General features: G+C 32.3%; 7 protein-coding genes, 1 non-coding gene and 2 pseudogenes across 10 annotated transcripts; 6 read left to right on the forward strand and 4 right to left on the reverse strand.

Annotated features, from left to right (window-relative positions):
• Window positions 1666–5954, forward strand: LOC109331383 (probable 1-deoxy-D-xylulose-5-phosphate synthase 2, chloroplastic). The gene is made up of 11 exons (XM_019565830.1): window positions 1666–1689; window positions 1720–1824; window positions 2090–2251; window positions 2432–2596; window positions 3481–3631; window positions 3737–4008; window positions 4092–4365; window positions 4453–4760; window positions 4869–5150; window positions 5237–5521; window positions 5638–5954. Exons 2-11 carry the CDS (start codon window positions 1732–1734, stop codon window positions 5782–5784), a joined length of 2139 nt encoding a protein of 712 aa, XP_019421375.1. The 5' UTR covers window positions 1666–1689; window positions 1720–1731; the 3' UTR covers window positions 5785–5954.
• On the reverse strand, window positions 6462–9234 carry LOC109330804 (annotated as a pseudogene).
• LOC109331384 (KH domain-containing protein HEN4-like) lies at window positions 9617–15075 on the reverse strand. The gene is made up of 7 exons (XM_019565831.1): window positions 14198–15075; window positions 12803–13240; window positions 12137–12412; window positions 11345–11536; window positions 11162–11235; window positions 10692–10803; window positions 9617–9899 (listed from the first exon to the last, which is right to left on the reverse strand). The coding sequence occupies exons 1-7, from the start codon at window positions 14789–14791 to the stop codon at window positions 9750–9752; spliced, it is 1836 nt and encodes a 611-aa protein (XP_019421376.1). The 5' UTR covers window positions 14792–15075; the 3' UTR covers window positions 9617–9749.
• On the forward strand, window positions 20486–37797 carry LOC109331490 (pentatricopeptide repeat-containing protein At5g65560-like). 2 transcript variants are annotated; one of them, XM_019566028.1, is made up of 3 exons: window positions 20486–23508; window positions 23706–23817; window positions 37787–37797. In XM_019566028.1, exon 1 carries the CDS (start codon window positions 20633–20635, stop codon window positions 23348–23350), a length of 2718 nt encoding a protein of 905 aa, XP_019421573.1. In that variant the 5' UTR covers window positions 20486–20632; the 3' UTR covers window positions 23351–23508; window positions 23706–23817; window positions 37787–37797. The 2 variants fall into 2 exon arrangements, with proteins under 2 accessions (XP_019421573.1, XP_019421572.1); XM_019566027.1 differs by lacking the exon at window positions 37787–37797 and having other exon boundaries at window positions 23706–24162.
• On the forward strand, window positions 26601–30429 carry LOC109331492 (7-deoxyloganetic acid glucosyltransferase-like). The gene is made up of 3 exons (XM_019566030.1): window positions 26601–27233; window positions 28017–28532; window positions 29815–30429. The coding sequence occupies exons 1-3, from the start codon at window positions 26717–26719 to the stop codon at window positions 30261–30263; spliced, it is 1482 nt and encodes a 493-aa protein (XP_019421575.1). The 5' UTR covers window positions 26601–26716; the 3' UTR covers window positions 30264–30429.
• On the reverse strand, window positions 30930–36141 carry LOC109331491 (AP2-like ethylene-responsive transcription factor AIL6). Its single transcript, XM_019566029.1, has 10 exons — window positions 35875–36141; window positions 35553–35760; window positions 34742–35267; window positions 34235–34317; window positions 32732–32740; window positions 32503–32591; window positions 32097–32170; window positions 31971–32021; window positions 31786–31862; window positions 30930–31579 (listed from the first exon to the last, which is right to left on the reverse strand). The coding sequence occupies exons 2-10, from the start codon at window positions 35692–35694 to the stop codon at window positions 31113–31115; spliced, it is 1518 nt and encodes a 505-aa protein (XP_019421574.1). The 5' UTR covers window positions 35695–35760; window positions 35875–36141; the 3' UTR covers window positions 30930–31112.
• On the forward strand, window positions 44027–44098 carry TRNAE-UUC. The gene has a single exon. It is a non-coding gene; the product is annotated as a tRNA-Glu (tRNA).
• LOC109331570 (protein ecdysoneless homolog) lies at window positions 49982–55198 on the forward strand. Of its 2 annotated transcripts, XR_002105812.1 has the most exons (6): window positions 49982–51182; window positions 51969–52307; window positions 52609–52733; window positions 54039–54202; window positions 54441–54694; window positions 54838–55198. XR_002105812.1 is itself a non-coding variant. In XM_019566154.1 (5 exons), the coding sequence occupies exons 1-5, from the start codon at window positions 50044–50046 to the stop codon at window positions 54621–54623; spliced, it is 1950 nt and encodes a 649-aa protein (XP_019421699.1). In that variant the 5' UTR covers window positions 49982–50043; the 3' UTR covers window positions 54624–55198. The 2 variants fall into 2 exon arrangements, 1 of the variants encoding a protein (XP_019421699.1); XM_019566154.1 differs by having other exon boundaries at window positions 54441–55198.
• LOC109331571 lies at window positions 55454–58424 on the reverse strand. The gene is made up of 2 exons (XM_019566156.1): window positions 56844–58424; window positions 55454–55870 (listed from the first exon to the last, which is right to left on the reverse strand). The coding sequence occupies exons 1-2, from the start codon at window positions 57301–57303 to the stop codon at window positions 55815–55817; spliced, it is 516 nt and encodes a 171-aa protein (XP_019421701.1). The 5' UTR covers window positions 57304–58424; the 3' UTR covers window positions 55454–55814.
• The window catches only part of LOC109330805, an 11120-nt pseudogene continuing 5108 nt past the window's right edge, over window positions 66078–72089 (forward strand).

Genomic DNA, 72089 nt, shown 5'->3' on the forward strand with positions numbered 1-72089 from the left:
AGTAACACAAATTAAATGAATAGTAAATGATATATTGATTAAATAAAATATTTACAATGAAAATATATATTATACTTATAAATTTATTGTAAATTCTAACCTTTTAAATTGTTTTTATTTTGGTAAACTAGAAAGTTATGAAGATGTCTTTAGAAAGATTATCAAGACTTCTTTGGAAAGAGGTATGAAATATAAATGATACGTTAGTCTAGTGATCTAATATCTCGCAAGATTTTTAGAATGACCCAAAATGTTTAAAGTTTTTTATTTATGTGAGTCATACTTATTGGGAGAAACAATCATCTATACTGAAAGGGATTAGCTCATTAACCATAAAGTGATGAAATACTCTTAATTATAGCTCCTTACTTAGAAGATTATAACTTTGTTTGGTAAAACAAATTTTAAAACTAACTGAATTTTGAAAAATAATTAAAATGTACATACAATATTTATTTAATTATTTATTAAATAATAATTTTCAATTAGAGTAATTAAATACAAAGATAATAACAAAAAAATCAAAATTTTCAATAATTTAATTTAGTGTTTTCCTCATTTTAATTGGACATGTAAAAATTTATTTTTTTAGTTTTTTATTTATAATTAATTTTATATTAAAATAATAAGCTGAGAAGAATATGAGAGGTAAGATGAGACAATTATAAATAAATAATATGAGTTATTAATTAGAGTAATTTATATAATTTTCTAAAATAATGAATGATAAAAATTGATAGACAAATTAATAAAAAATCTTTTTTTATTTTTATTAGCTTATTGATTGAGCCAAAAACTATAACTTAACTGAAAAGCTATAATTTTACTTGAGCAATGTTTATATAAGATTTTATTAAGAGGAAGCCATAAACAATCCTCATATCCTTACAACTAGATAAGGCAATGCAATTAGCCTGCAAATTAATTTATATTTCATATTATTATATTCTTGTCCGACTTTGACTTAAAGTGCAAATACAATGGAGGAAAATGGAAGAATATCTTTTCAGATATTATCATATGGTCTAAGGTGAATGGTTTCAATCAAAATTTCACTATTAATGGCGCATTAATAATTTAAAACAAACTTATTCTAAATCAATCATAGAAATATAATTGAGACCATTTATTTTTAACCATGTAATAGTTTCTCTCTTTAGTATAAAAGGAAAGGAGAGCTCTGATCTTTTCCACTGTTGAAATAAGAGGAAAATTTTAATTTGTATGCTAGAATCTCCATTGGACTCTCTAATATGAAAGATAATATATAAATTCAAATCTTTTATAGTCATTCTCCATTTCATTTATTTTGCCATTAATAAAACAACATTCACCCATAAAAAAATGAACATGTTTTTTAATAATGAGTCTATTTAATAAGGTGATTTGTTCATATAGGGCAGTAGAATGATGAACAACTTCTACATAGTGTTTCAAATCAATCAAAATATGTCATTTAATTGAAGAAAAAAAATTATAAAAACATAAATTAATATTTTATATTATTTAATGAAATACTATTAGATAAATGCATTGGGACAAAGTTTTTTTGGGACAGAAGATCCTGAGTAATAGATATTTCTCTTGGTATAAGAGAGATACAAACCGAGTTATGTATGCAGTCCTTCCTCGGTAGCTCTTATTCATTCTTCTCTTATATACCATCTTCTCTTCTTCCTCTAACACACATCTATCTTCTTTCTTTCTCTCTTTCTCACTCACATCACAAACATGTCTCTCTCCACCACCTTCATTAACCCAAACATGCAGTCTCTCCTTCCATACCACAAAACTATAAGTCCAAATCATGCTTACATAAAACAGGTAGATTAATCAAACCCACACTTCCTTTTCTTCTTTTTATTCAAACAAAGAGGTCTATGACTGGTGCAATGAACTATTGTCAGAACAGAAAACACCTATGTGTTACTGTTTAAATTGGCTTTTATATATAAAAGACACCATCTCTCTTTATATATATATGGTTCTCTCATTTCTATTATGTTCCTTAGCTGTTGCTTTCATAATGGATCAATATTCTTGCTTTTTTTTATCTTACAAAAGACCATATGTGATTTGCATGTGTTAGTTCTGTGTGAGAGCTTCAGCAAGTAACTCTGAAGATGGAGAAAGGACAATTATAAAGAAAGAGAAAGATGGGTGGAACATCAATTTCTCAAGCCAAAAACCAGCAACTCCATTGCTAGATACAATTAATTACCCACTTCATATGAAGAATCTATCCATACAGGTACTTAGTTGTCTTCTTTGTATATGATAAGAGCATCAATTATTTTTTATACCCTTTCATTAGGTGAGATCAGTTACATGATTCAATAATGTCTTATTGCTTTATAATAAATCATGACAAACAAAGATTCCCATTTATTTGTTTGTTTATTAAGATTGTGCATTATATTTTGTTTGTTAGGATCTGGAACAACTTGCTGCAGAGGTAAGGGCAGACATAGTACATACTGTGTCAAAAATTGGTGGGCATCTTAGCTCAAACTTGGGAGTAGTGGAATTAACTGTGGCATTGCATCATGTTTTCAACACCCCAGAAGACAAAATCATATGGGATGTTGGACATCAGGTATCTCTTTCCTTCTCTTCTCTTCTTTCTTATTTTGCATAGAAATCAAAAAACAATAACTGAACCTTCCTCTCTAGCTAGGTTGGATTGCCTAAATAAATTTATGTTGTTGTTAACAGTGTCCTAATAAAAGGAAAACTTGGATTAAAAAGTTTAGTGGATTTGTAAATTTTAAATTCACAACTTTCCAAAGCAATTATTTTTACTACATATTGATTAACCTGCCCATAAATTTAATAATACTACCTTGTTTTATTATAGTTTAAAGCCTCCGGTAAGTCGATAACTCTAAACTTTTCAAATCATTTTATGTGAGATCCAACTATATTTTCTCTAGATGCCATTCTGAAACTCTATCAGAAATCAAAAGGAGTACTTAAGAATAAATACACTAAATTCAAGGATAGAATTTCGCTCTTGTAGAGAAAATTAAGTTTTGGCATTTTTTATAGTCTTACCATAATTACTAATGTATTTATCATATTCAATCAATAGAATATGATAGAAAAATTATTCTTATTTCATTCTATTGGACTCTACCCATTTTAGTGGAATTATAATGCTAAGTTTTTCACTCCCATGTCTGATCATGTTCTATTTATTGGAGACAAGACTTAATAATTATTTATGTGCTTGTGATAATATTTTTTAATAAAAACACAACATGCAGCAATCATTACCCTAAGTTATATTTCATTTATTAGTTGGTACATGTTATGTTCAAGAACAACTGGAAAATAACATCTTAGTTTTGTCCATTAAGAAAATATATCAAATATAGAATAAATCCCATGTTTTGTTCCGCCTCATTTTCATACATCCATCAAATGTTACCCAAGTGTTGTATTTTGTGTAAGAGGGTCTAAGAAACAACTATATTGCAGGCATACCCGCACAAGATTCTCACAGGTCGAAGGTCTAGAATGCACACCATTAGAAAAACTTCAGGACTAGCTGGCTTTCCTAAAAGAGATGAGAGCGCACATGATGCTTTTGGAGCAGGGCATAGTTCTACAAGTATATCTGCTGGTCTTGGTAAGTTATCTGAAACATAAATACGTTATATGAAACAAAATGTACACATAAAAAGTGGGAAGTAACTCTCCGTGCTCTTTTGTTCTTGGCTACAAAAAATGGTAGGAATGGCAATTGCAAGGGATCTATTAGGAAAGAACAACAGCGTCATCTCGGTGATTGGAGATGGAGCAATGACTGCAGGTCAAGCTTATGAAGCTATGAACAATGCTGGATTCCTTGATGCTAACATGATAATCATACTTAATGATAACAAGCAAGTCTCCTTGCCAACTGCTACACTTGACGGCCCTGCAACTCCGGTTGGAGCCCTTAGTAGAAATTTAAGCAAAATTCAAGCAAGCACCAAATTCCGCAAACTTAGAGAAGTTGCTAAAGTAAACCTCTCAAACTTTTCTTTCAGGTCATATGTCGAATTTCCATATGATATGACACCTGACTCAAAATTTATCTGTAACAGACCATCACAAAGCAAATAGGAGGACAAACACACCAAGTTGCAGCTAAGGTAGATGAATATGCAAGAGGTATGATCAGTGGTTCTGGTTCTACATTTTTCGAGGAGCTTGGCTTATACTACATTGGACCTGTGGATGGTCACAACATTGAAGACCTGGTCCACATTTTTGAAAATGTGAAAGCAATGCCCGCCCCAGGTCCCATTTTGATTCATGTTGTGACAGAGAAAGGGAAGGGATACCCCCCAGCAGAAGCAGCTTCTGATAAAATGCATGGTTAGATCACTTTATTTGTCTTGTTCTTACAAAATTATGAGGACCAATTCTTAAGGAAGCATGTGTTTATATAAATCAAAATTTCAGGAGTTGTCAAGTTTGACCCACCATCTGGCCATCAGTTTAAGCAAAAATCTACTAGACTTACATACACCCAGTACTTTGCTGAATCTTTGATAAAAGAAGCTGAAATGGACAACAAGATAGTAGCTATACATGCAGCAATGGGTGGTGGGACAGGTCTAAATTATTTCCAAAAAAGGTTTCCAGACCGCTGCTTTGACACGGGTATAGCTGAACAACACGCTGTGACATTTGCAGCTGGTTTAGCTGCAGAAGGTCTCAAGCCATTTTGTGCAATCTATTCATCATTCCTGCAACGTGGATATGATCAGGTGAACCAACATCAATAAACAGAGAATAACATAGACTGATTTTATTATTGCATGTCAACTTAAATATCACAAAGCATCTTACATTCATGGTTTATATTGGCTATAAAGGTGGTCCATGATGTAGATCTTCAGAAACTACCAGTCCGATTTGCCATGGATAGAGCTGGTTTGGTAGGTGCAGATGGACCAACACATTGTGGAGCATTTGATATCACATACATGGCTTGCTTACCCAACATGGTGGTCATGGCTCCATCTGATGAAACTGAATTGATGCACATGGTCGCAACAGCTGCAACCATAGATGACAGACCAAGCTGCTTTAGATTTCCAAGGGGCAATGGAATTGGATCCATTTTGCCCCTCAATAACAAAGGAACCCCGCTTGAGGTTAGTATAAGTAACTAATAGGCATTTTCCATACAAGATACTTACTAGATAAATAGTCAAATGGTGAATTTTCTGGCTCTATGTAGATAGGAAAGGGCAGAATTATGATAGAAGGCAGCAGAGTTGCTATTTTGGGATATGGTTCTGTAGTTCAACAATGCCTGCAAGCTGCACAAATGCTCAATACACTAGACATTTCTGTGACAGTTGCTGATGCAAGGTTTTGCAAACCTTTGGATACTGATCTCATTAAGCTATTAGCTAAGGAGCATGAATTTCTCATCACAGTGGAAGAGGGTTCTATTGGAGGTTTTGGATCACATGTTTCCCAGTACCTAAGCATAACTGGTATATTGGATGGACCTCTGAAGGTAAACTTTCCTTTACGTAGACAGTTCACTATTTCCATGATTTCATTTTGATTAGTAGTCCTCCTAGATTGCCCCCATTTTTCTTGTACTAATTATCTTTTAATCTTTTCCTGCAGTGGAGAGCAATGATGCTTCCTGATAGATACATTGAGCATGGAGCACCACAAGATCAGGCTGAAGAAGCTGGACTTTCATCAAAACATATTGCTGCAACAATCTTGTCTCTTCTTGAAAAGCCAAAAGAAGCTCTTTTATTCAAGTAAAAGCACCAAAGGATAAGAATATTGACCATGGTCTTGTTAAAATCATGTAACAAAATAAGATACAATGATTTTAGCCAATACTTGTACTTGAACATCAAGTCGGAATTAAAGAACCACCCAATCACATAACCTGCTGTCATTGTATAGTCATGTTGTAAAGATATTAATTTCAGTTCCAGTTGGGAAGACCCATTTTATTACCAAAATCAATTAATTTCAAGCAAGATACTCATTAATGATTAACCTTGTGGGAAGACCCATTTAAGGGGAACAATATTCTCTCAATGCCCATTTTTCCATTCACAAGATTCTAACTCTAAATGGATAACCGAACTTCTTGCCTATTGAACCAACAGTAATCCAGTAACGTCGTCTTAAAATTAAGTTCCTAATTACTGGCAGAAGCACAATGGGTGCCATCTGATTTTACTGCTAACTGCACCTCTGGAATCAACTAAAGACAAATACAGGCTAATCAACTCGACTTCAAGGAGAGTCCATTCAAATCAAACCCAGCTCACTGGTAGCACAATTTAAAGTTAAGAACCTGTTACATGTTTGGAAGGTTGTCTTGTTAAACAAATACTGGTAAGTGGTAACAACTCAAAAAGTTACAATTAATGCAGTATCAAAACCTCTATTTCACAGTGTTCACATTGATAGGCATATTTCAGACACTGAGGAATGTTTATTTTAAAAATGATGTAAAAAACTATCATATACATGGCTTATACAGAGAAATTGGAGTTTGTCAATAAAATGCTAGTTTATCATAATTCATATACTAAAAGAGAAGGGAAGATGTAATCAGAAGTATTCCTTTTCTCTTTTAGTTTTGTTCGTTTCAGCTAATAAAGAGAACGAAGGAATCAGAGTCAAAGTAAGTTATGTATCACACTCTTGCATTTAACCAATGGAAATAATTGAATTAGCAAAGGTCTAGAAGCAGATGAGTGATCATGCATGTTCACTTACCTTCCCAGACTAGAGATGAGTTGTTGTAACTGGTAAGTGGGCTTCTAAAGTGGTAGCATACAACCTTTACAGTAACAATGACATCCTTTAGAATGATAGAATCTCTTCGCACCTGTGGCAATAATTTATGTCTTAGTAAGTAAAGAAACAACTTGGGCAATTCTATCAACACGCAAGATCACTGCTCATACCCAGACGGATGAAGCATCTGTCAATGTAAATAGTTATAAATAGCCAAATGGATGGTCCATCCATCTCTGTGTGAAGAGTGGTTTTGGGTGTATATAAAATTGCCCAAACCAATTTATCCAACTGGGACCGTTCCTACAAAGTCTAAAATTCTTTTAAAAAATTGATATTAGTAGACTAATAGTCAAACCACCAGTCTTCCACAAAGCAAAAGTTATGGCTAACTTTTCATGTGATGGTATAAAGAACTCACCTTCATCGCTTCATCCAAATCCTGTGACACAAATCCGATATCATGACTATAACCAAGACTGTTAACCTTCTCCATTAATTGATGCAACATTACAAAAATCGCTTGAGCTCTTGGGTAAGACAATCTCCAGCCAAAAATGTATGACTCTCTCTATCAGCATCAACCAAATACATTGCAGGATTTTTCTTCAATTTCAAATCTCTTATTGTCGTTTTCATCTCAGTCACATGCTTCTAATTTCCAGATAAAGCATAAAGATTTGTATGAGTTCCCCCATCCCCAGGAGCAAGATCATGGGCTTTTCTGATTTCTCATAATTCTCCCTGCCATCTTTGTCTCTCCATTAATCCTACATGCAATTAGCAGTGTCCTCCACAATACCATATGGATTTCTCACTTCCTCAGTTCCTCTATCGGCATTGCAGACTTTTCAAGTCTCTTAGAATGCCCAGCAAATCCATCATACAAGCAAAATGGTCTCTTGTCAACTCAGTATTGGGATTATTCCTAATGGAAGCAAATATTTGACAGCCTTCTTCAACCATCCCTGCATTGTTGCATTTCAAAATAATGCTGATAAATGTCACACCGTTTGACTTAAGACCATGAATCAAATGACCATTAACTAAATCCCCTAGATTACCACAAGCCACAACTAATCAGGATGCTGGCACAAGTATACTCATTAGTTTGATTCCCCTATAAACCATGCCCTAAAAAACCTCTAAAGCTGCCCTATGAAGACCATGTTGGGCATAACCCACAATCAGTGCAATGCACAAGACAATATCTTTATCCAAAACAGTGTTAAACACAAAACTGGCATCCCTTATTTTATCAAATTTCACATACATATCAACAATAGCAGTAGCAACAAACCAACCAAAGCCAATCCACGAGCCCTCTGGCCATGGCATAGAAAACCCAACTCAGAAAAAGATTTGAAGACAGCAGAGAAAGTATAAGCATCAGGTAAAACACCTTTCAAAACATGTCACTATAGAGCTCAATGGCTTCTTTGCTCTTTGCATGGCTGACACAAGAAGAAATCATTGAATTTCATGTAACTATGTTTCATTTGGGCAATTCGCCAAACAGCTTGTGTCCAAGAACCAGATTTGATAACGTGGTAGTCAATTGCTCCGGTATTGGTCTCAATTTGTTTAGAATTTTTTGAATAAATAGATGAAAGGTTTGGTTAACATGAAACTAAAATGTGAAATATAATATGAAATGAGTTTAAATCGGTTGAAGAACCTAGAGATGCTATCTTTTTCAGTAATGATGGTCAAGAAGGATGTTAAACTCATTAAAAAAGATAGTTCATATATTATTTTGCAATCTTTTTTATAAAGAGACAAAATGTTTGCCTTGTAAAGTGATACCACTTAATATCATGTGAAAATATGTAAATATTAATTCTGAATTTAATTTTTTAGATCATCATCAATCGGATTTTAAAATACTGAATGGAAAACCAAAGTTTATACTTGGAGCTATTTAATGACTATTGATTGAGCACCATCTCTTATCATCTCTAAATTTATGACCAACAAGAGTGAAAAGAAGAAAAAGAAAAACAGCTTTTGCTAGAATGAACATCATTAATATAGTAAATTAGCTACTAATGGTAACCGGCACTAGACGTGAAGTGTGTTCTTTTTTTATATTAATAATAGTATTCTCATCCTCTTTAGATAAAAAACTAATCTCAAATAGTATATAAATATCATTCTTAAGAATCGAATCATTAATATTTTTTTGTTATCTTATAAATCTAATAAAATCTCATATCATTTGACTAATACGTTGTTGTTGGTTGATGTGAAGTATGTTTGGAAACAAACTTTTAATAGCCACACCAGAGAACAAATCATATATTTATTACTTCATTTAATAAGAACTTTACCTAACTATCACTCACTCAATAATACAAGATTACAAGTACCTGTTCAAAGACCGTAACATACTAAATTAGATAGCAGTATAGTCTATGTGACCGTTAAAGGTAAACTAACCCCCTGAATAACCATATATTAGCATAAATTCCATTCAGTCAAGTCAGATTACGTGATGAACAGTGAGAATAAAGGATATATTTTGAAAGAAGGGTACACCTAAAAGCTCACTGTACGATGTTAGAAAGTGATAAGTCGATCTCAATCATTAAATAATCATTCATTATGTTAACTTTTATCTATACTAAAAATCAATGTTACAAGATAAATATTATATCAAACTCTAAATGTTTTTTTTTTAAATTGATAAGTAATATTTTCTAAATAACAAGATAATTAATATTTTAAATTAGCAAATGTTAAAATCAAATCTTTTTATTAAGCACAGGTCGAAAATACTAATAACTCTACGTGGAAAAAGACAAAATACAACAACATTCAAGTGTCAACAAAATAGCTATGAGAGTTACTCTTCATCTTAACATAAAAAAAGTGAGTCCAAGTCCATATTCACAAAGGTAGTCATGTGATAATGTATTTACACCACTTCAGGCACCTCCAAAAGGAAGAATAACTGATGGCTAGAAATACTAAGACTCTGGTGCTATTTGTCCAGCTTGAATGAATGCTTGAAGCAAGCTCTGAGCTGCAAAGGTCTGATCAGGTGTACCAGATATAACAACCCTCCCTCCACTTGTACCAACAGAAGGATCATAAACTGTAACACTTGCACCAGAAATCTGATCCAACAATACTACACTTTATCAATACCAATGCCATTGTTAAACCATTTCAAGGGAATATGATTGAGTAGAAAAGTGATATAGCACAAGATTCATAACAATTTTTAGTGTGCTTAAACATGAATATAATTTTGTTAATATCTTGGGGGTGAATATATTCAATGTGTGTATGAATGAGTAGCAAATACAGTACATTCACTAAGTTTTCTGCTGTTAGTAATCTTACAAGCAAGTTGATATTGATCATGAAATTCTCAACAACTGATTATTTGATGTCAAAAGCTATCAGTAGTTTCCGGAAATTATGTTAAACATTATTAAATAATAAATACTGTATATGATAATGGCCAATAAATTTACCATAGTGCAAATAAAGCAAAAATTACCTCCTAAAAATAGTTGGGGTACCTAACAAATGTAACAAAGTGGAATCTTACATAGGATTTAATATGTATACACTAACAGTATAAATGTTTTTTATATTGTCAGCAAATCATTCACCATTGATTTGTTAACAATCGTTGACTGTCAAACGAAAGTAATACAAATCAATAGTGAATGATGTGCTGACAGCATTGAAAACTTTACACTTGTCAAGATTTTAAACTTTAAATTAAAAGTATGTTTTATTTATTTTATTTGCTAGCCTTAATAAAAAATTATTAGTTCTCTAGAAACCAAATTGATCAAAACACACCAATTAATCAGAAGACATAGCATAACAACCCAGCCACAATTCACCTCAAATTATTGATCTATCTTAACTTTATAAAGGGGATAACCAAGCACCTGTTTGATTCGATCCAAATTTCCACCATCTTCACCATAAACAGAACCAAAGACATGTTCGGAAACCTTAATCTCCACAGTAGTATTTGTCACAGTAGCAAGCTTGTTTCCTCTGCCAAAATATTTTATCAAGCCCAAAGTTTGAGAGAGAGGTTAAGAAGCCAGATTCAACATCAAATAATTAAGAACCTAAGGAATCACTTGTGGAATATTTATATGATATGGTAGCCTGCTTAAATATTTTCATTAATGATATTAGTCCCCTTACTCTTTTTCTAGATATATTATCAATGTACCTTTCTGCTGCAAAATTCTGTTCACAACTTCATATAAGATTGATCTCTTAATTCTAAGAACACTATCATAGGAAACTCAACAGCCTTCTATAGCCAAATTGTAAGGCAAGAAATATACTTTTATTGTACAGAGGAGAGGACAAGAGCATATCGAATGCTCAACTTTATACTGACCTCCCATGTCCCGAATTCCCACTTAAATCAGTGTGCCCATTCTCTGAGATGGCTGCAGCATGAACCCCTGCATTCTGCAAATATACACACTCCTAAACAATTTCCTCCTCCGAGACAAGTAAGAAAAATAAAGAGTTGCAATCGAAATTATAAAAGCATAAATACAGAGGAGGTGAGGAATACCTTTGGTAGAAACCTCACAGAAGTAGAAGCAGATTTTCCATGGGCAAAATGATTACCCTTTAGAGGGTCCTTTTTCGCCTTCAATTTGGATTTCATTCTTGCTTCAGGAAGCACTTCATTAGGAATATTATCCTTGATGCTACAAGTAATTTTATATAGAGCATTGGGTACAGATCTGTACCCACCTGTGATCTGCATGAAATATCTCCAAGTACAACAAACTTGACAAGGAAATAGTAATGAAAGAATGTTGGATCAAAACAACAAAACTCGATCTATTTTGAGTGCCTGGATGCCTCTGAAGTTAACATAGTGTGACAGTATAAGATATTTGTTACTATCGATTAAGACCGAACCTATTCTACACCAATCACTAAGCAGATAGAACAAGTTGGAAAGATACTGATTAAGTTTACAGACAATAACAGCAGGGTTCCTGACAGAAACTAACACCTGAGGTCTTCACATTGTTGGACCTAATAGTATTTTCTATTTCAAGTATTTTATTGAAATAAGTTTGCATAAAGTTAAGCAAAGCTTCTAGTCAAGTGTATTTGTTAACTGTTTTACACATTAGAGAACTTTAAATTGGAAATTTTGAAACATAAATAAAAAAACTTTTTTGTTTACTGAAAAATAAAAGTTACACTTTTTTCCATAAAAGGACAGTGTATACAATGAAAACAAATATCTAAAACCTTACAAAAGCTCATTGTGTTACGAAATAAATTTGAACATTTAAGATCCTTTAAAAAACAGTTTATTTGAATCATATAAGAGATGTATTTGTACCTGTACTACAACATCACTATCTGTAGCACCACTTGGAAGTGGCTCTCCATACAATATTTGTATATCACACCCAGTAACTTCTTTCAATTCTGAAATGATCCGTCCTTCATTGCCACTCAAATAATTAATTGTGCTTGACGAAACTAAAAGCCTCGCAGTTACAGGTGATGACATATCAGACACTGTGAGAAAACCCTTTTCAAATTTTTCTTCAATGATTCTAGCAAAGACAAGAACAATAGCATCTTGTGCGGGAGAATAACTTGATTCAAGCTTCTGGATGAACAAAAAGGCAATTCCAAATCAATGACAAAAATTATGGCAAACAAAACTGTTTTCAAGCAGATCTATCAAAACACATGCTGACATGCTTATATTAATCAAAATTCAAAATGCATGCTTATATTATACAATAATGTTATCTTGACATCCAAAATATGACAGCTTTAAGTTGTCTTTTTATTTTGAAATGTGTGTAGAGATAAAAGATGAAAACTAAGGGAGAGATAGAAAGAGTTTGATTTGTTACAAGAAAAGGTGTTAAATTTGGGTTGTTTAAATGACACTATTGTATATTATATGTGAGTGCATGAACACATGTTGAGGTAAAGGCTTAGGAATAAAATACAAACAAACTGGAAATTGCAACTTCCTCACATGACTAACCTCTATAGCAGAAATGGTGATAATGCGCTCAGCAAACTCAGCTAATGGAGGTGCAAAGGTAATAGAAGCACCTGTTTTGCATTCCAGAGCTCTAACTATAGCCCCTTTTCTGCCAATCACACTCCCGGCTACATTATTAGAGCAAAGCAATCTGAACGCGACTTCGCACTCTGTCCCTTTTGAGTCATGGCCAGAAGCTCCATTAGAGTTTCTTCCTTTTGAAGCATCATTAAGAGATAAACCTTCCATGGAGTATATCCATGAACTAAGGTGAGGAAAAAGTTCAGCATCTGGATCAGAGGATGATGTTGACCTATCAGAATTGTTAATAGTTGGTGTGGTCAAAGATGCAGGGACTTTGGCTAATGGTGGACAATCTTGAAGACACTGAGACACACCAATCAGTGCTTTTTTTACAGCCAAAATTCTACCAGTTATCTGCCAACCAAACAAGTTCCCAGGTAATGAAAAAGAATATAATGTCCTTCTCCAGGTATACTCTCAACACTATAGTCATTTCAATGACAAGTGAATATGTTATTTAGAGAGTTCCTGAAAATAAATTGTAAATATGGAACTAGGATCCTTAATTTTTATATTTGGTCAACTTGATCCCCTTAAATATTACATCCTCATCTGCATACAAAACCTCCATTCCACCGCGAAATACGAGATACATCAATACACACCACAGTCACATTAATACAAGGTGTTTATTTGGGTTACCAAACCAGTTGTACCAAAAAAACATTCTCCTAAATATTATATGTATGAATCAGGGCAACTGCATGAAAAGCACACATACTCACACCATATAAGATGAAATGCAAATGGCAGAACAAAACAAAGAAACTATGCCCATATTACAAGGGAAATGAAATGACAATTTGTATTTCTAAGAAATTCAATATTCACATCTAATTTCCATTTGGCTTCAAAGTCAATTCATATATAAACCGTTAAGTTACATCTCAAAATCAATTAGCAATGAGAAAAGTAGTTCGTATTTAAACCATCCTAGGACAATGGGAACATAATCCTCTCTAGAAAGGCAATTGTCATTTTTGCAATTGTATTGAAGGGTAAAAATGTCTTCACATTTTTATTTAAAAAATAAAAGTGTCATTTGTTATTATCTAGAGAGATCCTAACCTGGTGTGACTTACTTCCCAACATAAACCGACTTACTTCCATAAGCCTACCTGTCCTACCAATCAAGCATGTAGAACAGACAAACACTCCTAATATTTTTTGTTCATTCATAAGACTTGAAAAGGACTGCGTTTTTTGGCACGAGAAGTCTAGAACCCACAGTATTGTGGGAAAACTCCTAATTTTAGAAAAGCCAAAAATAGTATCTAATCATTTTCATAATCCAAACAAAAAAAGACTTACTAAAATTAACTCCTGATCTTTAGGAGCACAATGTGGAGAGGGACAAACCCTGATTTTGGCACCACTATTGTTCCTAATAGTGTTTATACTCTTCCTTCCTTTTCCCACAACAGCACCAATCTGAGAAGTGTGTGCCAGCAACTTACACATCACCTCACGATTCAACCCTACACTGTTCCTTTTCTCTACCTCTAACTCCCAAATCCTCTCGTAAATCCTAAGCATAGCTTCTTGAGCACTCGAAACCTCGACCTCGCCACCACCACCATCACCATCAACGCCGATCAAGGTCACGCCTTTCCGGCTTAGTATCGATCCGATCACTAGGATCGTTCGTTCCTCGGTGGCAGGGACCGAGTCCTCGCAGTGGATTTTGCAACCTGTCTGTTGCCGGAGGCTGGAGACGAAGCTGCCGGAGCTTCCGATTAGGCCGCCGATGATTGAGGACTGGCACACAATCCGAAACGCGATCTGACCAGGGAGGAGGACCTTGAAAATGGGTCGCTTGAATCGGCTCTTCCGTTTTGATGCGGTGGCGTTGTTGTTGTTGTGGTGGTGGTGGTCATTTTCGGCGGCGGAATTGGGGTCTTGCATTATTGGGGAGTGTTACTGTGTTAGTATTAGAGGTTACTTGGATCTGAAGTAAAGAGGAAAGGAGAAAAGGTTGCAACTTTCATTGTGGGGAAGGGTTTGAGTGAGAATGGTGATTTTGGGTAATGCAAAGTAAAGGGAAGGTCAAAGGTTACAGGGAATAATGGTTTTTAGAGAGAGAGAGAGAGAGAGTTGATGGGATTGGAAGGACCAAAGAACGTGGTTTTTGTGGATCCTCTACATTTTAACTTTTGTGCCTTTTGTTTTGTAGTGTATTAACTGAATCAGGTTCAGGTTAAGGTTAAGGTAAATCAGTGATGTGATGGAATAGTGTTCAATACTTCAGTGTGTAATTTGGTATGACCCCTCCGTGAAACATTGTAAACTACATGGATAACCAACAAAACACATCATGAAATTATACTTTTCTTATTAGAAATATAAAAAAAAAACAAATATTTGTTTCTAGATTTATCTGAAAGAATCCTTGTTCCAAAACCAATATATGATATTTGAGTTCTTCTATTTTCACTTGAGTCTCAAGAGTTGAATTTATATTATAGAATGTTTAATGTTTTACATGCTTCTTGTTTTGAGAGAACAAGGTAATCCAGGTCTGAAGCATATGAGGATAGTCTAACTTAAAATATTAGTCTATTAGGTGAGAGAGCAGTATGACTTAATATCACATTGAGTTTTCTATTCTACTTAATGTGAGACTTCTAACATTGTCGCTCCTTTAAGGGTCGACGTTCACGGTAACTTTCACTCTATCGACATTAACCCAATGGTAGCCCTTTCTCTTTTGGCGGCTTCATTCATCTATTAGTATTCATTAATGTACCTTAATTCAGCCTATAAATAGCCTTTTTCGTGGCACAACTCTCAATAAAAGACATCAATTGTTAGGACTTAAACACATGAGGAGAACTCAATCCAAAAGACTAATCTATTAGGTGAGAGAACATCATAGCTTAAGTACCACGTTGAGTTTGCTATTGAGACTCCTAACACATTCCTAGATAATTGGCTATGGGAATCCATTAAGTTACCCTAGTACAACATATTCAAAATATGAATCATACCATGGTTTTCATTAGTTATCGACAAGAGTAAGGGTAAGTCACTTTAATACATTTCTTAATCAAATAAGTTGATACCATTATTGGGATTTATCAATTCTTAAATCTCAACCACTTGTGAAATAGGAATGGTTCAAGCTTTTGCATCATCCATTAAAAATAATAGAGTAAATTATCTATTACCTATATAACAAAAAAAACTCTCTCACATACATGTGTCATCACCTTCTTGAATTGTCACATGTCATACTCACAATAAAAGTTTTCTCTCACATACATGTGTCATTACTCTACTTTTTTCAATCATTTTTCTCTCTTCTTGGTTTATATCATTCTTCCATTTCAAAATTTCTTATTTTAAAATAATTTTATGCATGTAGATCTATTCATTGATTTTTTTCTTTGAAGATGTTGTATTAAAATCTTTTTTGTTTATTTTGTAGATATGTTATTATTGTTGGATAACTAGAGAAGTGAGATGTCTCTAATGACAAGGGCATCGATGATAGTTCTATTTGATCTGGTGTCTCTTATTGTTTGTTCACCCTCGAATCATCATTGCAGGTTAGTTTTTCTATATCTCTTTGTTGTTTCTTTATTTGTTTATAGAATTTTCCATTCAAAATAATCATTATTGTAATGTTGAAAATGACATGAACAGTGAAGAGATCGTAAAGAGGAAGAAAAAAGTAAATAATCTATAACACTTTGGTTTCATTCATTGCAATTTTGTTTTTTTGGTTTCCCACAGGTATCCTCGCACTGGAGGCAAACTTGTCCGAGCCGGGCACATCCACAGGTAAGTGGGGCTAACTCTCCCAACGGGCATTTTTCCATCCACAAGACTCGAACCCGGGTTCTTGCTTAAGGGGAATCAAGCATGTACCACTTGAACCAACGTCCGTTGGTATTCATTACAATTTAAATGTGAATAAATTGATAATAACTCAATTTGATTCTAAAATTTTTATTAGTGAGGATTAATGCATCATTTAAAATTTGTAACAAAAAAATAATAATTAGGATCATTTTGTATTGAACAATAGGAATGTGACTTTACTTTTGTTCATTCCCTTCCTTACTCATTCATTGTATTTTATCCCATAATTTAATTTTATGTTTTCCATTTGTCTTCTTATTGTAATAATAATAATAACTTGATATGATTATCTTTTAGTTAAAATTTGAAATAATTTTGTTAATAATTGTGTAATGATACATGATTATTAAGGTAATATTTATTAGCAAAACTCAATTTCATTCATTACAATTTAAATGTGAATAAATGCATAATAACTCAATTTGATTCTAAGAAAGTTGCAAGTGATGATTAATATATGAGTTAAGATTTGGAACAAAGAAAAAATAATTGAGATCGTTTTGTTTATTTTTCTCACTTAACTCTGTAAATATGTTCACCTACATTTTTAACTATGCAAATGCATCAGTAACATGTGCACTTTTTATTCTATAATTTAATATTATGTTTGTCATTTGTCATCTTATAATTGATAAAAGACTTAAATGCTATGATTATATTTCAGTTAAAACTTAAAATAATTTTGATAATAATTGTGTAAAGATAGGTCAACATTAATGTCATATTTATGAACATAATCTGATTTCATTGATTATTCTTAACTATCATGTCCTTATTCTTATCAGTTGCATCTCAAATTGTCGAAAGTCTCTCATCTCATTCATTATTCTTAAACATAAGATTTAATATATATATATATATATATATAGAGCTACGAACCATACATGATTGATTATAAGACCAAATTTACTATTCTCACAATTTTAACATGAGAATTGTTTTCATTGAGTAACTCTCTATATATAAAATCTTAAATAAAATACACATATAGGAGTTACATTTTTAAGGAACAAATATATTAAATAAAATACAAATATATTACAACTGTTTTATAACTTACAATTTATTGAGAGAGAAAATATATTTTCATAACTTATAATTGGTGGAGAGAGAAAATATATTTTCAAAATAAACGCATCAATATAAAATTAAATGACAAATAAAAATATTCTTTAAAGTGCATTTTTTATTGACGTTTTATCAAATTATTACACAATATTACTAATACACATTTAATAATATTCATACTTATGTGCTTCTAAATATTCGTCAAAATCAATGTCTCATGAGAATGCCCGAGTAATATGTGATTGTTTAACCATATGAATGCATAGGTAAGATGAACGTTCTTAACCATGTGTTTCTTAATCATTAGAATGTACATTTAACATGCATGTTCTTAATCACACTAATGCACGAGTAACTTCTTAACCATATGAATGCAGAAATAACATATTTTTTTCTTAACCATATGAATGAATGCACGAATAACATGTGTGTTCTTAATGTTCTTAACTATTAGAATGCACAGGTAAAATGTTTGTTATTAACCATTAGAATGCACGGATAATATGTGTTATTAACTAAACGAATACACGAATAATATATGTGTTATTAAACATACGAATACACGGATAACATGTTTGTTCTTAAACCTGTGCCAAAAAATTATTGTCTCGTGCAAATGCACGGGTAACTTACTAGTTTAACAAGAAAGGAAAATAATTTTGAAGTGTGATAAAATTCAACCAAAACTCAAAGAATAATTACTTTCCAAATAAATTAATGGATTAACTTGAAATTGAAAAAAATAATAACAGTTTTCCATTTTCGAGCAATTTAATTAAAAGTAATAGTATGAATTGAAATGGGAGAAATAAAAGACAAATGAAATGTAATGTTCAATCTTCACCTCCAAATCAATTTTTTACTACACAGAATCTATGGAGATTTGAGAAAGTTAAGAAAATAGAAATGATTAGAGGATTGAGGGATTGAAAGAGGCCTATGAGTGAGAGTAAAATAACACAATGATAAAATATGAGCCATTGAGATATAACGTGTAATACAAGAAAAAGTTTTAAATATATGCAATGTCAATATAAGTTTTTTATATTATCAACATATTATTTATTATTGATTTGTATTATTTTGTTGGAGAGTCCATAATAGTTAACATATGAATGATGGGTAATTTAATGACAATGTAAAAATATATACATATTAAATCATAAATTAATTCCTCGCCTAATTATGCTAACCCTCGTCAGATGTAAAAGTGGACTCGCACAATAGATATGGTGCAAGTGGACCTATTTTGGACCATTATATATTTTGTCCCACACCTATAAATACATATTCAATACATTGTCGCCTATTCACAAAATCATGTTAGCGTCCTTTGTTTCTCAAATAATTCTTTCTCTTGTTTCATTTGGCAACTGATCCTAGTCAACATGATTTACATATCATTGGATTTTTTTTTTTACAAAATTTCCCACAAAGAAACCAAAATTCTGAAACCGGAGACTCACCAACATTGAACAATATTTTAACTATATAAAAACTAGTCATGATTTAGATTTATGTATTTGATTAATGTATTTTGCCATCTACTATTTTAGATATTATGTTTTTACTGTATTCTAAATATTTACTAATCAATTTCATGTTACTTAAACACCTCTAATTAAAACGGATAAATCGGAGTTTAATCTTTAATGAAAGTAAAGTATAACTCCATAATCTACTAGACTTAGACCGAGATGTTATTCAAAAAAGGCCAAATTTGTTACCAGTTGAATTAGTAACTCACTGGCACCTTCATAATATATACGTATAAACGTGATAATGAAAGTCATACTTGGAATAAATATCCAAAGAATATATAAAGAATATTATTCAAAGATTCACAATTGTTTTGGATAGAAGTATTAAATATATGACAATAAAAAATAATCAATAAAACACTCAATAACTAGTCTTAATTACTACCACTTTGGTAAGAAAAAAAATCATAGGTTAAACTATTAATTCAGTCTTTTATCCTATTTTATGTTTCAATTTGGTCCTCTCGCAAAATAAAACTTCATTTTAGTCTTATATATTTATAATTTAACCCCTTAATCATAACAATTTTAATTAGTTTTGCGTTGAAATATGTCTATTTCGTCATATATTCATTTTACACCACCAAAACATGTACCTTTCTCTTTAAAAGAATAACCAAATGTCTTTTATATTAAATCTAATTAATATCATTACTAGAATGATGAAATTGACAAATATTATAAGAATATATTATTAAATTTAAACCTAAAATACGAACAAAACATTGATTTAGTGGTATAATATCTAACTAGATTCATAAATATCAAAGTATCAAATGTGTGATTCTTTAGTAACACTTATTAGGAAGAGTATCTACACATTCCGAAAGAATTACCTTAATAGTTAGTTTGAGAGTTGAATTTTGGAGGGGAAATAGATGACTTGGGAGCCATAAAATACACTTGTGAGATGACTCACAAACCTTTCATTTCTATTCATTCCCCTCCAAAATCCAATTATCAAACAAACACAAAATACCTTTCATTATATAAAAAATTGAAACTAGGACTAAATTAGTAAATTGACAATTTATGTGGGATGAAAATATGTTTCGGCAGAAATCATAGTTGGCTACATCAGCCTTTTCAATTGCAGCACCAAAAGCATGGCTGAGGAGGAGCCACGATATTAAAGCTAAGCCCGTATAAGTTTTGAAGCCCACTTTTGACACCAAACCCATCAAATGAATTTGATTCTCTCTTTTCACCATCGTCTTCCATGCTCTTGGAAGCCATAGCCTCATACATACTCTTGTTCATTCATGGCTTTTAGATGAGAAAATCAACACCCCTTTTCTCTCTTCTCCACCACCATCATCACTACCTTCTCATTCCAAAACCCTTCTCTTCAATCTCACAACAACCCCACAACAACAACAACGACGAAAACCTCACTTCACAACTATTCACTATCCTCTCTCGCCCCAAATGGCGAAAACACCCTTCCCTTGAATCTATTATTCCATTTTTGACCCCAGCTCATTTTTCTTCCCTATTCAGTTTCAACAACCTCGACCCATTAACCGCTTTGAACTTTTTTACATGGATCGAAAGAAAACATTTTTATATCCACACTGTAAATTCCTATCACCCTTTATTACTCATTCTTCTACGTAACGGGTTTCTCAACGCTGCTGAGAATGTTCGGAATTCCATGATCAAATCCTGCACTTCCGTCCAAGATGCAAGGTTTGTGCTCAAACTCTTGCGCCAATTGAATCAAAACCATGATGGGGGTTTAGGGTTTAAGCTTTCTCTTACTTCATATAATAGGCTTTTAATGTGTTTGTCGAATTTCGTTATGATTGATGAATTGGTGGTTTTGTATAAGGAGATGGTATTGGATGATGAGGTTTTGCCTAATTTGATTACATTCAATACAATGCTTAATGTGTATTGCAAGTTAGGGAACATGGTTGTGGCTGAAAACATTTTTGCCAAGTTATTTAAAGGTGGTTTTTGTCCTGATACATTTACATACACTTCATTGATATTGGGTTATTGTAAAAATCGTGCCTTGGAGAAAGCATATAGAGTGTTTCGGTTGATACCGGAAATGGGGTGCCAGAGGAACGTGGTTTCGTATACTAATATTATTCATGGCCTTTGTGAAAATCGACAACTTGATGAGGCTCTCAAGTTGTTTTTGCAAATGAAGGAGGATGGTTGTTTTCCCACAGTTCGTACTTATACAGTTGTCATAGACGCTTTATGTGAGTCGGGTAAGGAAACAGAAGCTCTGAAGTTTTTCGAGGAGATGGATCAAACAGGTTGTGAGCCTAATGTTTATACTTATACTGTGTTGATTGATTACTTCTGTAAGGAAGACAGGATGGATGAGGCAATGAAAATGTTGAATAGGATGCTGGAGAAAGGCATGCCTCCTAGTGTTGTTCCGTACAATGCCTTGATTGTTGGGTATTGTGAACCGGGAAAGATGGATGATGCAATGGGTATTTTGGATCTTATGAAGTCAAATAAAGTGTGTCCAAGTGCTTCTACGTATAATGAACTGATTTGTGGATTTTGTCAGAGCAAAAGCATGGACAGGGCAATGGCGATGCTTAATAAAATGCTTCAAAGTAAGCTGTCGCCTAACCGCATTACATATAACACATTAATATATGGGTTATGTAAAGCAGGTGTAGTAGATAGCGCTTCTCGGCTGTATCATTTGATGATCAAAGACGGTTTCAGTCCTGATTGTTGGACTTTTAGTTCTTTTATCGACTGCCTCTGTAGAATGGGCAGCGTTGAAAAAGCACATCAAATCTTTGAGTCCATCAAGGAAAATTACATCGAAGTAAATGAAGTTATATATACAGCCTTGATTGATGGGTACTGCAAAGCTGGGAAAACTGAAGATGCCCATTTATTATTCAAAGAGATGCTTGCTGAGAAATGTTTGCCAAACTCAATCACATTCAATGCATTGATAGATGGCTTGCGCAAAGAGGGGAAGGGGCAAGATGCAATGTCATTGGTGGAAGACATGGTAAAGTTTGATGTGAAGCCTACTGTTCACACATACACTATTCTCATTGAGGAAATGTTGAAACAAAACGACTTTGACCATGCTAATAGGATTCTCCACCAAATGATTTCTTCTGGATGTCAGCCTAATGTGGTCACATATACTGCATTTGTTAAGGCATATTGCAGACAAGGAAGATTGCAGGATGCTGAGGATATGGTGATCAAGATTAAAAATGAAGGCATATTGCTTGACTCCTTGATCTATAATCTATTAATTAATGCATATGTATGTATGGGGCTATTAGATAGTGCATTCGGTGTACTCAAACGCATGTTTGATGCTGGTTGTGAGCCTTCTCTTCAAACATATTCCATCCTAATGAAGCATCTAATAAATGAAAAACATAAGGAAGAAGGAAGCAATCTTGTGGGAGTTGATTTATGTTCAACTAATATCTCAGCTAATGATGCTGATTTATGGAAGATAGTTGACTTCGAAATCACAAATGTTCTCCTTGAGAAAATGGTAGAATATGGCTGTGTTCCTAACGTCAATACTTACAGCAAACTTATTAAAGGACTTTGCAAAGTAGAACAATTGGACGTAGCCTTCAGATTGTTACATCATATGGGAGAGAGTGGAATCTCTCCCTCCGAAAATATTCACAATTCTCTTCTTAGTGGTTGCTGTAAGCTGGGAATGTATGAGGAAGCAGTGAGATTGCTAGATTCTATGATGGAGTGTAGTCATTTAGCTCATCTAAAGTCATATAAGCTTCTCATTTGTGGGCTATTTGAAAATGGGAATAAAGAGAAGGCAGAGGCAGTGTTTCAGAAACTGCTATGCTGTGAGTATAATTATGATGAGGTAGCTTGGAAAGTTTTGATTGATGGCTTAGTTAGGAGGGGATATATTGACCAATGCTCAGAATTACTGAATCTTATGGTGAAAAGGGGTTGCTGTTTACATTCTGAGACATACTCTATGTTAATGCAGGAACTGAATGAAGTTTAATGCAATGATTGTTGACTAATCAAATTATTGCTTGCATTGCATTCCTTTGTTCGAATCACCTAAACCCTCAATAGAAGAGATATGGAATTCTACATTTTACTGAGACATGCCGGTGCATTGTTTTTGTGTCGATAATTTTGTATGTGTTATCTTTCTTGGTACGTTACTCAATTCAACTTGTGCATATCAAATTTCTATTAAATAGTATTTTTTAATTCTTTCTTTTGTTAAATAGATGTTAGTGGACCAAGGTATTGAGTCATTGATCATTATTGGATTTAAATGATAATTTTTTTGTCATTTATTTTATTCATAGGTTTTTATGTTGAATGTAACCTTTTGGTTTTTTATCCAGGTAATTTTTTTTGCCGGTGGTGTTCTGGTCGCGGCTTGTTGGTTTTGAATTAGTTACTTAATACTTAGGCGAGGAGAAATTCATATAAATACATAAATACGCGTTCAAGTTTGTAACTTTGTATCTTTAGTTAATGCAAGTAGTTATAACGAATAATAGAGAGGGAAAATCTGTTTCCAGTTTTCCGCTAATAAGTAGGCTTTTGGCACAAAGAAATTGACCCTTTTGCTTTTTCATTCTGATTCTGTGAACAGATTAACTAACATATGTTGTCTTAAGGGAGTTGTGTGGTTGACCTAAGTATGTGAGTGTCTATTTCAGTCATTTCTGTTCAACAGAAACATAGCCAAGCAATTTACTCATTGATCTGAACTATGTTGTACTCTTATGGACATATGATACTGATGAGATTAGTATGGCCACAAAAGTAACTCAATAAACTGAAACATTTTCTTAAGCAACCACAGATTATTCTCTTCATTCCTTTCATAGATTTTCTAGGGCAGAAGTATATAATTTTCTCTGCAACTCTTGTGAGCCACACTTGAAGCAGTTTGAGAATCCAGATATTTTAGTTAATAAGCTGGAATTTATATTTGTTTATCACAATGTTCTAATGCATTCTATACTTCAAATAAGTTTTTCTGCATTCCAGGCTTTGCTTCCAAATTCTCATGACTATCAGGGTTGAATCTGTTGTGTTGATGCTTGTGAATTGTGATTCAGGTTTACTATTAGTCAATATATACATGGAGCTAAGTTACTTGGATGATGTGTTATGTGTTGATGGTGGAAGCTTGATGAATTGAGCATTTGTTTGTGGTGTCCCGGGTGATGTAGGATTTTCATGTAAATGAGCATTCTTTTGTAATAATCCTTTAGTTGTGGCTAAAACCAAATTAGTGAAATCTAGATTAAATTGTCTTATTATACTGATTTTGTGTTCATGAATATAATCCATTCATGACTTCATGTCTTATTAGCTTTTGGTTTACAATACTATTTTTTCCGATTGACATACTTGAGTTGTGACTCAGTACGAGTTTCAATTTTATAGGCAGAGGCTTTATGAAAGAGGAGGAGCATGGATGGACTGTGAGTTGAAATTGAATGAGGTCTAGATATGGAAGAGTTGGGTATCGCCATATCCCAACTGATTCCAACTTCCTGACTAGCTTATAACCCATCATCCTCCCCAACAAACCCATCACCAACTTGAAGGACTACTACTCTCTTATAATTATCTCGAACCTTGCTGATGTGGCACTCAATTAGGGGTGAGTAGGACCCGGTCCTATCCGTTCATTTGACACAGTTTGATCATGATCATGCTCGAATAAGGTGAAGTCTAAGACTAGGTCCGTGTTCAAAAAATAGAACTGATCATTATTTAGAGTTGGATAGGGACCATACATGATCCAGCCCATAGTAACTCATTCATCATATTTGTATGTGTTTCTATTCAAATGTGAACAGAGTAATGATACCGTTTGGTTGAAAATATCACCGATTCTCTAATTTTTCATCATATATACATGATTAATAATATATATTCATATATCATGTCAAATTACATATTCATAATAATAAATAATATTGAAATTTTTTTATCTCAAATGAGTGTGTATTATATTTAATCGGATCTATGATTGGGTTTAAAGGTTGATTCGATCGATATTAGGGTCGAGTTAGCTTTGAATCTAGGGTCGGGTTTGAGTTCAAAACAATGACCTGACCAATATTTAGGGTCGGGTAAGGATAACCCTTAACTCGTCCAATTTGGCTCATGCTCACCCCTACTCAGGGAAAGTTAGCTGCCTTTTTTATGCTCATGGATTTTAGGTGAATTTTTTTTAAAAAAATGGTGCTATTTGAACGATTAAGGCTAGTATAACTTTTTTCTAAAATGGTTTTTGCATATTATTTACCCAACCTGAAAACATGGCTCCATATAATGACATATAGGGAATTAGGGATGTTAAATTTTCTTCCGAATTGAAGAAACTATTAAATTTGAACTCGTGATCATAAGTCGTAATTATATTATTACTTTAGACTGTCAGAGTCCAAACTCGAAATCTCTATTATAAAAATTAATTGTACAAAAAACTTCTTTATTTTTAATTTTAATTTTCAAAAATATTTTTTTATTATTCAAATCTTTCCCACCTCCATTAATCTTTGCCCCTTACTATTATTCAAATTAAAAACATAAGAAATTGAATATTTTAACACAATTTATATTTATACATGTTATGGAGATTATATATTTTTACAAGCTAATTTATTTTTTATATATTATTTTGAAAGTTGTTAATTAGAAAATATTGATTAGTCACATCAACTGGAAAAACTGTCTGTTTATAATATTCTGAATTTTTTGAATATTCTGAATTTTTTAAATATTCTGAATTTTTGTATATTCTGAATTTTTTAAAATTAGAAAACTACCAAAATTGTGTTTTTATAATATATAAAGAATAATAACATATTAATTATTGAAAGAATAAAAATAATATTAGAAATGATGCATTGTGAAAGATAAAGTTTGAGATACAGTATATATGAATATACTATTTTCTAAAATAAGATTTCTATATTATATTCCTTATTCATTGTTCTTACAACACTCCCAAACATTCTACATAAAACTTAATAGTTTGAACATGTTTTTTATTTTTCTAACCAAAAATTATTTCACCGAATAAGGAGTGATTTGTTTTAAGATGTACAACAACCCGTCTCAAACAAGTATGTTGCTTGTTTCTAGAATAGAACTTTTGTCTTTAACCTTACATCATAATGAAGCGGTGTGTTAAACCAACTTCAAATTTGGGACTTCCCAAACTCACACCTGTTCATGCATCATGATAACAGATAATGAAAGACACAGATAATGAAAGCAGAAGAAAAAAATGAGTAGCAGCCACACAAATTATTGCGTTCCAGTTGTGCTCTACTAACTACTACAAAAACAGTATGGTGTGTAATATAGCGATCCAACACAAGAAATGGCGATGAAAGAACCACAAAAATCCGTCACTTCTAGTCATACCCACGTGCTCATATTTCCATGTCCAGCACAAGGTCACGTGAACTCCATGCTCAAGCTTGCTAAGCTTCTTGCTCTTCACAATCTCCATGTAACCTTCTTGAACGTTGAGTTCATCCACCATAGCCTCCAACGTTTCGGAAACATTGAATCTTTTTCAGAAACTTACCCTACGCTTCAATTCAAGACCATCCCTGATGGGCTTCCAGAAAACCACCCTCGTTCTGGTGAGAACGTAGTGGATACTTTTACTACAGTTAATTTGAACGCTAAGCCTCTTTTGAAAGATATTTTGGTGTCACAAAACCCTAGAGTTACTTGCCTCATTGGAGATGGATTCTATGGAAGCCTTACCAATGATGTAGCACGTGAGGTTGGGATACCGGTTATTCATTTTCGTACTGTCAGTGCTTGCTGCTTTTGGTCTTATTTCTGTGTTCCTGATCTCTTCAAATCTAACCAACTTCCTATTAGAGGTATACTAATACTTTTTCAACATTTTTTTGGAATTCATAGACGGAAATTAAATGTTTCAAAGTCACGTCGCTAGTATATTTTATGCTTGTAAAAAAAAAAAATCCTTACTTTTCATCTAAATCTCTAAAATTATACAAATCTTTTTTTTGTATAATGAAAGGTATTACCTTCCACATGGGGAATGACCTAATCTTTTTTGGTGTATTTGAGGATTGTATGGGACCTCTCAAAAATCTTAGTATGAAATAACAAATGTGATTTCTTATATAACGATGTTATAGATATTTTTGTTGGGATCTAATTGACCACTGATCTATAAACTTAGGGATCTAATTGACATTTTGTAAAATGAATTAATGGAAGGATCTGACCAAACTCATAGTTATGTTGATTTATAGGTAGATATAATGAAGATAGATTTATCACTTTCTGGTACTGGTACAAGGGATTTATTTTCTTTTTCCTAAGGCTTTTCAATCAATGCTTGAACATGCTAAACCGTTTGGCAATCAAGATTATGACTGCATCATCCCTTTGTTTGCAATACATTGTGAGAATTTCAATAATGACAAAGTAACTAAAATAATGACTACAACATTATCTGTCCAAAAAATATAAAGTTAATATATGTTTAATTTATATTTTACTTTGGCTGCTATAAGTGGCACCCAACATAATATTGTATAAACTGGTTGCCAATAATAACTAAGTTGCATCATGATTAATGAATATGTAACTAGTGAGCACTAATAACTTTGGAAAATGACCTTAACTTGAATTAGGGGATGAAGATATGGATCGTATCATAACTGGGATCCCCGGCATGGAAACCTTGATCCGTTGTCGTGACCTCCCAAGTTTTTGTCGGGAAAATGATCTCTTGAAACCAACTATCCCCTTAAAATCTATTGTCTCCCAAACCCATGAATCCCTTAGAGCAAGTGCCCTTATACTTAACACCTTTGAGGATCTAGAAGGCCCTGTTCTATCCAACATAAGTCTCCAATTTCCTCAACTTTTCACCATTGGTCCTCTCCATGCACACTTGAACACTAGAATACAAGAGTCCAACAACAAAACCACAAAGTCTCAAACACTTCATTCTTCCACAAATAGCCTTTTGGAAGAGGATAGAAGCTGCATGGCATGGCTAGACTCTCAACCATTGAAATCTGTGGTTTATGTGAGCTTTGGTAGTATCACTACTATTACACGGGAGAAGCTCTTGGAGATATGGTACGGTTTGGTTAACAGCAAGAATAGGTTCCTATGGGTGATGAGAACAGACATGGTGACAGGTAAAGTTATCCATTCTAGTAACATTTCTTAAGGAGCCTTTTTTGTTAGATGATTTTATAGGAGATCTAGATTTGCATGTTTACATATTTGAATCCTTTCTACTGTATTTTTTCTATGATCAAAGGTATGTTAGAAATAAACATAAATGTTATGAACAAAGTTTCATAAATTTCAATTGGACTCACTGAAAATCCTACTTTGTCTAGTCCCTTTGTCCGTTCCACTTAAGTATTAGTCTCTATGTTATCTTTTCAGAACTTTTCTGTTCATATTTAATTTAATTGTGACTCTCAAAGTTCAATACTATATTAATTACTCATTTATCAATTACATTTTCATCATCATTGTGGAGAGAAAGAAAAATAATGGTGAAACAAAGTAGAGAATGGAAGTCTATTACCTATATAATAAAAAAAAACTCTCTAATGGCATGTGTCAATCTCTAAGTCCTCATGACATGTGTCAACCTCTCATCAAAACTAAAGGTCTCTCATAACATGTGTCAATCTCTCAATCAATCAATACTTTCCCTCCAAAATATGTCAATCTTCCATTTTTGTTCATTGTACAATTTAATTTTAATGATTAAACAAAAAAAGCTCATACATGACATGTGTCAATCTCTCAAGCCATCATGATATGTGTCAATCTCTCATCAAAACTAAAGCTCCCGCGTGACATGTGTCAATCTCTCAAGCCCTCATGACATGTGTCAACCTCTCATAAAAAATAAAGGTCCCTCATGACATGTGTTAATCTCTCAATCAAAACTTTCCCTCCAAAACATGTCAATCTTTCATTTTTGTTCATTGTACAATTTAATTCTAATAATTAATAAGCTCATTTGTTTTTTATTCTATAAAAAAATTACATATCACAATAAAGGGGATTGAATCCCTTTTCACATGTGAATTACTTCTCCATCGTTGTCAACATACATATTCTTAATCATAAATGAACATGTAATATGTGTTCTTAATCATGCGGCAAAAAAATAACATCCCGTGTAAATGCACGGATAACTTGCTAGTTAGATATGTATAATAAGAAAAACAATAATTTTGCTAAAAACACATGAGAAAATGGAAGAATAAGTATATAATTGGGAGGATTCCTCATGCCATGCCTTTCATTTAATGTGCCCAAATAAATTCTTTTCACACAATTTTTTTACTTGATAAAAATAAAATTTCAAAAATTGTAAGTATTTGAAAATCAGAACATGTTAAATAAACAGATCCTGAAATTGTAAGTATTTGCAAATATTACTTTTTTTCTCAGGAAAAGAGAGTGAAGTTCAAATACCAAAGGAGTTGGTGGAAGGGACCAAGGAGAGGGGGTTCATGGTGGGGTGGGCCCCACAAGTTGAGGTGTTGGAACACAAAGCCATTGGTGGGTTTTTGACCCACAATGGCTGGAATTCTACCCTGGAGAGTATAGTAGCTGGGGTACCCATGATATGCTGGCCTTACTTTGCAGATCAACAGATTAATAGCAGGTTTGTAAGTGAGGCTTGGAAACTTGGGCTAGACATGAAGGATATGTGTGACAGAAATATTGTGGAGAAGATGGTTAATGATGTTATGATCCATAAGAGACAGGAGTTTCAGATATCAGCTCAGAGAATGGCCATGTTGGCCCACAAGAGTGTAAGTCCAGGTGGTTCTTCTTACTCCAGTTTTGATCGTTTGATCCAATTCATAAAATCAACCACTTTGGGAAGTTGTTGATACCATAGAGTGATGCTATAAAACTTTTCAACATGTTGTATTATGTTTTATCTGTATTGTTTTTCTTTCTTCTACTCTCTTTTCAGGGAAGTTATAGGAATTAACCATCAATTATAGTTGTACAAAGGTTCCCGCTTAACCTTTCATCATATTCCAAAACATTAGTCTTTTATCAATGAAATGGAAAGTTGTTCTAACAAAACTAATATATATATATATATATATATATATATATATATATATATGTATGTATATATATATATATGTATGTATATGACAACCAACATGCTGATATCTTTTCCGTCACCCCCTTCTTATAATCATCTATTAGTACCCTTAATTTAGTAGGAAAAATGTTTATGCTTAGCACTTGATAATAAAATAAAAATTGTTAAAAAAAACTTTATATCAGGTAGATATTAATAATTCCCAGCTGTATTCCAAAGATCCAAATTATTTGTTACATGTTAACCCTATAGGACAGAATTTGGATGATGTGTGATAATGTTGTATAGTGCATGGCGTGCCACACAATAATGTTAATGCGCTAAATTAACACTAAAGCCAATTTTGTAATTGAAATAAAGATGATCACACTACTGCTACACATTATGAAGCATTAGGGAATTCTTGTAATGCAAGATTCAAAATATAACTCAATTTTTGAGAAGTTAGCTACATAATCCAGATTCCTACAGTAACTAAAACTCCTAGCCTTTGCACCAAAACTTCATTTTTGTTTCTTAGAAGCTAAAGGGTTAAATTATAGAGAAGCTGGAACTACAGCTTTTGATCCTTTGTTAGCAGAAGCAGGAAATTAGCAACAGATGACTGACTAGTTGATCAGATTCAATATGACTGATGAGTCCATGTAAAGAACTCAGGTGCCGCTGTTGCTGGCACTGTATTCAACCCAGATGTATTGATCGAAGTTACACCAGATTCGGGTGCGCCACCATTGGTAGGATGCTGATACTGGTGAAAGAGGTTGTGGTGATAATACGCTGTTGACGAATCGTACGGAATTCCACGAGGGATAGAAAGAGTTGGCTGATGAATGGCTGAGAAATTGATGCTGCTATTCATGTTTCCACACTGAGGATGTTGCTGCTGCTGTTGAGAATTGCCCAGAGATTGTTGTTTCTGCTCCGACTCTAGGGAAAGCTTCAAGCGTTTTGCTGCCCCGCCAACGGGAAGTGAACTATTCATTATAGCTTCCACATCATATCTGTTCATCTCAAAATTGGTTACAGCATTTGAACCTCTAAATTTTATAGCTGCAATATCATATGCCTCTGCTGCTTCCTCTTCAGTTGCTGTCACCATGTGAAATGATAAATTAGAGAATTATACAGAGAAGTATTGTATGTTACATATCCCCTGATGTAACATCATGCAAAAAGGACTGTCCAAAGCTAAGCCAGCAACACTTTAAAAAACTATTATGCCATAGCCATAATCTATCTAGTATTATCATCTTTATCATGTACCGTAATCGCACAATTGACGCCAAAATATATACCGAATGTTCCCAAGTATAGATCTTTGTTTCCAGCAACGCGGCCGATTCTTGCCTGCCATCGACCCTGTTGATGATGCCTGGAGGATCAAAGAAGTATAAATCACATGACCAAAGGTGACACATACAAATTACACAATAGCAACAAAATGTCAAGGCATCAAATAATGCTATGTTAGATCACAAACCTTGTAACACCCCTGTACATGGAAGCTCCCCTAGAAAAACCGCTACTTTTCCTGCAAGAATGGGAAGTCCAATTTCAGCTTGCAAAAAATACAGTGCTGAAAAGTACATAGAGCAATCAAACAAACCTTCGTAATGATGCAATAAATTCTTGCTTTGTTACATGTTTCATCTCCTCCACTTCTTTTGAATAAGTGGAAACCTGAGAAATAAGACAAAAACAAGCTAAGTGGTGCAATTCTAATCACTATGTAAACTCTTATTCTACCCCTTCAACTGACAGAAACATGCAAAACAAAATATACATAGTGCTAATTTCCCCTTCCTTTATTTTTCTTCTAGCAACATTGGTCAGAAAATCCTTAATGCAGCTTCTTGGAATCAACTTTTTATGAACCAAACAAAGCATACACTTCTTACAAGAAATATGAACTAAACATTACTCCTTGAGTAGAAATCCTCATTATTTATAGCATTTCATGCACGCAGAACAACTAACATGGATCAAAACAGACAACAAGAAGTGACAATTACCGGGAAGTTGGTGGTTGCGGCTGGACCCCAATACTTAAGAGCTGCCAAATCATAAGCTCTCGCCGCCTTCTCTTCCTTGTCATATCCACCTGATAACAATGACAATTACTTTACTACATTATACAATCATCCCTTTAGTACAATATATAATATAAGTGCACAAAAGCTTAAGATAGATTGAGAAATGAGAAGTATTCTGTAACAAGAATACTAACTGAACATTACGTACCTAAATACACTGTAGAATAAGAGTGAAAAAGTTGAATGACATCAACAAATGCACCAAGTCACGTTCCATGCAAAAGAAAAGCCAAGTGTATAAGTTTATGTATGGAATAGTCAAAATTATCTGCCAAAAATTACTTTGCTAATCTAAAAATGCAAATGAGCAAAAGAAAAGTGATTATATGCTTGCCAATTGCAAAGGTGCATGCGCAGAGGCAACTTTTTTATGTTTTTCTCTTTCACGTCCTTTTTAGTTACCAGGATATATAGAAACCAACTATACAGTGGATGAGATCCATCTACTCCACCCTCTTTTTCTTGTGGATAGTGATCTCCATTCCTCGTCTCGAACCCATTAGAATGTTAATTTTTGTTTTTATTCCACCCTCTGTTTTTATTCACGTGCAATATGTGATTGGCTAGAGAGCGAGAATGAGACACCGTTGGGTAGAGATGATCTTTGTTCCTTTTCTTTTATCCAAGAACTACTTAAATTCTAATTATACAAAAAATAAAAACTATTAATGACATTAAATTATCTACCAAACAATTGATTCCATATGTTGGAAAATTGGTTTCAAATTAATTATTCTGATGTAGACAAAAATGTTAAAAAATCCCAGTATGTACATCATATAGTCAAAGACATATCCCGGGCACCTGAAAAGACAAGTGGAAAAGAGAAATCCCGAATTGGCTGCTTCTCATTGATTAATTAAATTATGGATATAGTTTTGATTCAATAAAGTGATTCATTACAATAGTATATTTTGATGAAGTTATTTGTCTCTGGCACATAATATCTAAGAAATCCCGTGAGTTTGTTTCAGAACAAAATATGACATTATATCATGATAGGGGCCACTGTCAAAAAACTTTCATCAAACAGTAGAGTACGCTCCACCAACTTAATGTAAGTAAGTACAAACTAAAAAATACAAAATTCAATATAAGGGTGTGATGTGGTCAAAAAGCAAAAGCAAAAGTTAAAGTCCTCAACTGAGAATCTGAACAGAAACAATATACCAGATATTATGAGGAAGAATAGATAGATATTAGTCATTAGACATTGTGACAGTGTAGAAAGAGAAGATAAGTCTTCTCAAATAATACGTATAAGGAGACAAGAAAGCAAAGGGCACCCGAGTCAGTTGGTGAAAAATGGCGGCACATTGGATCAAATCAATTGAAAGCAAAACAGTGATATGATAGGTAGTAATAACAAGTACTACTAGTAGCACCAGTGTTGGTACTACTACTGCTACGTGTTATATACTATACTATACCATCAGTGTCAATCATAAAAAAGACTCTGAGAAATAGAAACCCAGGTGTCCTATACCTCACTCCAACCAACCATTAATGCTACTTCATTGCATGCAAGCCACTTTTCAGTGTCTCATTTTCACTATATTCCATTTCTTCTTTATTTTATTAATTATTCTTGTCCTTATTGATTTATTTACATCAGAAAATTTATGTAAAGAGAGAGAGAGAAATAATAAACCTTGACGCCCTTTCCTGGCTTGACCCTCTCTTCTACAGCTGTTATCCCATAGATGCGCTTCATATCTACCCGTCCATCTGTGTCTGAAAGGTACCCAAAAAATTAAGATTCAAGACATTGACAAAAAGTTCGGAAAATCAACCATCACAAACCATATTTCAAATCTAGTTCAACAAAAATCAGAAAAATAATAAAAGTTTAAATTTTCTAATTGACATAATATATTATCATTAGTAGCAGAAATGATTTCGGACAACAGATGTCCAATCAATTTTTGTACCATGGTCAATGACTAATTCATAATCTCAATATTCACAAATGACAACTGTAACAAAGGAGCTACTACTTTACAACTTCCAAAATTTACCCAAAGGATGCTTTGGTGTGAAAAAGAGAAATTAGCTTTCATTTCATTGGGAAAAAGGTTGAAAAACTTAAACATGGCAACAATTCATTCACATGAGCAAAATGGAGAAAATAAAAGATAACGGAAATTAAAGGATATACCTAGTGACTCCTCTATAGATTGAAGTTCGCTGACCAAAAGTATCAGCGATCTTCTTAGGGGTAACTGAAGTGACCACAGCTACGGCCTTTTCTGAGCTCTCCGGAATGCCAAGGGAAAAAGTATCCGTGGCATTGCCGCATCGGCCAGAAAAGGCCAAAGCACTTGCTGGGGATTCAATGGAATGAGTTCCAAACTCATTACAAGTGGGTTGAGATTTTCCGATGGAACCAGAGTCATCCACCTCGGAGCCCGAGTTGGTGGCGAAAGCTTGGAAGCCAGCAATGGCTTTCAGATCTTGGTGGTCGCCACCACTAAAGTAAGTGGAGGAGCCACCGTGCTCATAGGAGTGGGTAAGGGAGGAATCTGGAGTCTCCGTTTGGCTATCGGAGTAGCGCATCATTGAGGAAGAATCTCCGAAAAAGTCCTCTAGCTTCGGCACTGCCTGTGGCGGTGCTTGTTCCTTGTTGCTGTCGTTTTGGTCCATTTGAACACCGTATAGCATCTGAGACTTAGAGTTCCCCCACCCTGCAAAAAATAAAATAAAAAATATGAGTAGAAATATACAACAATGGAAAATTTAGTAGTGAACAGAAAAAAAATACAACAATCTATGCATGTTTAGTTTAGCTTCATTTTAAGGAAAATTAAAAATCACATTTTTATTCAAACAAATTATGTACTATATCAACCCATTTGCATTAAATGACTAGAACAATGGAATCCATCAATCCAAGAAAAAATGAAAACATTGTAAGATGATTTTTCATGTGGGTGTGTTAGTGTTATTGAAAATGAAAGTAGTGAACTCACCATTGGCATAATAGTTATCAAGAAAGTATTGAGACGGAGCTGAAGCAGCATCGTATTGAATGAACTGAGGTTCAGAGGACCTGAGCATTTCCATGGGGGATAATGAAAACGATAACCAGTTAGAGTTAGTAGCACGAGCCATTGATTTTTGATTTTGTTGCAAATGAAGTTTCACTCCCCAGAATCAATGTTTTTTTTTCCTGAACACCTAAGACAACACAACAGAGATAATATCAACGGTTTTTATATAAACAACATCTCGTTTTTTTTGTTTTTCAAATGTAAGAAAGAAACAAGAACAGCTTCAGTGTTTTTTGCTTACAATAAGGGTCCCGAAACTGAAATAACCACTCTCTTTGTCCCAGGCTAAGTGGCGTTACTCTTTGATGTTTGAAAGCTTATACTATCCTCCACCATAGGGTACAGTACTATATTTTTAAAATAACAAAATGAAAGTCAAGTGAAATAAAACGAAGTGTTTAGCTTAGAGGAAGATAAGAACGATGCATAGGGTAATTTCAGAAGCTTGATGCGTTGGAGAGACGATGTTGAAAGAGAAGTGGAGAGAGATAAGAAAAGAAGAGTGTTATATAATAGTGATAGCTATGAAGAGTTTCAGCGTAAAAGTAGTGTATGAGAGTTATAGATATAAGAAAATAAAAAAATAGAAAATAATTAATTAAATATGGATAAATAAATGGTGAGAAGTGACTTTTGGCTATGTAACGAAAGATACGGCATGGCGGAAAATTGAAGAATTTGTTTGATAGGTTTCGTTTCGGATTTCATTTAATTTACTAAAATGGCCTCAAGCTTGGTTTGTGCATTTCACACACTTGTCTTACATGCAGCACTCCCGGAAACTTGTTTGGGTCCACTTATATATTCAAAACCTTAACTATTCTTGCCTCTGTTTTATCATTGTTTAAAGCGTCTTTTGATTTTTAACAAGGACTTTTCATAAAGTTTTATGTACATTCAATTTATTAACAAGGACTTTTCAATTTATTATCAAAATACCAACAAAGTGTGGCTCAATAGTGTACGATACTATTAGTTCTCATAATGATTAAAAGGTAAAATGTTCAATTCCTGTAAATGACACTTATTGGGATAGATAACTACACACTAAAAGAAATTAGTTTCTTGCCCAAAATGCGAAAAGATATTATTGGTAGTGCCAGAAAAATTATTATCAAAGTAATTATAAATAATTAATTGAGTAAAAAGAAAAAAGAACTAGTCTCATTTATGAAAGTAATTTTAGAAAATTGCAATAATCATTGACCAATTTAATGATACGAATCAAATTAACTATTATCTTTAGTTCATGTAAAATTATTAAAAAAAAACTTCATAACTCTTTCATATTGAATAAGATGTAGTGACTAATGTGCGTTTATAACAAACGGAGAAAGCAATTTAGTAATTTGGTGAATGTGGGTCATAGCCCAAATGGTCATGTACTTGAGCATACGGCCTTATAATGGGAGCACTACTGTGGGGTCAACGGTCAAAACTAATTTATAGCTGTAACTGATTGAGGTTTAGTAGAGAGAAGTTTGTAGAGATTGTTTCTCCACTAAAATGATTTTGAGGATACGTAACTATACATGGGTTTGGGAGAGAATAGAATGAAACCTTTGTATATGGACCTTAATGGTTGATCAAATTATGCTATGTGTACTTAGTTCTTACCCTAGTTCAAAGAAGGAAATGGGTTAAATTTGACTAGTTTAAAAGAAGCTCAGACATGTAGCCAATTCTCTCTAGTCTTAGGTTATGGACGAATAACTATATACCATTAAGGAGAGAGAGAGGATGGAGATAAAGTGCGATCAGCTAAAACTTATAGCAATTCATGATTTGGACTAGTCAATGATGTCCATTAATTAAGACTCACTCCCTTAAAAATAAATTATGTAGAAATAAAATGGAAAATAGATCTTAAGTAGGAACAAAGTGAGTGGAGAATGAAGATAAGACATGATACATTAATATGTCTAGAAGAAAAATCTAGTCATTGTCTGTATTGAAGAAGAGATAAAAACCTCGTTTCTCAAGTTCAAAACGTTAGTTTCTACAATAAGACAACAGTTAATTTGAAATGCATATATTCAGAGTATATGAATTTTGCATAATGTAGCAGTTAATTTGAAATACTAATATTCAGAGTATAGGAATCTTGAAGTATAGAGAGTTTATCATAATGCCTTAATATTTGACTGGGGCAGGTATGACATTTGTGCATTATTTGATCTGTTTAAGATTCGTATTAGGTCATATCAACTGATGTTTTAGTTCAGGATTTTTCTTACTTTTCGGATTGGTATAATTCCCCATTCACTTGCATTCCAATTTATTATAGCAACTAAGAGAATGATGGTTGTTATTTGTTGAAGGGTTAGATTATATACTCAAGGAAACAATATGTTTGATTTATAAAAAGAAACGATAACAATTAATTAGACTGTGAATCAAATCATAATTGATATGTTTAATATTTTTAATTTTATTATTAAAATTACATGCATTTCAATTACTAAATTTGCTTTTTTCTATAGAGTAGAACCTAATATAATAAATTGTGATAAAGATAGTTAGTATCGACATTTTTCTATTTTAATAATATAATTCTTATAATGTACTAGTCCATTATTCAATTATTTAGATGTATTGATGAATAAGATTAAAAGTAAATATTCATTTTACTCCATCATTTTTTCGAATTAATAGTTTAGTCCCTCAAAAATATAAAAAATTTAAAACAATCTTCAAAATAGTAAGAACGAAAAACATGACAGTCTAAAATGAATATTAACTTTAAGATTAGTTAAATGGTAAAATGCAAAAAAAATTAAATTAAATACAATAATAATAATATTTTATAATTATATATTGTCTAATATTCAATAGATGTGTGTGTGCGAGTTTTTTTTATTTTATTGGATTTATATTAATTACATATGAACTTTTTGAAATACTGAGAATTAATATCTTTTTATTTTTTTAAGCTACATGTACCATTTGAAGTTGTAGGTATATATATGATTAATTTGCCCTCCAATTGAGATAGTTGTGAGAGCTTTGAGCCTTAGTATTCAATTTAGTTTTTGATCATAAAAGAAATATTGTTGCTATTAGTTAGAGTTTGTAATAAATCGAATCAATTTGGTATTTGTTCAAAATTTAATTTGTTATTTAATTGATAAATTTAGTTAATGAACTAAATGAGTTGAATTGATCTGAAAATTGAGCTTGTAAAATAAATGAGTTAAATATAATTCGACTCGTTAAATTCATAAATAATTTGATATATATATATATATATTATTGTGCAATATTTTTAAAAATGAAATAATTATTTAAGTTGTCCAAATGAACCAATTTGAGCTGAACCAAATATTTCGTAAACTTTAATCAAACCGAACTCAAATTGACAAAATAACTTATATTGAATTCTAGTCGAGTTTTGAGCTAAGCAAATTCTTATCGAACTAAACTGAATTGAGCTCTGATTAGGGATGGCAACAAGTGCAAGTAGTGTTTTCCCGTGTCCAAACTCGTAATATTTGTGTGTAGCGAGTATTTGCGGGTACCCAACCAGTTTTTAGTTTTAATTTATATTTATATAATTTTTAATAATTAATATGTAAAAAAATGTTACATCAATAATATGATATTTATAGGATAAATTTATGATCATAATCCAATATGTGTAATTTACTATGAAATAATAATAAAGTATATGATATATAATCTTAAAATAATAATAAATAATATAAAAATTTAACTAAAAATTAAATATAAAAATTTGCGGGTACTTACATAGCGGGTATCACAAAACTCACTCCCGCCCATAAACTATTATTACGGGTACCTATTACGTATATTTCTATGGGTACCTACAGATTGAGTTTTTTTGCTATCCCTAATTTTGACTTGTTTCCCGCCCGCCCTAATCTCAATTATCATCTTCAACCGTATAATAAATGTCTTTTATCCACCTCCGTGAGGGGACTTGATAGAAAATGAAGGGTAGGAAGAATATGATGATAGGATGGTGACTACCCATTTAATCAAACAAAAAGCTAAAAAGTAGTCCAAACACGAAATGCGTATCATATCATAGGATCTTAAAAACCCACTGAAACTCCTCCCTTCCTTCTTATTTACCATAATGCCACCACCAGCATAATTAATCAATTTAATAAACAATACATAAAATAGTCAAGTGGGTAATTATGTATGCATACATTAATAATATACTAACCGTTGTAGTCAAACATGAAAACTAGAAGTGGAGTAACCGATGAGATGAGAGGCCAATACATTGCTCCCTAGGCACAGCACGAAACACCCTTTTTGCCTGCTGGCTCCGAAGAAATGGCAACATCAAGTTTCTGTGCACAAATTAAAAATCAAAGTGCAATGCACACTGTGCTAGACCAGTGGCCGAAAAAACGGGGATTAGTTATTTGCTACATTCATGTTCATGACCCTCTCTAGCTATAGCATAAGACCAAGTTAATTCGATTACACTATTATTATGGATGGTGTGTGCCACTTTTAAGATAAAAATCAAATCGACCCGGGAAACATGAGTGCATTAAGCAGTGGCGACGAATACGCATCATCCTCTGTGTTTCACCACATCTATATAAGCACCTACGCATCATCTTCATTTCTTGCAAGCATCCAATGTTATTCCAAACTTAACATTCTTTAAACTTAAACTAATACAATCTATGTGCCCAAAAAAAAATACCAAAAAACTAATATAATTTAACTTCAAAATAATTGCATTGTGTATATTGTTGACACGTTATTTTATCTTTTAATAATTATGTATTATTAATGTAAATATTTATATATAGTCATATTATTCATCATTTCTTGATGAGTGATACAATAATAAAATATAATTTTTTTTTGTCTTTAATATTTACTATGGTTGATGTGATTATGAGTCAACTCAACCGTAAACCGCCCCTCTTAATTTACAACCAGATCAATGCATACAGTCAATAAATTTATGTTATCGATGGAAGTGATTTATATATAAGGCGTATGAATCGGTTCATTATATAATATCTGGTTGCACGAGCGTATGCCTGATCAGAACTTAAACAAGAATAATAATAATGGATTTATTGAGAGGTGGGATTCGTTCAAAGTTCAAACCCTGGTATTCGCTTTTTCCATTATACCAATATATCTTATCACATCAACTCTATTATTTCTGCACTTAATTGTTGAAATTGTACATATTTATGTTTGTGCTTCACATATTTTTATCCTCTCTGTATAAATGTTCTCTTCAGTTCCATGAAAAATTATTAAACACTATATTAATTAGTATTGAAATTTTGGTGTCCATAAAACATTGTTTATGGTATAAATCCAATATTTGTAAACGTATATGTTTGTTAGGGGGTAAATGGTACACTTCCAAGGATTTAAGTCTAAAAGCTCATATGTTATATCTTACAACTTTAGGAGAAACTTATATATAAGAACACATAAAATAGATTATAATTATGAGTTGTTATATTTGATTATATGTTATTGTTTGCATAAATTAATAATTTTTATTCAGTGGTTCATTTATGAAGGATAAAATGAAAATAAAATACTATAGTGAAAAAAATAAGCATATGAAAAATATATTGTTTTATAAGCTGATAAAATCTTAAATATTCTGTACAAAGACAATCCGAGAAGCAAAATGTGATTTGAAAAAAACTCAAGCAAACATACTCCTAGGCTCCTAGCCTCCTAGGTGCGAGATCAATTTTTCATCTAGGTATGTATAGTGATTAATTATAAAGTTTTACTGATTTCAAGGATGAAACATTTTTAATCATTTTTATATTATTTTCTTATATGTGGTAGGTATGATTGAAGAATGCGTAAGTAATTATTTAATTGTCAACATAAATTGCCTTACTCAAGATTCCTAAAGCACTTAATGAGATTTTAAAGATTTTATAATAAATAAACACGCACTTTGCTGTAGTTTTTAAATGGAAATTGGTTCATCTTAAAAAGCACTCAATATGTCATGTATTTTAAATTGGTTCATTTAATGAGATTTTCAAGCTTTTAATAATATAGCACGCACTTTTTATAGTTTTTAAATTGGTCCATCTAAAAACCCACTCAATATGTCATGTAAGAATGTTAGAGGAGTTAGTTTTGGGATATAATGTGTAACATTGGTCAAAAAACAATTTTTTTAATTTTCAATTAAATCTATTGTGTAAATTTTGGCTAATCACAAAGCCACTCAATATGGCACAAAACCACTCAATGTGTTTGGTTTTTTATGAGTCCCCATAATCACTTTTGAAGAGATAAGCATGATTTGGAATATATGTCAACATGATTGGTTATTTTACATAAATCATTTTGCAGCCTCTAAAATTTTAGATAATGAGAAGTATTAGATTTTGTGTTTAGTGAAATTTTTACACTAAATCTCCCTACCAAACTTGATTTTAGAATACAATATTCCAACATGATTTATTTCCACTTAAAATCAATTGTAATCAAAATCATCAGTTCAAAAGATGAAAAATTGATCTCTCAAAATACAATCAATTAAGCGTTTAAATAAGAACTTCCAATAGCAGTTTTTTTAAATAAACAAATTGAGGGATTAGATGGAATCTCATACTTTAGTGTGACTTAAACTATATACAACGTATCGTTATATTATCTGTAATTCTCTAATATACCCTTTAATTAATATTTAATAACAATTATTTTGAACTTTGTAATGTAATTCTATAATGAGAAATTTATCACAAGAACTGAAGAGGGAGAAAGCAAACAAATACAATTGAGATATAGTTTATGTGTGATCAAATATTGCAGGCTTCGACTTCGATCTTACATTGTTACTCATTCTACAAACTTTTAATCTCAAGTATCAAATATGTGCATGTTTATCACCTCCTTTGTGCACAAGATGAGCAGTGCATAGACACACCATACGCGTACATGGAGGGCCAAATGATACATATGCAAGTATTTGTGGGTGTTCAATTGTATACAAACTAATTGTACACGAACTTAGAAAAGTAATGATATTTTTTTTCCTCAAATTAGACAGACCAATCTACAATATTTATATCTATACTTTTATAATAATCTATAAAGCAAATACATACTAACATGGAATAATTTGTCATTTTTTATTATGCCTTTTTACAATTTATTATTTCTACAGGTTTAATTTGTATTTATAGGAGTCTTAAAATTACATTAATCTCATTTCTATATGGCAATGAAGAATAGAATAAGTTTATAACTTCTACCAAATTTATTCATCTCATTCGATTTTTCCTCATCCACTCTTCCAACCAAAATTTTCATATGTATAAAGAAATGTCTGTTATACACTAAATTTATTCCGTTCCAATAATGTGATTATACTTGGCTTACGTTCAGCTAAGTTTCTTTCTCTTGGCTTACATTATATTCAATGAAATGCCAAAAGTGAATTATATTGTTGTGTGCATCCGTCAATCATTTTTTTATAGTAAATTACACTGATATCCCTTGAGTTTTAGTCAATTTATACAAACTACCTATCACTTTTTTACACCTACACAAACCCTTAGTTTTTTTACTTTCATTACACTGAACACTCCTACATGTGAAATAAGTGTAATATTTTAAACAAAAAATGTGAATAAATGCAATTTAGTTAAACAAAATATGATATATTGTGGAGACACGTTCAAAGTCAATACCTCTTTATTATTTTTGGTTTGTTACGATATAGTATAAGAGCGATTTAAACAATATCTCTTTATAATTGTTGATGCATTTTGTAACTAAAAATAATAAAGATACATTGATTTGTATATTATTTGGATTTGTCTCCACAATATACCATATTTTGTTTAACTTAATTGCATTTATCATATTTTTTGTTTAAAGATTATACTTATTTCTCATACAGGGTGATCAGTGTAATGAAAGTATAAAAATTAGGGGCTTGTGTAGGTATAGAAAAATGAGGAATAATATTTCACTAAAACTCAAGAAGTGTAAATGTAATTTACTATTTATTTTTTATTTGTTTCCTATTTTTTATTTTCAGTCATTCTTATCCCAAAATAAAGTATCTTATTTATTGTCATTGTCACATTATATTGTTATGTGTATCATAAATCCTTTATTGTCATATTTATAATATTGTAACACTTAAAATTCCATAATGTTTAAAAGAATATAAAAGAATGATAAAGACAAATTGAGATGGGTGAAGCATAATTCAAATTTGTCATAAAATTAGACTAAATCCAATTTCCAACCAAGACTCAACCCAAAATATAGTATCTAATTTCCAATAACAGTGAGATAAGTCCGGACTATATACACTAATCACTTGTTGAAGCTTTGAAGCATGTGCTACTATGTTGCTCTTTGATATAATTTAAGTTTTAATAATTTAACACATCTCCATTGTCGTCCAGCGGTTAGGATATCTGGCTTTCACCCAGGAGACCCGGGTTCGATTCCCGGCAATGGAACTTTTTCTTTTTCGTTTAGAAAAGCTTAAATTATTTCTTTGAGATGCAAACATCATTAATTCAAAGAACGTTCATTTCTTACATTAATCAAGCGCTAGAAATTGAATTTTATACTAAGCAACGCTCATTTCTAAATTAAATATATAATCAAGGTTGTGATACTTACTTAATTTACGAAATTCTTTACCATATTAAATAATATTTTCTTGAGTTGTATCAATTTAAAAATGGAAACTAATTTCCAAACAAAATTTACATATGAAGACTTTCATGCAATACTATAGTACCCACCAATTATCAACCCTATGCCACCAGTCACCTAGCTCCTCCTATGAGTTAAAGCATAAAGCCTTTAGTAATTCTATTAATAAACTCTATACCTAGGCATTATACCAACCAAGATTCTCTCTAGTAGAGAAGAATGAAATGATGATATAGAAAAAACTAAAGAAAAATAAAATGTAATAATACTTTTTTATTTTCAATAAGAAGATATTTTTACCCTAACAAAAACAAAACTTCCATATCTAGTATTGGAAATGGTTTATAGTATATCATAAGCCTTACCATACATCATAATTATGCTAAAGAAAGCTATCAAATTTTCATTCGTCAATTATTTTTGATGCAGGAGTACGTTATTGAATTATACCTTCAACTTTCCAAACGTAGGCACAAATCAATAATACCACAATTTGTTGGAGAATATAAAACATGACTGGAGATACATGTGCACGCTTCACAATAGTTTTGTAAGCTTTCATAATGATCTTTATTGATTCTCTTGACATAGCAACTTGTGCAAGTTGCAAATATGGTGACTAAAAACTTTGCTTGCTCTTGTCTATCCTTTCGAAACTGCATGTGATATCACACGTGGTGCAAGCTAGACAAAAAGAATGTGCAAATTAATTATACATGCTTTACACCAATATTTAAAATAAGTTAATGTCTCTAATGCTTGGTTGACAAGAGAAAATAAGAAGAGAGAAAAGAGTAAGAAAGAAAGAGATGAGAAATAAAGTAAATTTTTGTGATGTTTGGTATAAGAGAAGAATGAGAGTGAATGAATATAAATAAATATTTTCTTCTTTTTCTCTTCTGTTTTAGTTGAGTAGAAGATGAGAATAAAGAAATAGTGTTATGGTTCAAATGACAAAAATATCCCTAAAATAAAGAAAAGAGAAAAAAATTGTTATTTTATTATTAATTAAAAATAAATGTTATAATTTTAAATTATAATATTAATTAACTTTTTTAATTGATATCTTTTATATTCAAAAGAAACTTATGTATATTAGTATTATTTAAAACTAATAAGTAGAGAAAATTAAAAAAAAAGAAGGCATTTTTGACATTTTAACCAAAAAATTGACTCTCTCTTCACTTTCTTCAAAGTATGAGAGAAAAAATGTATGGTGGGTCATACTCACTTTTCCTTCTCTTCTCTCTTTCTCTCTTCCCAATCAAAGGGGAGAAAGACTATTTTTCTCTTCATTCTGTCTCACAATTTTCTCTCTACTCTAATTTACCTCAAACAAACAAAGGCCAAATGTATCTTCAATCATGTTTTATTCAATTAGATTTTAACATCTATAAAAAAAATGAAATAGTAAAAAACAAATTTTAAATTGTATGTTATTTTTTACTATGTGTAAAAAATTGATTGAAAGAGATGATTGGGGATCATTTATCCTAAAATTAGTATGTGTAAAAATTTGATTGAAAGAGATGAATGGAGATACAATTTAAGCACAATCATTCTTATATTTAAATGTTTGTTCATGTTTGGTTGATTACTTGATTGTATTAAAATGAAAATGTGGTTCTGTGTTTTATGTCATGATATCAATTTTATTTGAAGTTTGTTTTAATTGTAGCTGTTACCTTTATTATTTAATAAAAGATAACAACATTTTAAGAATGGGATTGGAAATATTGAATTGGCAAGATTCTGACAATATGAATTCAATCACTTCGTTTTTAGTAAACAATTATCAAATCATAGATAGACTAAGAAAAAATTAAATGGAGAAATAGTTAGTTTCCAGTTTGACCCATCAAATCAATCATTAGTTTCTCCAGTTTTTAGAATATTAGAAAATATAAAAAAAGATAATGAAAACAAAACTTTGGGTTTTGTCTTAGACTATAGAAGCACGCTATAAAGTCTTACGTATACGTCTTCAAAACAATCCACAACCAAATCTAATATGCAATATTTACTTACTTGTGTAACTTGAAGCTCGATCCTTAGCTGTATTTAGATGTTAGGGAATGAAGAAAGAGAAAAAGGAAAAAGTACCAAAAGCGAAAAATTAAACCAGCAACATTTTCGTATATAATTACTTTTGTACTGCAAAGAAAAGAAAACAGAAGCGAAAAGGAAAAAAAGAATATAATGACAACCATTTTTTATCGTTTTTAATAAAATATTCCATATTAATAGTTGAATGAAATATTCAATTAAATACTAAATGAACACTATAACATTAACACTCATTATTAGCTTATTAATATCAGAGGAAATTCAATGACAGCTTTGAGATTTAATAAAACTGTACCAAGTAATTCATCTATTTTTATACATGCACAAATCACTTCAAACTAATATATATTAAACTATATACTTATCTAGTGAACTAAATACAATGGCACTTACTTATAATATATAATAAGTGTGATGTTTTAAATAAAATGAATGATGATATAATTAAATTAAAACTCATGAGTTTCAGTATAACTCTCATATTATATTTTTAGAAAATTTTATTTCAAAATTTGTGGTGTGTTATCTAACAAAGTCATGGTATTAATATTATTTTTACACATCATCTATCAATTCTTAAAATGAAATATGAAGCGTCCATAATATATTCACATTACGGTAGTATAGAACACGAACACAATCCACGGTACGAAGCTAGAAAGTACAAACAAATAAAACACAACATAATTTAGTCGATTGTTTTTGTCCAATAGTTCCCATGAAAAAGAGAAAGTTTTATGGAATAGTTATTCCAAAATCATGACTAACTTTTATGTACATTCTGTAACCAACATCTTGAATCCATTGTCAATGTGCAATCTCATCTATTCAGTCTGGCCACAAATGGATAGACATTAGTATTGCTTCTCCAATCCATCACTTTTCAACTGATATGGGCATGATGAAACATAGGAAATGTTGGAAAGTTTAGAGTGTATTTTGCTACAATTTGGACGATCTAATTATTTAGGAATGATCCGATTTTCAATTCTGTTAAGTTATCTCTTCATCAAATTTTAAAATTAATGAGAGTAAAATTTTGACTTTGAATCAACGGCTAGCTATGAATTAGCTCAATTTCCTATTCTGACTAGATAGTTGATCCCTAAAATGTCTTAAAATCGTATTATAATTGTTTTTGTTCATTTTTTTACCTTTTAACTATTACTAATTTTAATACCAATTGGATACCAATTAAAATGATCCATACATTCCAATATTGATAAATACTTTCATATTCAAAACCTTAACATTTATTTATAATTTTTTTTGGTACTATGAAAAGTATTTCTTAACTTTTAGGTAAGTAATTAATCCATTTTCTAGTGGTAGCTGCTCCCCAACAAATATTATTATCAATAATCGAATTCTTAACATTTTGATCACATATGGATCTAATAAAATTTTATATTACTACACCAATTCGTTATCATTTATTTATACGGAATTAGGCATGACAAGATCTATATTCACTGGACTTTGGATATATTTTTATGAAAACATAAAAAAAGGCTTAAAATTGACATTGCTTGTGAACATTGTTTAACCATCTATCATACCTAAATAAATTAGTATCGTGTAAAAAGATGTGAAAATCTCTAAAACAGACAAAAAAATCTGAAATAATAATATTACTTTTCGTACTACACCCAACTTTATTCTTCATATCACGTAATTATATTATTGAAGAACATGATCATGATAGGGATGTGATTAAAGTTGTTAAACGGTGTTGATGAAGGAGTACTAGCTTCTTAGATAGGAACTAGGATGAAGGATACTTGATTATCGTTCTCATTTTCTTTCTATAAAGCTTAAGCCCTGGCTTTTGACCATTGACTGGTATGCACGTGCACCGCATCCTTTCTTTTATTTAAAAAAACATGCATCAAACGTTGATTTCGGCTACGCACGTGCACTCCTTGTCCCGACATGCAGTAACATAATCATGCTTTTAATGCTCAACTATGTATTATTTAGTATTCCCTTGTTTACCTTTTTAATCAATTCTTTTTTTATATTATGAAAGATATCTTCCTATTTTTTTGATAAGAAACTAACTTATTTTATAATGTGTGTTTTTCTCTCTCAATAAATATTATTCATAAGGATTAAACTTTTAATCGTTATGGAATATAACGAGGCCTACACGACTAGATAAACGTCTTCCACTAGATAAACGCCTTGTTGATTTTAATTAACTTATTTGAACACATCCCAACCCCTCTTAAATAAGTCCCGCTATTAATTTTAGTGTGAAACATGGTTGATGAAATGATAAAAATTTAAGCGGTATCCCACCATGCACGTGACATGCCCAAATTCTAACTTGAATTCAAAGCAGAAGTTTTTTAACCTCATAGGGAGAAGCAAGTTGTACATGGTATTAGTAATTTAACTTGGCATATATTTGATAACCGAGGAGCATCACATGTTGCTTACTCAACAAGGCCATTAACATGTGGATAATAGATATGACTAAGCCGTATCATTAGTCTATAAAAGGTGAAGGGGATGAAAAATTATAAACTTTTTATATTCGTTACTAAGAACTAAGGGTGTAACGTGTGATGTGTTTACGTATTTATGTTCATTTTAATAGAAGATATCAATATCATCAGTCAAATAAAGTTTTGACATTAAATTAACGTTTGAATATTATATTAAGTAGTGGAATCTTCAAGGAGATGTAAGTCATGGCATGATGAGTAGACCTCTCTTGAAGTTTCTATTTCATTATAACAAAATGAAAAATAATTAATTCTGATTATGCTTGACTAATAATGTGTTTTTTTACACCTGAACATGGCTTAGGCATAACAGATTGGGCCTCATACAAAAAGGTTTGTTCTTGAATGATATGCCATATAGGATAATGGGACTCTTGGGCTATCAAAGTACTATTATTCAACTTGAGGCTCTTAATAAGACTCTCTCAAAGCACTATTATTCAATTCGAACTGATCATGTTCTCACCTGATACATTTATAGACCTATTGTAGATCGTTGCTGTTTCACAAGTTAAGATTTTGGGCTTGCTCTCACAGGCAATGTATTATCATTTTTACACTGAAGTTAAACTACTCACATTAGATTTTTACACTGAAGTTGAAATATTCACATTAGAGTAAAGACCTACTTTTCTCTTAATTTTTTGTATGGATCAATTTAGTTTCTGAAAATTTGGAAACTGGAGAGTGGTCCACAAAAATATCAAATATATATTAAATTTGTATTTTTTAGCACTTTTATAACCTAGTTTTAATGACAATTATTTTGAATCACCTTTACCATTTTTGAGTATTGATCTCAATTTTATTTTTCGGATATCAATTGGTACATGCAATTTTTATTTATTTAGAAGTCATTTAAAATTTTCCAATATTAAAATTTTTATATTAATTCATTCCAATATGTCACTAGCCCATATAATTATAGCTAGACAACCTATTATTTCTCATAAATGAGCAAAGAGACTTAAGAGAAAATATGTCATTTATAAATCAATCACTAATAAATAAAATATTTTATTATAATATATATCATCTTATTATAAATAAAATGATAATTAGAAAGATATACGAGGATATATTATTTTCCATCCATAAAACATGTGACTCATTGAAGAGGTTTAAGAGAGGTTCAGTTTGAAGAAACGAGCAAGACAACAACAACAATGACATCAATGGAATTCCCATTTTCTCCTCCTTCTCACAAACACTCCCGTATCCCAGACGACACCGTTTTCTACGCCTTATACACCGACTCCCTCACCGCCACAACCACCGCTGACCTCCAATCCCTCCACCTCCAAATCCTCCAAACCCTAACTCCCTTCACCGCCGACTACATCTGGCAGCACCAGCCCTTCACCCTCTCCCCTTCCGCTCCCCCCAACCCATCCTGCCCATGCTCCTCCCCCTCCCTCCCCCACCTCCACGGCCACCTCCGCTTCGGCGACAACCTCGACGATGAGTGGTTCTCCGTCTTCCTACTCTTCCACATCTCCCGCCACTTCCCTTCCCTCTCCGTTCGCCTCTGGGACAACGACGGTGAGTTCCTCCTCATCGAGGCCGCCCTTCACCTCCCTCGCTGGCTCAATCCCGACACCTCCACCCACCGTGTCTTCCTCCGCAACGGTGATCTACATATTGTCCCCAAAACTCGCCTCCCAAACCCCACCCTTCTCGATTCTCTCAAGTTTCTCATTGATTCCAGTTCTGAATCAAAGGCAAGTGAACCAGTGCAGCGTGCGGTGAAGAACCGGATCTCGGAATATCCCGAACGAGCGAGAATTAACATGCAGAGGGTTAGGGTTAGGGTTCCGGTGTCAGTGGCGATGGTTTTAAAGCACGAGCCGTGTTTAATTTCCCTCGCGGTGGAAGGGTTCTATGATAGGGACGTTGACACGATGAAATTCGCGGCGAATATGGAGAGATTTTTGAGGAAAGGGAGTGAAGGTGGTGATGAATTGGTGGTTGTTACAGTGACGATGTCGAGGGCGATGTATGCACAGTTGGTGCAGCAAGCCTTTCGGGCTCCTAAGGGGTATCCGGTGATGCCAATGAGAAGCGAGGTGGAGGCGAATAAAGAGGCCGAGTTGGGGATGAAGATAACTTGTGGGTTGGAGATGATGTATCAGCAGAGGAAAAGAGATGGGGCTGAAGGGAAAGGGAGTACTTGGGAGAAGTTTAAGCAGAGCTTGGAGGGTAGTGGGTACTTTCAGGGGCTGCTTCCTGGTTCTAATGAGTATCAGAAGTTGATACATAATGCCGAGGAGTATTATAGGAACACTTCTCTGCATTCCAGAGCCAGGTAGTGTGATCTTTGTTCACATGTATATAACATTGGTGAAACTTATGAGGGCTCATTTTGATAGATAGAACACTTGAAAGGACGCTTCTTGATTTACCATTGATTTCAGCGAGGCTGATGGGATTTCGTTTTGGAAGAACCCTGTTGTTTTTAAATAAGCGGGTTTTTAAAATTGATTAGTTTTTAGAGGAAAATGCATCTCTTAGTTTTATTTTTAGTATGTTCAATTAAAAAAGACGATTCATGTTTAAGCTGGCATGTTTGGCAATCCTGATATAGTTATGAAAATGTGGTTTATATGGAAAATAGCAATTTTTGGAGGAGCTAGATGTTTCAAGGTTATTTTGAAAAGTGAAAACTGTTAGATTGTTTGCAAGTTGCAACCAATCTTATTTTTACCACCCCCGGCCAAAGTGACTACCAAACGACTATTATTAATGTATACAAATGCGATTTTTTGTACATTACCCAAATGAAATAGATTAATGACCTTTCAGCAAAAATATCCAATCATAATGTAACATATTAACTCACTAATCAATTCTACATATTATTGATTATTGAATTAAGATTTTTCGCTTATAATGCAAACACACATAGATGAGTTTTTTTGTACACAGAATAAGTCAATCAAGGCTGGTGAAATTTTTTGTCTCAGTTGAATGAGGGCATGAGGCATTGTGGATTAACCTCCCTATGCTTTTATATGGTGTTGTTTGATTTTGGATCACAAGTTTATATTGGTTCTTATTATTCTATCATTGCTAAGGTTGAAATTTGTTGCAGTGACTTGATGAGTGCTCCTGTGAGACGCATAGATGAAATCCTTGCTTTACCTCATTCGGTGGATGATTTTAAGTGTCAGGAGTTGCCTCCATCTGATGATGATTCCTGGCTTTACAATGGAGACGAAGAGTTAAACTCTGCTCTGATGGAGAGACAAAAGGAGATGGAGCTTTATGACTTAAAACACAAAAAGAAAGGAAAAGCAAAAGAGGATCAGGATACTGGCCTATCATCTGGTTCAAATGCTGGGGAGTTTGATCCTGGGGATATAGCGAAAACTATGCAAGCATTTGTCCAAAAATTGTCAAGTTTTGAGGGTGCTGAAGCTCCTGAAGACAGGTTAGCGTAACCATACACTTGCTAATTTAAAAAAAAAATGCTTAAATAAGTACTTAGGTAAGCTATTTATTTATCCAAACAGGACTTGGCTTTTAATAAGCCTAACAAGTTATGTTTGAATAAGGTTGCTATTTTTTTTAATACAAAGTGCCATTCGCTATGTTAGTTAGTGATATTTATTCCTGATACTGTCATGGTAAATACACGTTTGGGTGAAACTCAATATAATATACCTTTGTGATTTTGATGCATGACCTGATTGTCATTATATCTCTTTATCTTGGCCACTCGTCTTGTAAAGGAATAAGGAGGTGGAACTTGATGTAGACCAATTTATTAGAGATGTGGAATCAATAATGAAGCTTCCAGGTGATTTAGTTGACAATGGTGATGTTGAAGAAGGCTCATCATCTGACCTGGACTTTGGTAAGATCTTTTAGTGTTTATGTTTACTTCGTAGATAGTGAAAAAGTGTTCCCTGTTAATTAAGAAAGTTTACTCACAAACTTAGACCCTCTACTAAATTTCTGTATGTTGAACTTGTTTTGTTTGCCTTTATTTTTTTTCTGAAGGTTTTGTCTTGAAAGGTTCATGTTACATCATTACAGTAGTACATTTCTGTTTGTCTGATATGTCATGCTTGTACACTCAATTTGGTTCACACCATTCATAATGATTGACCTCTCTTTTGGCTGTGTGCTCTTTTTGCGCAATCTCGAACATTCTTCTTCCCCTCTTTGGTTTGATGGAGGATGAGCAGCATCTGAAGTGCAATTCTTTCACTGTTGTCAAACAGTGAAAGTATTACATGCATTTGTTGTAGAACAATAGGGTGCTCTTGTCTGTCTTTTTCAACCATCTATCCAATGTTTTGGAACAAGTGCAACCCAGGCTTTGTTGTGGCTGTTCTGGCTATACATTTTTTGTCCGCTTTTGAGTAATGCTAGTAAAGCCTCCGTCTCCACTACCCTTGTGCTTGGAATAAGTGATAATCATTGGGGGCTTATAAATTGCTTTACCTCCTTCATTTATGGAATTAAATAGGGAAAAAACTGTTTAACTTAACTGTGTTTCCATTCAATATATGATTGTGGAGTTCTACTTTCCAGAGAAGTTCAAACTGCTATCTGTAGCAAAGAAATGAAATTGTCTTGTAAAATTGTTGCTTCTTCTTTGTATCTTAAGCACATCAATTGTGGCACACAATCACACTATGGTTTTAGATACACTGTTGATATTTGGTTATTGCTTTTAAATATAAATATTTATTTACAACAACAACCAAGTCCATTAGGTGAGGTTGGCTATGTACTAATATTTGTGGCATGAATATTTATTTACTTAAAAATAGTAATTCTTCAGGGATGTCCCATGCAGAGGATATGTTTTTAATATAGTTTTCACTCATAAGTGCTTAATAATTCTGGTTTACCTTATTTCGGTTAGAAAGTGCTTACTAATCCATTATCTCTTCAAGTTTGCTGTTACCCAATGTACTACTGACCTATAAATCACCTGGATTGTTAGTCATTCTATGAACTGTACAGGATAGTCCAACCATATGAAACTGATATCTAGGTTTTAGTATGCATAGAACTGAAGGAGTAATGAATTAATTCCTGGAATTCAACCAAATAGACGATCACTTGTTCAGTCTACTATTTTGTGTCTCCCCTCTTAACCTCATAGTAACTCTTTTCGATTCTTATATTTTTATTGACGATTATGTAGATAATTCTGATGAGAGTGATATGGCTGAATCTGATAAGGATAATGAGGGTGGAGAGGATACTTTCATGCAGACCTATTCCGATGCAATGAATGAAGAGCTGAAGGCATCTACTCTTGAAAAAAGTTTTGTTCGTGCTAAGGAACAGATTGCTAAGAAGGATGAGGTATTTAGTTTTTGTTTGCATGAGGAAAGCATGAAGTAATAGTTAATGATTAACGATATGGTAACCTTACTAAATAAGGGTTAAAGCCAATGGTAGTATGTGGACAGTTTGATCAGACACAAGGAATGAGACTGATGAATAATAGTTCAATTTCTATCCTTTTCAACTAACTTTCAGAAGCGCTGAAGTGCAGCTGATGATGTATTTACTTTTTTTGTGCTTCTGAATTCACTTTCAGGGAACTTCCAATGCAACAGAAGCAGATATTGATGAAGATTTTTCACCTGTAGATGTCGATGTGAATTTAGTGAAAAGCTTTCTTGATTCCTTTTCTAACCAACAAGGGCTTCCTGGTCCTGCTTCCAATTTGCTTGGACTCATGGGGGTGCAGTTCCCACAAGATGCCAGAAAAGGCAAATGAAGTTATTACAATTTTTGGAAATTATTTTTCTACATGCCAAATGACTACCTGCTTAGGACACCTTGCTCAATGTGAGTGCAACTATGTAGTGTTGTAAACTATATTGCAAAGCTGGAACGAATGTACTGTGTGTAAATATGTGTGGGTTTCTACAACAGTAATCTCTTGATGAAGTTTCATAACCTGTTTGCTGTGTTTTTTCCTCTGATAATAGGCAGCAGGCATATGGGTTGCTAGCAAGTTACTAGTTATGGTGGAATTGCACCAGGTTTTGGCACTTGATTCCGCGCGAAGCATGTTATTTGCTTGAGAGAAAAGTAAGAGAGATAAGCATGCTGCAAGTTGCTTAGCGTGTAGTACAATGTTGTGAGTGGTGGATGAAACTACCCATTATATATTTCAATGTATGAATTGAACGATCTGAACAAAGCAATAAAAAATGGCAGCAGAAATGGAGCAGTTTAATTATGACGATGATAATATCACTATTATGTCTATTTTGAACCTTAATCTTTACGAATTGGATTATGCTGATAGTAGGGCCGTTTTGTTTTTATAAGACAACTCGTTTGAACCGAAAAAAGTACATTCTTCAACACAGTTGTACATGACGGGCATTTGTAATAGTATATATAGGGAGAGCTTATTTGGGTTTATGAAAATACTCAAAATAGTTTATGAATGTCGGTTTGGCAGATTTCTGTGTCTAAAAATGAAGCAAATGCCACATTCTGGCAATGGTTTATTGATTAGGTAACCTCAAAACAAGTGAGAGTTACCTATCAAGTTTTACTTTTATGTCTTTGTAAGTAAGCAAGGCAGTGTTGAAGTGTAAATCTTACATGTCTAACTTCACAAGTTAGGATAAAAAAGTATAATTATTCTGCAAATATTAAGGGCTAGGAAACACCTGACTAGGCCCAGTACGAAATACCCCATTCAAAATATGGCTCATGCAACTTTAACTCCATATCCACGATATTTTTGTATCACAGTAGTGATTGGCCATAAAAGTATTTTTCTAGACTGAAAATTTCCATTTCAACTTAAGCTTTTATCCTAAGAGGAGAATAGGATTCTATATACAAAAAATACATTGAGTGGATAATGGACTCCTGGATTTTTTGGCCTCCTCTACATCTACAAGTTTTGTCAGAAAGGTGGGGCCACAGAAGTTGATGTTTTCCTTTCCTACGCTTCAAAATTCTGAAGAGAAGCCAGCCATTGTTCCATGTAATTCTTGCCAACTGCATATTCAACCAGTATACCAAACAATAAGTACTGATGACACATCTCTGGTCTCTTAAAATGCCATAAATATCACAGAAAATGCACAAACAAGTCATCCGAAAACTTGTGGTGTGAATAAATGCTTTTACTCCATTAATTTCTCACACAATTATAGAGCAAAAGTTGTACTATTGTTAATGAGTATGTAGAGGACAACTTTCCCAAGTTTTGATTTGTAAAAACAGCTTAATTGGAAACACAAGGTTGTTGTTACCAATAACAGTTTAGAGATAACAAAGATAAAAGGTGTTCTGCTTAACAAATCTATTAACATAACATATATATTATAATATTCTTAACTTTTCTTGCTACAGATTTGTACATAGAATTGTAGGGTCTAAGTAATGATCTGCAAATCCTGCTTAACAGGGGCAGAAGATACAAATTGATTCACTACCGAAATTATAAAATAAGAACTCATTAGACATAAAAAGAAGTGCAGGAAAGGAGGGCCAATGGATCAGGAAACCTCCTGAAACATAGAAAAATACAGCAAAAAATAACCATTCTCTTTGCTAATCGGACAAGAAAGCTATTACAAAATAAAAGAGGAGCCAAAACCCACATAGGCTATAAAATATTCCTGTAGCACACTAAACAAGAGAGATTTTGTCTGATGCATCCCTAGTCACCATTACTCTTACAACTACTAAATGGTAATAGCTAATTATCAGTAATCAAGATAAAAAAATCATAAATAAATTAGCCATGATGATAATGATAATGATAAAAGCAAGGCCAAACCAACTCATAAGTTTGCTCAACATAGTTTATAAAAATACACATAAAAATGTAATCAAACATTGTTATCCTTAAATAACCAGAATATGAAAAAGGTTAAACAGTGCCAAGGAGTTTAAAAGAGATCAACAACACACAAATAAGGGAAAACAGGTTATATACATTTCAAGAGCAGGTTCTAAATCTTACCAGGAGATAATGCATTAGGGAGGTTCTTGATGGCACTCAAAAGCTCATTATTTGAACCCTCCACCTCTTTGCAACCAGGTCTATAGCAAGGAACAAGCACAGCAAAACTATTATCTGACTCATCGTCACTCTGAAAATCAGAGCCTTGAGGCTCCAACCACCCAATAGACCAATCTGAGTCATCAGATTCAGAGCCAGACAAACAATCACCACCATCAGATGGTACCAACACAACATCCAATTCTCTATCAATTCTCCTCTCTTCCCGGCTCTGCCATTTCCTCTTAACCTTCCGGTGAGATGGAGAAGTTATCTTTGTTCCCTTCACCAAAGGGAACTTCACAGTCTCTCTTCCACGTTCAGAAGATGATGAATTCGGAGGGGAGCTATTCGAAACAATAGGCTTTTTCTCCTTGCTACCCCACAACCACCATGACAGACGTGTAAAAGAGACTGCCATAGTTCCAATTTGCTCCAGTACACTGATTCAACTTTCAAGGCTAAATGGGTTGCAATGAGTGATGAAGCACTTTCAGAAGCCAAGGATTTATGTGACAGAAATGAGAGAAAAGTCACAAGTGAAGATGCAATAGCCAGTGGTTCCTACATGTTGCAGTAACCACTATATTAGGAAATGATCCTTCATTAATAAAACAAAAATCAATTGAAAACCATTAAATTCTCAGAGCATAATTAAATTCAACCCCACAAACCCAATAATATCAATAACTGATAAAATCCAAATAAAACTTTAATAAAGCGGATGCAGTGAATTTGTCAAGGTTTCCTGAAAAATCAAACCCAATTTAGCAAAGCCGAAGAACTCAGTCTAGATTAATTGACTCGTACCCAAAATTAAATGTCAGCAAAAAAAAAAGGAAAGATATTTTCTTAACTTCATTAATCTGACTTTAATCAAAGCGCCATAACTCAGACACATAAAATACTCCCAGAAATGCGAACAAAAAAATCATTATCCAAATTCGAAAAGAATAATTTATTTCTTTTTTAATTCCTCGCCAAATATAACAATAACCCCAAATTTCAATCACAAGGAGTCAAAGACAGTCATGTTTAGTCATTGAATGCAAAATCAACAGAAGCAAGACTCGAACATAGTCTATCTCTTAGAAGATGAAAACTTTTGACTAAAGACCTTTGCTTTGTGTCAAAATTGGTAATTCCCCAAACTCAAAAGAATCAAACTTTCTTCGTATCACCGCAACATCCTAAAGTTCTCGTCTGAAAAATCGAACCTTCATAGGAAAATGGATAAAAACAAAATGAGGGGTGATCGTAGAAAGAGTTTTCTCCGGAAAATCAAATAGCAGTGGAAATGCAATGACTAAGTAAGTTCAATTCGAAACCCTAACTAGCAAACTCTCTATATGTGATCGTGTTCCTTTCTACTCCATGTTTCTGGGTACATTGAGGCAAACCCAGTAACACTGAAACTCGTCTTCTTCTGAATTTATAGATCTATTTTCATCGAACAGAAGAGTTCAGATTGGACCGGTTCTTCTGATGTACGGTGATGAGGAAGAGGGTCATACATTTACTGTGCACCTTCTACCATCTTATCATAACTCCGCATAGGTAGGAATGATAAATTACATTATTCATCTAAATCAATGATAAATTAAATCAATCTCATAAATTTAAGCGCTAATTATTTAATAATTGATAAATTTGATCTTATACTCTATAGATATAGATATGAATGAATATTAAATTTATCCAAAAGTAAAAAAAACTGTTTCCTTAAAATTATTCGAGAAATAATATTGAAGAAACCATATAAGAAAGTTGGAGAAAGTAAAATCTTTAAGATATATTAAGGTGAGATTTGCTTTTTCAAACTCGATTATAATATTATTTCCCGAAAAAATTATTTTAAAAATGTTCATTTGTTATTGTCATTTTGACTTCAATTTTTAGAGGAAAAAAAAGAAAAATCAAATTGATTAAATATTTGTTTAATTTCATTGAAATGGATAAACTAAAATTCATCTAAGTTTGAATATATATTGAATAACTTTAAGTATGGTTTAATACAACTTATAAGAATTGATGAGATCGTTATTCATTTATCCATTAAAATGTTAATCGAGATTCATGCTTAAAACACATAATCGTGTGTGAATAACATCAGCTTATGGATATAAAAAATAATCGAAACTAAAAGATATAACAAAATCACGAAATCCTATTTCTAATACAAATAACTAAATTCTAGATATAAAAAAAAATACCAGAGATAGTAGGCATAATCTCGTCAATATTAATTTTTCATTGTTCAATTTTTACTGCTTATTATTGGGTTTGTACTAAAAAATTACTAGTAGTCAAGTTTTTATTGTCGTATTTATTGCAAAATTAGCCTCGACAAATAATTGATATTGAAAAAAATCGATTAGCTGTCACATGATTATTTTTTGTTTACTATACATGTTTAACAGGTTGAGTCTTGGAGAAAAAAAATGCATTTTCACTGGAAGGTTATGTTTGGTTATATCTATATTTATTCTATACTATATATAAAGCCAAAACATCTTATAATTATCTAATATGATGTAATTTCTTATTGCCTATTTTACCCTCTAATTAACTATTATTACAATATTTTTATACATAATAAGAAATATTAATAAGAGTTAGAGAAAGTTACATACCTAAAAGTATCATATTATCAATGTAATTTTTTAAAGAATTACAATTCATTTTCATATTTCTTTTATCACAAAAAATATAATACGATTCTCTTAAATATTTAATACTAAAAAATAAGAATGCAGGTCAGCAGACATGAAGTGTCTGTCAACATGCTAGTAGAAAATAAGAGGAAATAAAACAAGTGGAAAATATCATTTACCATTATATGGTTTCAACACAAAATATGAAAGAAAGAAAAAACATGCACGAGACCCAAAAAAAACTTCTCTTCGCTAATTTGTGAAGAAAATGAAAAAAGAAAAGAAAACGATATAAAATTATAAATTTGTCCTTCCACCATAAATTAATTAAAAGAACAATATTCTATGTACAAATAGATATAATATAGTGAACTTATTACTTGTTTATATTTAATTCTATAATTTAGATTTTAAACAAAAAAAATTATATTAAGTTAATATAAAAAATTATTTATGTAATTAGAAACAACTTTCAGGTCCACGACTTTCATAAAGTCGCCACTATATTTTATGGTAAAATGTTTTAGCCCAATCACATTGAGCTTTGGATTTTTTATATCCAAGATAGGGAGTCAGTTACATAAGGAAGATATTAACATCCTATCTATCTACCTTAAGCGGTACCGTTCACTAAATTGTAAGACTTATATTACATTTTAAAATTATTCAGTTTATTTAATTTTATTATTGTGTCTGGAAATTTGACTTTGCTCCTACTTATCCCTATATAGATAGAGAATCAAAGCTACATAGTTCTTTGGTTGAAAAATAATTGTTCATTGAATATTTTAATTGAGGAAAGAAGCGGCATAGCTCGGCCGTCCAAATGATGAGTTGAGAAAAAGAAGCCATCAAATACTACATTTCCTCCCTCTTTTGTGTGGTTGAAATTTTTTATATTTTATTAAAAGTGTTTATTTGTTACATATTTATTTATGAAAAATGATTGTTTAGTCATTGATTTTATTAATTATAACTTTAATTGAAAAATGTTTTTTCGATTTTAGGATTTAATCGATTGGAGAAAAAAAAACGGCGTAACACGACTCATCGAAGAAGAATTGAAGATGAACATTATTTATGCGATCCTCCTCCATATCTGATTAACCCCCAAAATTATTTCATAACAAAACTTACCACGTGGAAATATATTTTACAAGATCAAATAATTTTATAAATAGTCATTTTAATTTTTTTGCTAAGAGATTCTGACTTACTAATAATGATTGGTAATCATTCACACAAAAATTTAGTTGCTAAAAGATCATAAAAATTAATTTTTGTTGTTGATTATTTACTAAAGGGGGTTTCTTACTACCTTATTGTTTATTATTTATTCTATCAAGTAGCATGAGTTTTTATTGCTGTGATTGGGCCATGTTTAATGTTATTAATTTTTTTTAATATAGTTGCATCTTTTATTTATTGAGTAACATTGTGGTGTTAAATTAAATTGATAAATCAAAGAGTACATTGAATAAATGAAAGTGTACCGGATGTAGTGAAATACGGATTTAGAATGCTAGACAAAAATGTTAATGTGTGGGACTGCTTGGAGTTTGTTGGACGTGTGCAGAGGATGATTGTTTTGGAGATGGAGGCTTGATGCTTGAACACGTAACACAACGTGGTTGGATGAAGGAGAGGTTTCACAGGTTCAACCGTGTTCTCTCCCGTGTTTGATCACACGCCCACACTGGTTGAATAATTCACGATGGCAGGGTGCACTATGACCAAGTCGTGTTTCGAAATCTGATTGAGTGATCCGCAGGTCAACGTACGGATGGTTGTGGTATGCAGAATCGACGGTTTTGAAGCAGCCAAAAAGTGAGTGCACGTGAATAATACACTCTCGTCTGCACTGGATCTTTTAGCTTCACGCCTTTCTCCCTCACCGTGTTTCTCCTTTCACAATTTATTTGTAGTGTATTTGCAGTCTCTCTAGTGTTTAGGGTGTAGTGTTACCATAACACACCTATATATACTAAAAAATAACCACTTAATACCTAACATTAAGTTACGTAATATCTCAATTTGATAAACTAGATTACTTTGTTTTAGGAATCCAACGAGAATAGGTTTGACCCTTCTATTTAAATATTATTTGTTTATTTATTTTTATTTCATTTAAATTTTGAAAAGGGAAGCTTCTATATGATAATGTTTTTTTTAATTTTTTTTGTTTACTTTCATATATCCGAAAATTAATATAAAACCAATAAAAATAGTTTTATTTAATTTTATATTTATTTAATATTTGAATTTCGAAAATATCAAAATATTTTTTACTATTATTTCCTTGTTTTTTATGTATGAGTTTCTAGAAACTCATCTCAATTTGATCATTTTCTCTTACTTTGATAAAAATGATGTGGGTTACTTGAAAAAATAAGAATGCAGGTCAGCAGACATGAAGTGTCTGTCAACATGCTAGTAGAAAATAAGAGGAAATAAAACAAGTGGAAAATATCATTTACCATTATATGGTTTCAACACAAAATATGAAAGAAAGAAAAAACATGCACGAGACCCAAAAAAAACTTCTCTTCGCTAATTTGTGAAGAAAATGAAAAAAGAAAAGAAAACGATATAAAATTATAAATTTGTCCTTCCACCATAAATTAATTAAAAGAACAATATTCTATGTACAAATAGATATAATATAGTGAACTTATTACTTGTTTATATTTAATTCTATAATTTAGATTTTAAACAAAAAAAATTATATTAAGTTAATATAAAAAATTATTTATGTAATTAGAAACAACTTTCAGGTCCACGACTTTCATAAAGTCGCCACTATATTTTATGGTAAAATGTTTTAGCCCAATCACATTGAGCTTTGGATTTTTTATATCCAAGATAGGGAGTCAGTTACATAAGGAAGATATTAACATCCTATCTATCTACCTTAAGCGGTACCGTTCACTAAATTGTAAGACTTATATTACATTTTAAAATTATTCAGTTTATTTAATTTTATTATTGTGTCTGGAAATTTGACTTTGCTCCTACTTATCCCTATATAGATAGAGAATCAAAGCTACATAGTTCTTTGGTTGAAAAATAATTGTTCATTGAATATTTTAATTGAGGAAAGAAGCGGCATAGCTCGGCCGTCCAAATGATGAGTTGAGAAAAAGAAGCCATCAAATACTACATTTCCTCCCTCTTTTGTGTGGTTGAAATTTTTTATATTTTATTAAAAGTGTTTATTTGTTACATATTTATTTATGAAAAATGATTGTTTAGTCATTGATTTTATTAATTATAACTTTAATTGAAAAATGTTTTTTCGATTTTAGGATTTAATCGATTGGAGAAAAAAAAACGGCGTAACACGACTCATCGAAGAAGAATTGAAGATGAACATTATTTATGCGATCCTCCTCCATATCTGATTAACCCCCAAAATTATTTCATAACAAAACTTACCACGTGGAAATATATTTTACAAGATCAAATAATTTTATAAATAGTCATTTTAATTTTTTTGCTAAGAGATTCTGACTTACTAATAATGATTGGTAATCATTCACACAAAAATTTAGTTGCTAAAAGATCATAAAAATTAATTTTTGTTGTTGATTATTTACTAAAGGGGGTTTCTTACTACCTTATTGTTTATTATTTATTCTATCAAGTAGCATGAGTTTTTATTGCTGTGATTGGGCCATGTTTAATGTTATTAATTTTTTTTAATATAGTTGCATCTTTTATTTATTGAGTAACATTGTGGTGTTAAATTAAATTGATAAATCAAAGAGTACATTGAATAAATGAAAGTGTACCGGATGTAGTGAAATACGGATTTAGAATGCTAGACAAAAATGTTAATGTGTGGGACTGCTTGGAGTTTGTTGGACGTGTGCAGAGGATGATTGTTTTGGAGATGGAGGCTTGATGCTTGAACACGTAACACAACGTGGTTGGATGAAGGAGAGGTTTCACAGGTTCAACCGTGTTCTCTCCCGTGTTTGATCACACGCCCACACTGGTTGAATAATTCACGATGGCAGGGTGCACTATGACCAAGTCGTGTTTCGAAATCTGATTGAGTGATCCGCAGGTCAACGTACGGATGGTTGTGGTATGCAGAATCGACGGTTTTGAAGCAGCCAAAAAGTGAGTGCACGTGAATAATACACTCTCGTCTGCACTGGATCTTTTAGCTTCACGCCTTTCTCCCTCACCGTGTTTCTCCTTTCACAATTTATTTGTAGTGTATTTGCAGTCTCTCTAGTGTTTAGGGTGTAGTGTTACCATAACACACCTATATATACTAAAAAATAACCACTTAATACCTAACATTAAGTTACGTAATATCTCAATTTGATAAACTAGATTACTTTGTTTTAGGAATCCAACGAGAATAGGTTTGACCCTTCTATTTAAATATTATTTGTTTATTTATTTTTATTTCATTTAAATTTTGAAAAGGGAAGCTTCTATATGATAATGTTTTTTTTAATTTTTTTTGTTTACTTTCATATATCCGAAAATTAATATAAAACCAATAAAAATAGTTTTATTTAATTTTATATTTATTTAATATTTGAATTTCGAAAATATCAAAATATTTTTTACTATTATTTCCTTGTTTTTTATGTATGAGTTTCTAGAAACTCATCTCAATTTGATCATTTTCTCTTACTTTGATAAAAATGATGTGGGTTACTTGAACCTAACTTTTATTTATTTTTTGAAAAATCTTTTTTCTAGAATCCAATTATTTTAAAGAAACAAGTTTTTGGTTTTTTCTGGGCCGAACAAAAATGAGTGTTCATAGTGGTCCCTTTTTACTTACTTACCTAATAGCAAACAAATCGAGGTTTGAGAGATATCATGATATGTAACCAATAAAGAAATAAACGGTATTTTGTCAAGGCTGAGAAAAAGCCTTTGAGAGATATACTGCGTTTGTCATAATGAACCAACGATTTGTTGAGGCAATTTTTGCGCTTGCCTTGATGAACCAGAGATTTGTCGACGTAGTTCTTGTGCTTGCGTTGATGAGCTAGAGATTTGTTGAGATAGTTCCCGTGTTTGCCATGATGAACTAGAGATTTGTTGAGGCACTTCCCGCATTTGCCATGATGAACTATGTATTTGTTGAAGCATTTCCCGCACTTACATTGATGGACCAAAGATTTGTTGAGGCAGTTCTCGCGCTTGCCATGATGAACCAGATATTTGTTGAGGCAGTTCCCGCACTTGTCAAGATGAACTAAAGATTTGTTGAAGAAGTCTTGTGCTTGTTTTGGTGGACTATGAATTTGTTGAGGCAGTTCCTGCGCTTGCCATGACGAACCAATGATTTGTTGAAGCAGTTCCCACACTTGCCATGATGAACTAGGATATGTTGAGGCAGTTCGCACGCTTATCATGATGAACCAAAGATATTTTGAGACAGTTCCCGTGCTTGCCATAATGAACCAAGGATTTGTTGATGTAGTTCCTACAATTGCTTTGATGGACCAGGGATTTATTGACGCAGTTCTCGCACTTGCTTTGATCAACCAGGGATTTGTTGAGGCAATTCTTGTGCTTGTCATGGTGAACCAGGGATTTGTTGAGGCAGTTCCCACATTTGCTTTGATGGACCAGATATTTGTTAAGGCAGTTCCCGCGTTTGCCATGATGAATCAGGAATTTGTTGAGACAATTCCCGCGTTTGGCATGACGAAGCGGAGATTTGTTGAGGCAGTTATCGCGCTTGCGATGATGACCATGGATTTGTTGAGGCGGTCCCACGCTTGCCATGATGAGCCATAAATTTGTTGAGGCAATTCTCACACTTACCATGATGAACCAAGGATTTGTTGAGGCAATTCCCATGTTTGCCATGATAAACTAGGGATTTGTTGAGGTGGTTCTCGCACTTGCCATGATGAACCAAAGATTTGTTGAGGCGGTTCCCGCGCTTGCCATAATGAACCATAGATTTGTTGAGGTAGTTCCCGCACTTGTCATAATGAACAAGGGATTTGTTGAGGCAGTTCCCGCGCTTGCCATAATGAACAAGGGATTTGTTGAGGCAGTTCCCGCGCTTGCCATAATGAACAAGGGATTTGTTGAGGCAGTTCCCGCGCTTGCCATAATGAACAAGGGATTTGTTGAGGCAGTTCCCGCGCTTGCCATAATGAACAAGGGATTTGTTGAGGCAGTTCCCGCGCTTGCCATAATGAACAAGGGATTTGTTGAGGCAGTTCCCGCGCTTGCCATAATAAACCAGAGATTTGTTGAGGCAGTTTTCGCGCTTGCCATGATATACCATTGAGGTACAGGACGCGAAAAGCTTGAATTTCACGTCAAGGTACAGGACCTGAAAATCTTGATTTTAACTTCTCATCGAGGTACAAGACTCAAAAAGCTTGAATTTCACGTCGAGATAGAGGACACGAAAAGATTGATTTTAATTTCTCATCGAGGTATAGGACCCGAAAAGCTTGATTTTAAAATGATCATCGAGGTACAAGACCCGAAAAGCTTGATTGTGAATGCTCATTGAAGTACATGACCCGAAAATCTTGATTTTAAAATGTTCATCGAGGTACATGACCTGAAAAGTTTGATTGTTAATGATCATCGAGGTACAGGACCTGAAAAGCTTGAATTTTATGTCGAGGTACAAGACCCGAAATGATTGATTTTAATTTCTCATCGAGGTACAGAATCCGAAAAGCTTGATTGTTAAATATAATTGTAATGATATGATTGTTTGGAGTTATGCAATACATGAGGTTCATGTTGATGTTTGGGTTTATAATGATTAATGTATGAATATGAGTATGCATTGTTGGGAATGGTGTTACTTCAATGTATGTACGTCAGATATGGTATGGGTATTATATGATGTTTGAATGTAATGGAATAAGGGGTAAGACTCAGGCACAAATGTTGTAATGTATCACTCATGTCTTACACCCATATATATATATATATATATATATAGATGAAACTCATAAGCTTTTGTAGACTCGATTGAAGTGGCCTTTGTTGCCTGTTGTTGATTGGTACTATAGCTTTTCATTAATCTAAATCTGCCCCAGTTTACCCGAAGATGCCTTTCTCATAAAATTGTCCAAGCATAATCTTGAGGATAATGAATAAACCCAACTATTTTGCCTCAATGTAGGCCTGCTGAGGAATTTTATCCACAATGTGGATGATTTTGTAACAAAAACTACCTCAATGTGCTTGTTATGAACCATTGTCTTCACCTAGGAGGCTACAACTTAGATTATCCAAAAAGCTGTCATAGTTTGGGTGATCGGCGATGTGTGGTTGTAAGTCTTTACCTTGAGGGTGTTAATTTAATTTTCCCTAATCTTTACCCAAAAGACCTTATGTAGGCATTTGTCGAGATTTTCTCATTTTATTATAATCTTAAGCCGCATTTGCATATTTTCGACTTAGAACTACTCTCCTTTTCCTAGGTAGCCTATGTGTGTTTTCAACCTAACACTATTTTGTTTTGCTTTTTTTTATGTTTTGTTTTAATTTTGTGAACACTCTCAAATGTCTTGACTTGATAGAAAGTAGAACTCTTGAATAGTGGGTCATTATTTCTTCAAGAGACTCGATAATCTAAGATCTGCCTAGTGCCTAAATGAGAGACTCTAACTTCTTGTGATTGATTCAACTAATAGAGTCATGAGAACTCACTTAACTATTGCCTCAGTTTCGGGTTTTTTTTTATAAATTTTCAGAGGAAAATGAGATCAAGCCAAAAATTGCCCCAATTTGGGCTTCTTATGACTTTCCACTAGAAAGTGTAATCAACTCAAAAACTGCCACAATGTGAGATAATCAGAGCCATCGTCCTATTCAAATTGATCTGGTAGACTTGGAGTAGAAGGACTTAGATTATGTATCATCTCAAAATTTTCTTTAGTTTTAGAGGCTTCCACATTTCTTTACTTTAATGCTCTTTATTTCATGCAAAACTCTTTAAAGAAGGAATACTAAAACAATGATCATGCAAACTTTGATAAGTCTTTTTGGACTATGAGTGGTGACATGACAAGGATGACCAAATTTAATTTAAGTTTGGGCTTGGATAGATGTGGTGGTGATGATAGAATTTAGTGTGTGTTTAGGCTGTTATTGATGATGAGGTGATAATAATATTGTGTAAATGAATTTTAACTTATCCATTAAAAATATGAGATATCTTAATCAAAATTTTATGAGATTAATGGAGTCAACCTTTTTCTGTCATGATGAATATCTTAGGCAAATAAGTCACCGACAAGGTCTTTTTAAGCTTGTATCTTGGTTTGACTAAGAGTTTTCAAGAAAATGATATAAGACTCAAAACTTGTGTTTCTCATACCCACCTTTCATCTTTCATCTTTATCCTATTTTCGACATTTTTCAAACATGACATTCAACGATTAAGAGAATTATTCAGGATATGACAAGGATGACATGTGATTCAGGTTAATATATTTCTATGAAATGTTCCTTTTCACTAATTTATATTGCACTTTTATTTACCCTACCTTTTGTCTGAGATATTTATTGAGCATTCTCATTGTATTCTCTTATCCTTTATTCACATGATTGGTGTGAAAGAACATATTCTTTTCATTGATAATTGAATGTCAAGGAAACAGTTGAAAAACTAACTTCCCAGGCTATTGATATATTGATGGTTATTAAAAAATTATCTCTTTTAATGTTGTCTAGGCTCAAATGGGATGACTAGGGATATCTCCTTATTGATTAGGAATTACAAAAAATGTTTTGTGTCATCAGAAAAATCTATCTGAAGGTGTCCATCATTTTGGGTCTTATATTTGCATCATCCTCCATTTTATTTTTTTGAATAAAATATCTCATATTAATGCATAGATTAATTTTATCTAGGATTATTTTGTGGTTTCTTTTCTCGGTAAATATGATTGGTGGAGTGTTGTGAGATGGCAGGGTGAGGTTTGAGATGCTGAAATTTGTATGATCAATGTATTAGTATATACTTATTAAAAATATGCATTTGAAATTAAATCTTTATTCATGAACAAGGAAACAAAGGTAAGAGTGAGATGGACTTGGCCTTGACTAAAGTCCTCAAATGAGAAAAAATTTCAAATTGGTCTCCAATTTTTGTTGGAGTTGGAGATAATGCACTATCTCGTGTGACGAGGGTAGTTCATGTAGTCTCGATCTCAATCTGAGATTTCTCTATCTTCTTGAATATCTTCAATTTCAATATTGATTGCTTTTAGTCAAGTCTAACAATAGTATTTTTAAAACCAACTTAAACTAATGAGTGTCATACACAATAGGATAATGAAATGTATGTAGAAAAATGATTTTTAGTGATGCATGATATGCATGAAGTGAAATTTTTTATTTTTTCATCATGTTACATGGATTGAAATGCAACTTATAACTCGAAATGATACATGAAATGCAACTTATAACTCGAAATGATACATGAAATGCAAGGAACGAATATGACTATGCATATGTTGGGATGATGCATGAGATGTAGGAATGCATGTAATTTTCTTTTTTTCTTAAATGCGTAAAGCCACATGTAAATGCAATTCATGATGTGTATGAATTTCAATGCATGAAGGCTATGATATATGAGATGTATGCAATGTTTTGTTTAAGCTTTTTATGACAAAGAATGAGAATATTAACAATAGTTAAGGAAATGATACCATTTTTGAATGATGTTTTTCTATGAATCTATGTATGAATGATTGTATAATAAACATGTGTATGAATGATGCATTTTTTATGAATGAATGAATGATGCTTTTTTATCCTTTTGAATGATTGAGTGAGTTAATAAAAAGTAGATGAATGTATGATGACATATTTTTTTATATTTATGATGAATGAACGAACACATACATAAGTCAATGAATGATGAATTTTTATTTATCTATGTATGTATGTATGCATGTATGTATGCATGCATAAGACAATCAATGAAGATTTTTCTTTTTGAATGCATAAGTCAATCCATGAAGATTTTTATTTTTGAAAGCATAAACGAATGTGTAATTGAATGAACTTTTCTTTTTGAATGTGTAAACTAATGGATAACTAAATCAATGGATATTTTTTCTTTTGAAATGCATGAATGAATGAATGTATGAGTAATATACTTTTATTTTTTAATGAATGTGTGAATGTATAAGTCAATGAGTATTTAAATGATTATTTTTTATACATGAGTGAATGGTTGAAGGCATAAATAAGTATAAGAATATATAAATGATGTATGTTTTTCTTTTTTAAATGTATATATGCATGAATGAATTTATAGTTAAGTGATGAATTGCCCTATTTATTTTTTTATCACAATCCCATTTTGTGGGGAATAGGAATTCCCCTCAAGGATGACTATATAAGTATAAAGTGCCTAATGTTATAAGATGAGATCTCACACTATTAGATCTTTCAGTGGCATTTGGTCTTTTTATTTTGGGTGACAAGAGTCCGAAGTTGTGAATGATATGGTATGGTATGATACGATATATTTCCCAAGGTTCGTAATAGGTACACCTATAAGAGTTTTTGGAATATCTAAGGAACAACATCATAGGATAGAGTTCTAAGGTATAATAGACGCCATAACAAGTTCTAGACTCCTTATAATGTGCTCATATTGCAACTCTCCAAAAGAAGGGAAACCTAAATATTATGGGGTTAGAAACTAAAGTTCAGCTCGAGCGGCTAACTCATAATACTTGGTAACAATATGAGTGTCTATATCATCAACACTTAGAAATGACAAAGATCATGACCAACGAGGCTAATAGAAAATAAGAGGAAATAAAACAAGTGAAAAATATTTTTTCTTTATTTTTTTATTTACTTTAATAAATTCAAAAATTTATATAAAATCAATAATAATAGTTTTATTTAATTTTCTATTTATTTAATATTTGAATTTCAAATTTTTTATTTATTATTTCCATGCTTTTTATGTTATATTTTTACAAGCTCATTTCAATTTGATAAAAATGATGTGGATATTTGGAACCTAACTTTTATTTATTTTTTGAAAAATTATTTTTTAGAATCCAATCATTTTAAATAAACAATTTTTGGGATTATTTTGGGGTGTACAAAAAGTAGGTGTTCATAAGTAAAGAATTAATTCTTTTAGATGCGTGACTGCCTTTTTCAACAAACACGACTAGACTAATACGTTGTTGGTATTTAAATATAGAATGTTTTATTAAATAACTATGAAAGATCATCAAGTAGGAATTATACAAAAATATCTTAACAACTCCAAAAGGTTGAAAATGAATGAAAGCAACTCAAGTTTATCTTCTCCGAACTAACTTTTTCTATATCACAAGTAGGAATCTGCTTTAAATTTGTCAGTTGCCACTTAATATCACCCTGCATTTTACCTTTTCCTTTTCATTATAAAAAATCTGTGCTGTTTATAGTTATTGGATAATATATAAATAAACTGAAACGTTAAATAAATAATACAGTGGGTTGAAATTATAAGTTCCAACAGAATAATAATTTTGAAATTTTAAAATTTTCATCTAACTAAATATTCCAAAGAGATAAATCAATTAAAGTCAGAGAACAAAGACATTTGGTGACCATTTTATCTCCTGTATATTAAGAAGTTGGGTTAGACAAAACATTTTTCATGGTTAAGAAAGTACGAAACACCAGTAATCAAGCCCCAAATTACTACGAAAATGATTAAAGTCAGTAATCAAATCTTGTAGGTGTAAACTGACGGTGGGTCTCTATGGAGTAATCAATACTCAAAGAATAGAGAATATGTGAATATAAGTAATCTCTAAAATATTGCATACCCAAAAGAATGACAAGTGTTAACGTATAAAAAAAGAAAAATAATAATTTGCGATTTGACAATAACTTTTGTTAGAGAGGGTTCAATTATTTTCCCCTTTAGGTCTCTACTTTCAAATACTTTAAGTTGGTGCCGTTTATCAAACGTTATGCAATTGATGATGCACGACATTTAAATCATTAAGTTGCAAGAATTGACGTTGTTATATAGTAATTAATAAAGGGACATTAATGTAGCACAAGATCAATATATATAATCATGTGATAACTATTGCCCTTGACCTAACGATGTTTATCTTTGTGTTTAATGTGTAGTTAGTAACAGCACCAAAAACAATGTATAGTTAGTAGCTTATAAAATATGTTAACTCTCCCAGAGGATGGTATTATTTTTGTTTAGACCAACTTATTCATTCATTTTCACTGTTTGGGTTGCTAATGACACAAACTCAATTATACATTATATGTGGAGATTGTTGATATTAATTTAAAAAAAAAATCGGCTAAATCAAAATTGGGAGGACTATATAGTCTAAATGAATATATAAATAACATTTGGAAGAAACATATACGTTGATTAGAGAAAGAAGAATTGCTATACAACATGATATCAAAATTTATGGCTTATGTGCCCCTATATGTTCCAACACATAATTGTGTTTTAAAGCATAATATGATGATAGAATTATATCGACTTTCAAAATTAGTAGTATACTTTTTTTTATACAAAAATTAGTAG

Source organism: Lupinus angustifolius, chromosome LG17 (assembly GCF_001865875.1).
Source record: "Lupinus angustifolius cultivar Tanjil chromosome LG17, LupAngTanjil_v1.0, whole genome shotgun sequence".
Classification (NCBI taxonomy): domain Eukaryota; kingdom Viridiplantae; phylum Streptophyta; class Magnoliopsida; order Fabales; family Fabaceae; genus Lupinus; species Lupinus angustifolius.

Bases quoted from the DNA above. Each gene is read 5' to 3' on its own strand.
- LOC109331383 (XM_019565830.1), top strand. From the start codon at position 1,732: ATGTCTCTCTCCACCACCTTCATTAACCCAAACATGCAGTCTCTCCTT. The intron at 2,597-3,480 runs GTATCTCTTTCC...ACTATATTGCAG, and splicing joins TATGGGATGTTGGACATCAG to GCATACCCGCACAAGATTCT. The intron at 4,761-4,868 runs GTGAACCAACAT...TTGGCTATAAAG, and splicing joins TGCAACGTGGATATGATCAG to GTGGTCCATGATGTAGATCT.
- LOC109331384 (XM_019565831.1), bottom strand. From the start codon at position 14,791: ATGCAAGACCCCAATTCCGCCGCCGAAAATGACCACCACCACCACAAC. The intron at 12,413-12,802 runs GTTAGTCATGTG...TTGTTCATCCAG, and splicing joins TCACCATTTCTGCTATAGAG to AAGCTTGAATCAAGTTATTC. The intron at 10,804-11,161 runs GTCAGTATAAAG...ATATTTTGGCAG, and splicing joins GGGAATTCGGGACATGGGAG to AGGAAACAAGCTTGCTACTG.
- LOC109331490 (XM_019566028.1), top strand. From the start codon at position 20,633: ATGAGAAAATCAACACCCCTTTTCTCTCTTCTCCACCACCATCATCAC.
- LOC109331492 (XM_019566030.1), top strand. From the start codon at position 26,717: ATGGCGATGAAAGAACCACAAAAATCCGTCACTTCTAGTCATACCCAC. The intron at 27,234-28,016 runs GTATACTAATAC...AACTTGAATTAG, and splicing joins TAACCAACTTCCTATTAGAG to GGGATGAAGATATGGATCGT. The intron at 28,533-29,814 runs GTAAAGTTATCC...TTTTTTTCTCAG, and splicing joins GAGAACAGACATGGTGACAG to GAAAAGAGAGTGAAGTTCAA.
- LOC109331491 (XM_019566029.1), bottom strand. From the start codon at position 35,694: ATGGCTCGTGCTACTAACTCTAACTGGTTATCGTTTTCATTATCCCCC. The intron at 32,171-32,502 runs GTAATTGTCACT...CTTATTTCTCAG, and splicing joins CCGCAACCACCAACTTCCCG to GTTTCCACTTATTCAAAAGA. The intron at 32,022-32,096 runs GTTTGTTTGATT...CCATTCTTGCAG, and splicing joins TTTATTGCATCATTACGAAG to GAAAAGTAGCGGTTTTTCTA.
- LOC109331570 (XM_019566154.1), top strand. From the start codon at position 50,044: ATGACATCAATGGAATTCCCATTTTCTCCTCCTTCTCACAAACACTCC. The intron at 52,308-52,608 runs GTTAGCGTAACC...CGTCTTGTAAAG, and splicing joins GCTGAAGCTCCTGAAGACAG to GAATAAGGAGGTGGAACTTG. The intron at 54,203-54,440 runs GTATTTAGTTTT...ATTCACTTTCAG, and splicing joins AGATTGCTAAGAAGGATGAG to GGAACTTCCAATGCAACAGA.
- LOC109331571 (XM_019566156.1), bottom strand. From the start codon at position 57,303: ATGGCAGTCTCTTTTACACGTCTGTCATGGTGGTTGTGGGGTAGCAAG. The intron at 55,871-56,843 runs GTAAGATTTAGA...TTGAATATGCAG, and splicing joins CCCTAATGCATTATCTCCTG to TTGGCAAGAATTACATGGAA.